General features: G+C 38.6%; 1 long non-coding RNA gene across 4 annotated transcripts; it reads right to left on the bottom strand.

The window, feature by feature from the left end:
- Positions 1-14,857: 14,857 nt before the first annotated feature.
- LOC112428082 (uncharacterized) lies at positions 14,858-26,128 on the bottom strand. Of its 4 annotated transcripts, none has more exons than XR_011611329.1 (4): positions 25,958-26,128; positions 18,002-18,136; positions 17,481-17,627; positions 14,858-15,332 (listed from the first exon to the last, which is right to left on the bottom strand). It is a non-coding gene; the product is annotated as an uncharacterized lncRNA (long non-coding RNA). The 4 variants fall into 4 exon arrangements; XR_011611331.1 differs by having other exon boundaries at positions 18,002-18,121; XR_011611328.1 differs by lacking the exon at positions 25,958-26,128 and adding an exon at positions 18,735-18,942.
- Positions 26,129-72,089: the final 45,961 nt, after the last annotated feature.

Raw genomic sequence — 72,089 nt, 5'->3', positions numbered from 1 at the left:
TGATATTATATCTTTTATATTGTGTATTCCTTATCAAGTTTTTGTATTTCTAATTATTATAATACTTTTTTCTTTTAATTTTTATGCTAGCGATAAAGATGATTTACACACTGCTATTACATTATTATACTGCTCTATATTTTTCTATATATTTACCTTCACTAGTGAGTTTTATGTTTTCATATGCTTTTGTGTTGTTTAGTATCCTTCCGTTTCAACTTAAAGATCTCCCTTTAGCATTTCTTGTAGTCAGGTTTTTAGTTTGTTCAGGCTGATATAACAAAATACCGTAAGTCGGGTGGCTAATAAAGAGGAATTTTTTTCTCATAGTTCTGGAGGCTGGAAGATTCAAGATTAAGTTGCTGGCAGATTCAGTTTCTGGTGTCTTTTTTCCGGTTCATATATGACACTCTCTTGCTGTGTCCTCACATGACAGAAGGGACAAGGCACAAGATTTGTGAGCGCAAATCTCATCATGAGGGCTCTGTCTTCATTACCTACACAATTCCCAAAGTTCCCACCACCTAATACCTTCACATAGGTGATAAGATTCAGACATATGAATGAATTAGGGAGTGGGCACAAACATTTAGACCACAGCAGCAGGTCTAGTGGTGGTGAACTCCCTCAGCTTTTGTTTGCCTGTGTAAGGCTTTCTCTCTCTTTTATTTATGAAAGACCACATTTTCAGGTATAATATTTATGGTTGTTATTTTTTTTCTTTTAGCACTTTGAATGTATCATTTCAATTCCTTCTTTTGTAACTATATATATTGTTGAGTGCTGAGAAACCCACTCATAGTCTTATGGAGACTTCTTTGTACATAGTAAGTCACTTTTGTCTTGTTTTTAAAACTCTTTGGTTTTTGACACTTTGATTTTAATGTGTTATGGTGTAAACTTCCTAGATTTCTTTCTTTTTGAGGTCTTTTAAGCTTTATGGAAATGAATGTCTATTTTTTTCCAGATTTGGGAAGTTTTTAACCATTATTTCTTCATATAAGCTTTCTTCCACTTTTCCTTTTTCCCTCTAAGGCATCTCTAATTTGTATAACTGATGATGTCTCACAATTCTCTTAAACTTTCTTCAGTCTATCTTTCCTTTTCGTTTTCCTCCTCTGATGATATTTTCAGTCTGTCTTCAAGTTCACTGATTCTTTTTTCTGCTTAATCAAGTTTGCCGTTAAATTCCTCAAGTAATGTTTTAGTTTAGTTATATTCTTCAACTCCAAAATTCCTGTTTGGTTCTTCTTTATTGTTTCTATTTCTTTGTTAGTATTCTTTTTTTTTTTTGGTTCATGTATTATTGTCTTGATTTTTATTTACTTGTCTTTCTGTGTTCTGTCATAATTCACTGAGTTTCTTTAAGACTATTTTAAAAAATTATTTGTCAGATAATTCATGTTCTTCATTTCTTTTGGGTCATTTAATGAAAATACATGTTTTTCTTTTGATTGTATTTTGATTTTCTCATTTTTCTTGTTCCTTACAGCCTTGTTTTGGTAACTGAGCCTTTGCAGAAATAGCCTCCTTTCTAGTCTTTAAGAACTAATTTTGACTGGGAAAGACCTTCATCTGTCAACATGGTTACACATGCTGGGCCTTTATTCCTAGCTGCCCCAGGCATTCAGTCCCCTGTTCCTCATCTGCACAAGAGTCTGTAATGTTATGCTTTCTTTAGGGTCTGGCTATGTTTGTTCCATCAGCACTCCATGTCAGGTGAGATAAAAGCAGCCTTTTGGCAATGCACTGAAACTCCTGGGATACTGGGAGCATACTCCACCTATCACCTCCCTGCTGGGAAAGAAGCCTCCGTTATGCACCTTTGTCCTATCTTACAGAGCCATACTGGCTGCAGCTATCCAGGCATCCAGACTCTGCTGGTTTCTTCAGTTCTCTGTATGGGTCAGGGCAGAAGCCAGCCTCTCATGGGGTACAGTGAAAGGCCATGGACATTGGACATTTGTCCTACTTCCTCTTCCCCCGTACCCTAGAGAAGCTGCAATTTCTCTTGGGGATGGGCTGTCAAAACTTGGGGAAAGAATTGACGCAAGCAAAGTGAAACTTCTCTTCTTGCCTTTATCAGTGCAGTTTATCAAAATGTTGTAGTCATCTGGGGTGTTATAACTTTTTAACTGGAGTCTGCACATCTCATAAATATTTTGTTGCTAATATTGTAGCTAAATCTGTCTTTTTGTGGGGAAAAGATTGCTGGGACATTTCATTATACCATATGGCTAATATGGCTCTGAGATTGTTTATTCTAATTTCAGTTTTCTATAGAGTTTTAATCATGCTCAAAATGATTTGGAGATATTCTTTTACCTTCAAAACAATGACTCTTTTCCCCCTAATCATTCTTAGTGTATAAAAAAGGATTTTTTTATAGACTATCCAATATGTACACTGCTTTCTTTCAAATTGAAAAGTAGTATGATATACTAGAAAACTGTCTCTAATGTTATAATATATTTTCTTAAACACTCACTTAAAACCCACTGTGTACTGAGCAGTTTCCTACTTAACATCGCTAGTAGTATCCCATTCCATTGTCGTAAAAATTTGCAATGGGAGTACTGTTATCCCAATCTGGAAATTGAAGTTTCTTGAAGCCAGATACACAGATTTGATATCCTATGTATATATTTTTAGCTTTTTAAATAGATAAGGACATGTTTTATAAAGTGTTATAATCAGGGCAAGTGTCTCAACATCTTATGAATAAAAATCGGTTTCTGTCATGTGTGATATAAGCAGTAATGCCTGGCTATACACATGACAGTGTTTCACCCTGACTTAGAGAGACTTCCCTAGAATCAGAGCTTGAAATTGGGGTTGTTACACAATGATTTACCAAAAGAATGCTTCTTAGGAATAACCTATAAAACAAGTGAAGAAAGCAGGATAAAACAAGGGAGAAACTAAGTGTGGATGTGGGATTAGGTTGTGCTTACCCTCAGCAAGATTCCTGGGCGCTCTGGAGCCTAAGGAACAACATAGTGTTGTCCTGCCTTGTGGCAATGAGGCTAGACATTCATTCTTTTCTTTTGTTCACTCTCAGATATCTTGGGGCAGGGAAATTCATAAGTTAAGGCAGTTACTCGAAGAAGAGTGTAACTCTTTGTCTTTGTTATCCAACACAATAGTTAGGGATGCAATTCCCACAGTGGAACCACTCTACCCATCCCTAACTATTGGGGATGGTCACCAAAAGTGCTCAATATTAACTCGAACAACAAAGCATTAGCAGGTTGCAGAAAGCCCATGGAAGCACTACCGAAGAGTGAAAGATGACAATTTGTCAACAGGACTGCTAGATTATGGATTAAGCAGTAGGTAAACCCGTCTATACAATTCCACATTCAGAACATAGGAAGACCACAATAACATAAACCAATTGCAAATTAAAATAGTGTACTTTTCAATTAACAAAGTTTAGTCACATTTATTTTGAGAAAATACCATAAACCTATCATAGTTGAGGAGAGTCGAAAGAGGGGAAGACTGAACTCTTGTCTATAAAAATGTAGACAAGCCAGATAGAATGGAAAACTTGGTTGACTTGCTTGCTCCTCCTTGTGCTGCTTTCTGCATTTCATTGAAAGACTATCACCTCTTGGAATCAGTTATGTGTTATATTCTCCCATAGCAATTCTTTTGTTCAATTTATCTGTTACCAAATTATTTTATTTCTTACTAAATGATCAGTTGTATGTTAAATTACTCCCATGCTAATTATTTTGTTTACTTATATTTCTACACCTTTCTGCTAATTGCAATGCAGCAGTTCAACTGTTTATGGGCAATGCCTTTCAGTGTTCTTTCAGGAAAACATAAACCACTGTGTTTAGAGAACATTTAAATAAGAAATTGGTTAGGAATCAAGGGTAAGATGGCCGACTGGAGGCAGACAAGTGGAACAGTTCCCACTGAGGGACTGAGATGACTGGTGTGCCTTTATTTATTTATTTATTTATTTATTTATTTATTTTGAGATGGAGTTTCACTTTTGTCGCCCAGACCAGAGTACAGTGGCACGAACTCGGTTCACTGCAACCTCCACCTCCCGGGTTCCAGTGATTCTCCTGCCTCAGTCTCCCCAGTAACTGGGATTACAGGTGCCCGCCACCACACCCGGCTGATTTTTGTATTTTTAGTAGAGATGGGGTTTCACCATGTTGGCCAGACTGGCCTTGAACTCCTGACCTCAGGTGATCCACCTGTCTCAGCCTCCCAGTGTTGGGATTACAGGCATGAGCCACCATGCCCAGCCTGGTGTGCTTTGAAAAGACCTTCAGAGGGAAGGTGCCAAGAGTGGATGGAGAGAAGACACAGAAGCCGGGCTGAAGCGGGAAAAGTCTGGGAATCCAGCACAGGCTACCAGGGCACGAAGACTCATTTCTGAACCACAAGAGTTTTAGGGCAATGGGTGAGTTGAACTGGCAAGAAGCAACCCGCACTTGCCTTGGGCCTCTGGAATCCTGGAAGGAGGAGACCCCTCAACCACCAGGGACACTTGAGTTGGCAGGGATAGCTGCTTAGAAAAGTGGTGGGACAGCAAGCCAGCTGATGTGGAGCCCAGAAGATTTGGTGCAGGAGCGTCTGTAGTGGAGCAGGGTCAGGGATGGGCATCCCTCTAGGTTCCTCTTGCTACCATAAGAGACTTTAGTTCTAAGGGAACTGTTTGACCTGATCCCTGCAAGGTGATCTTGTACATCAGGCAGGCTGGATCCCTCCCGAGCCCTCCTTAGTCTGCTGTCCTCTCCTGGGTCCCAGCCTGGCCAGGCCTGCTGACAGAGCAGTCTCGGGTGCCCTGGGGACCCACACCATAGCTTCTGCACTGGTCTGCTGGAGAGCTCTTGCAAAGCGGTCCCTGTGGCCACACATCAGCCCACACACATCCTCCCCTTGAGCCCACAGAAGGCCCCCACATCACTTGGCTGGCTCATGTCTGCATGGGTGGGTTTTGAGTTACTTGCCCAGCTAGCACGCAGGAGTGCAATATCACTCACATCCCCACCATTGCAGACAGATCCCTGGGGGGCACACAGCCAGCGAGCCCTGCCTCAACCCGTGCCCTGCCCTTGCACTAATGTTAAGCAGAGCACAGGGGATCCTTCCACACTACGAACCATCACTCCTGTTTGTGGAGCATAAAGAAGGCACGTAGACCAGCCCCAGCCAGCACCCCACCCCAAGCCAACATTACCTCCAGTGCAACAGTGCACGCAGTCTCCAGCAGAGGTACCCGACTTCCTCCAAAGCTGCCTTGCCTCCACCACCGCGGTGAATACCCACAGGGAGGCAGGCACCCCTGCATCTGCTATCACTCTAGGGCAGCTGCCACACTTTGCACCCCCCATTCCCCGCCAAACCCCAGCATTGTGGACTCCAAATTTCAAGGAGTCAGAGAACAAAGTCAGAACCCAATACAGGTACCCCAGAGCTTAGAGCACACAGTCCAGGAATTAGAAACTGAGCATTGGCCCCCTAAAATCTCCCAGAAAAGAAGCACGTTGGCTGAATCCACCATATACCACAATCAAACCCTCAAGGTCATAAAAGAGGATAAAAGAAAACAAAAATCCAAAGGTCAGCAACCTCAAAGATTAAAGTTAGATAAACCCACAAAGCAGCCATTAAAAAGAATAAGAGCAAATCCTTTGAAGGAACATGGATGGAGCTGGAGGTCATTATCTTTAGCAAACTAAAGCAGAAACAGAAAACCAAACACCATATGTTCTCACTTGTAAGTGGGAGCTGAATGATGAGAACACATGGACACATACAGGGGAACAACACACACGGGGGCCTATTGGAGGATGGAAGCTGGGAGGAGGGAGAGAATTAGCAAAAACAACTAATGAGTACTAGGCTTAATACCTGGGTGATGAAATAATCTGTACAACAAACTCCCATGACACAAGTTTGCCTAGGTAACAAACCTGCACATGTACTCCTGAATAAAATAAAATTTAACAACAACAACAAAACTGTTTAAAATGGTGATGGGATAGCTGAGAAACTAAAGAGCAGACTGCAAGGAATATTATAAAGTATTAGCAGCAAGAAGCTCCTATCTACCTCTGACTGAAGAGACAAAGAAAAGCGGTGGCTTACGAGATTGCAGATTCCATAATTGTGGCAGGGAATGGATACCACAGAGGGACAAGCTGAAGGGACAGAGCCACCAAAGGGGATTCCACTTGTGGAAACACCATCTGAGACAGCGTAAAAGAGAAAGAATTATGTAAGTGTCTCCAAAAATATAGTTTAACACCCATGAATATGGCAGAATGTTGTTAGTTGCCTAAATTATGTAAGAATTATAATATGAATGCTACCTGTGGCAGAACATAATTTGGTAATATTAACTATCTCCTCGCTTTTTTGCTTTGTTTTGTTTTGCAAGAGTAATCTTCCTTTTGTTTTGGAGTCAACCTTTATTGCCTCAGAGGACATTCATTTGCAAAAAGATGAATACAGTAGAAACTATAGAAAGTAATTACATCAACCAAGTTTCAAAAACCTTTAAAAAATTTGACCAGAATCAAAATATTGAAAACCTATTATTTGAGAAAGAATAGGGATTTTGAGTTTTAAAACTTGTAACTATCAAGACCCCAAATCCCAAAGATTTTTCATATAAACTTATTCATATAGATTTTTTGAAGATAATTCCCAGTTCACATAATTTAACTCAGTCTTCTCAAATACTGCCCTCAACCCACATACACACACACACACACACACACACACACACACACACACACATATATATACACATATCTCAACAAGATAGGTAAAAATCCCTTGTAGAAAATGGAAGGATCTTCCAGTAATGGCACCAGAGTAGACATGTAAAATCTCCTGCAGACAACAATGAGAAAACATTGCTGAAATATGAGCAATTAACTAAAAATGTTAAAAGTAAGAAAAAAACGTGGAGGAACGGTTACTTGAAAAACTGCCACTGTAATGAATAAGAATAAAAAAGTTGTATAATTCTCACTTAAGGGTATTCCACAATCCCTGTGACTATGATTGTGAGAAACCACACCATGATGAGCTTGGCATCGCGGAGGATAGGTTCAAGCCTGGGAAAAAAATTATAAAGTTAATAGAAAGTGTTCGAAATAACATGATCACAGAAGTTGTGAAGTCCAAAATGTGGGTATAAGCTCTACTCAAATCCCTGTCTGGCTGCAAAAATATGCAAGCATAGAAAAACCCCAGGAGACCAAATGGAAAAGCAGGAAGAGACAACAGAGATATCTATATTTAAAATACAGATTTTTGGCTGGGCACGATGGCACACACCTGTAATTACAGCACTTTGGGAGGCCGAGGCGGGCAGATCACGAAGTCAGGAGATCGAGACCATACTAGCTAACATGGGGAAACACCGCCTCTACTACAAATACAAAAAAAATTAGCTGGGCGGGGTGGTGGGTGCCTGTAGTCCCAGCTATTCGGGAGGCTGAGGAATGAGAATGGAGGGAATCTGGGAGGCAGACATTGCAGTGAGCGGAGATAGTGCCACTGCACTCCAGCCTGGGCGACAGAGCGAGACTTCATCTAGAAAAATAAATAATAAATAATAAATAAATACATAAATACGTACATAAATAAATAAAATACAGATTTTGTATTTTACTTGTTTCTTAACTGAGTAACTTCACAAATCCATGCACAATAAGTGTGAAGGAGACTGTGTTTACTATGATAAAATAGGCACCACCTAGAAACTGTAAGAATTAAGTGTAGAAAATAGTGCTGTATTTTGCAGGGAAAACAGACCTTGAAATTTGAGTATAGGCAAGTTAATTGGTTACCAGAACAATGAAGCAACAATCCTCAGATAATCTCAGTACAAAAGAATCCAGTGTCACTAAAATGTACTATCTACAATGTCCAGTTTTCAACTAAATATTACTAGACATGTATACGAACAGGAAAATGTAACTTATACATGGGAAAATAAATGGCAGTCAAGAGAAACTGATGCTGAATAAAAACAAATTTAATAAGAATTTATTACTCAAAGTTTTCAAATCAACCATTATAAATATGTCCAAATAATTAGAAGAAAAGTGATTTTAGGCGGAGCAAGATGGCCGAATAGGAACAGCTCCAGTCTCCAACTCCCAGCGCAAGCGACACAGAAGACCGGTGATTTCTGCATTTTCAACTGAGGTACTGGGTTCATCTCACTGGGGAGTGCCGGACGATTGGTGCTGGTCAGCTGCTGCAGCCCGACCAGCGAGAGCTGAAGCAGGGCGAGGCATCGCCTCACCTGGGAAGCGCAAGGGGAAAGGGAATCCCTTTTCCTAGCCAGGGGAACTGAGACACACAACACCTGGAAAATCGGGTAACTCCCACCCCAATACTGCGCTTTAAGCAAACAGGCACACCTGGAGATAATATCCCACACCTGGCCGGGAGGGTCCCACGCCCACGGAGCCTCCCTCATTGCTAGCACAGCAGTCTGCGATCTCGCGGCAAGGCAGCAGCGAGGCTGGGGGAGGGGTGCCCGCCATTGCTGAGGCTTAAGTAGGTAAACAAAGCCGCTGGGAAGCTCGAACTGGGTGGAGCTCACAGCAGCTCAAGGAAACCTGCCTGTCTCTGTAGACTCCACCTCTGGGGACAGGGCACAGATAACAACAAAGCAGCAGAAACCTCTGCAGACGCAAATGACTCTGTCTGACAGCTTTGAAGAGAGCAGTGGATCTCCCAACACAGAGGTTGAGATCTGAGAAGGGACAAACTGCCTGCTCAAGTGGGTCCCTGACCCCTGAGTAGCCTAACTGGGAGACATCCCACACTAGGGGCAGTCTGACACCCCACACCTCACAGGGTGGAGTACACCCCTGAGAGGAAGCCTCCAAAGCAAGAATCAGACAGGTACACTCGCTGTTCAGCAATATTCTATCTTCTGCAGCCTCTGCTGCTGACACCCAGGCAAACAGGGTCTGGAGTGGACCTCAAGCAATCTCCAACAGACCTGCAGCTGAGTGTCCTGACTGTTAGAAGGAAAACTATCAAACAGGAAGGACACCTACACCAAAACCCCACCAGTACGTCACCATCATCAAAGACCAGAGGCAGATAAAACCACAAAGATGGGGAAAAAGCAGGGCAGAAAAGCTGGAAATTCAAAAAATAAGAGCGCATCTCCCCCGGCAAAGGAGCGCAGCTCATCGCCAGCAACGGATCAAAGCTTGACGGAGAATGACTTTGACGAGATGAGAGAAGAAGGCTTCAGTCCATCAAACTTCTCAGAGCTAAAGGAGGAATTACGTACCCAGCGCAAAGAAACTAAAAATCTTGAAAAAAAAGTGGAAGAATTGATGGCTAGAGTAATTAATGCAGAGAAGGTCATAAATGAAATGAAAGAGATGAAAACCATGACACGAGAAATACGTGACAAATGCACAAGCTTCAGTAACCGACTCGATCAACTGGAAGAAAGAGTATCAGCGATTGAGGATCAAATGAATGAAATGAAGCGAGAAGAGAAACCAAAAGAAAAAAGAAGAAAAAGAAATGAACAAAGCCTGCAAGAAGTATGGGATTATGTAAAAAGACCAAATCTACGTCTGATTGGGGTGCCTGAAAGTGAGGGGGAAAATGGAACCAAGTTGGAAAACACTCTTCAGGATATCATCCAGGAGAACTTCCCCAACCTAGTAGGGCAGGCCAACATTCAAATCCAGGAAATACAGAGAATGCCACAAAGATACTCCTCGAGAAGAGCAACTCCAAGACACATAATTGCCAGATTCACCAAAGTTGAAATGAAGGAAAAAATCTTAAGGGCAGCCAGAGAGAAAGGTCGGGTTACCCACAAAGGGAAGCCCATCAGACTAACAGCAGATCTCTCGGCAGAAACTCTCCAAGCCAGAAGAGAGTGGGGGCCAATATTCAACATTCTGAAAGAAAAGAATTTTAAACCCAGAATTTCATATCCAGCCAAACTAAGTTTCATAAGTGAAGGAGAAATAAAATCCTTTACAGATAAGCAAATGCTTAGAGATTTTGTCACCACTAGGCCTGCCTTACAAGAGACCCTGAAGGAAGCACTCAACATGGAAAGGAACAACCGGTACCAGCCATTGCAAAAACATGCCAAAATGTAAAGACCATTGAGGCTAGGAAGAAACTGCATCAACTAACGAGCAAAATAACCAGTTAATATCATAATGGCAGGATCAAGTTCACACATAACAATCTTAACCTTAAATGCAAACGGACTAAATGCTCCAATTAAAAGACATAGACTGGCAAACTGAATAAAGAGTCAAGACCCATCAGTCTGCTGTATTCAGGAGACCCATCTCACATGCAGAGACATACATAGACTCAAAATAAAGGGATGGAGGAAGATTTACCAAGCAAATGGAGAACAAAAGAAAGCAGGGGTTGCAATACTAGTCTCTGATAAAATAGACTTTAAACCATCAAAGATCAAAAGAGACAAAGAAGGCCATTACATAATGGTAAAGGGATCAATTCAACAGGAAGAACTAACTATCCTAAATATATATGCACCCAATACAGGAGCACCCAGATTCATAAAGCAAGTCCTTAGAGACTTACAAAGAGACTTAGACTCCCATACAATAATAATGGGAGACTTCAACACTCCACTGTCAACATTAGACAGATCAACGAGACAGAAAGTTAACAAGGATATCCAGGAATTGAACTCATCTCTGCAGCAAGCAGACCTAATAGACATCTATAGAACTCTCCACCCCAAATCAACAGAATATACATTCTTCTCAGCACCACATCGCACTTATTCCAAAATTGACCACATAATTGGGAGTAAAGCACTCCTCAGCAAATGTACAAGAACAGAAATTATAACAAACTGTCTCTCAGACCACAGTGCAATCAAACTAGAACTCAGGACTAAGAAACTCAATCAAAACCGCTCAACTACATGGAAACTGAACAACCTGCTCCTGAATGACTACTGGGTACATAATGAAATGAAGGCAGAAATAAAGATGTTCTTTGAAAACAATGAGAACAAAGATACAACATACCAGAATCTCTGGGACACATTTAAAGCAGTGTGTAGAGGGAAATTTATAGCACTAAATGCCCACAAGAGAAAGCAGGAAAGATCTAAAATTGACACTCTAACATCACAATTAAAAGAACTAGAGAAGCAAGAGCAAACACATTCCAAAGCTAGCAGAAGGCAAGAAATAACTAAGATCAGAGCAGAACTGAAGGGGATAGAGAAACAAAAAACCCTCCAAAAAATCAATGAATCCAGGAGTTGGTTTTTTGAAAAGATCAACAAAATTGACAGACCGCTAGCAAGACTAATAAAGAAGAAAAGAGAGAAGAATCAAATAGATGCAATAAAAAATGATAAAGGGGATATCACCACCGACCCCACAGAAATACAAACTACCATCAGAGAATACTATAAACACCTCTACGCAAATAAACTAGAAAATCTAGAAGAAATGGATAATTTCCTGGACACTTACACTCTTCCAAGACTAAACCAGGAAGAAGTTGAATCCCTGAATAGACCAATAGCAGGCTCTGAAATTGAGGCAATAATTAATAGCCTACCAACCAAAAAAAGTCCAGGACCAGATGGATTCACAGCTGAATTCTACCAGAGGTATAAGGAGGAGCTGGTACCATTCCTTCTGAAACTATTCCAAGCAATAGAAAAAGAGGGAATCCTCCCTAACTCATTTTATGAGGCCAACATCATCCTGATACCAAAGCCTGGCAGAGACACAACAAAAAAAGAGAATTACAGACCAATATCCCTGATGAACATCGATGCAAAAATCCTCAATAAAATACTGGCAAACCGGATTCAGCAGCACATCAAAAAGCTTATCCACCATGATCAAGTGGGCTTCATCCCTGGGATGCAAGGCTGGTTCAACATTTGTAAATCAATAAACATAATCCAGCATATAAACAGAACCAAAGACAAGAACCACATGATTATCTCAATAGATGCAGAAAAGGCTTTTGACAAAATTCAACAGCCCTTCATGCTAAAAACGCTCAATAAATTCGGTATTGGTGGAACGTACCTCAAAATAATAAGAGCTATTTATGACAAACCCACAGCCAATATCATACTGAATGGGCAAAAACTGGAAAAATTCCCTTTGAAAACTGGCACAAGACAGGGATGCCCTCTCTCACCACTCCTATTCAACATAGTGTTGGAAGTTCTGGCTAGGGCAATCAGGCAAGAGAAAGAAATCAAGGGTATTCAGTTAGGAAAAGAAGAAGTCAAATTGTCCCTCTTTGCAGATGACACGATTGTATATTTAGAAAACCCCATTGTCTCAGCCCAAAATCTCCTTAAGCTGATCAGCAACTTCAGCAAAGTCTCAGGATACAAAATTAATGTGCAAAAATCACAAGCATTCTTATACACCAGTAACAGACAAACAGAGAGCCAAATCAGGAATGAACTTCCATTCACAATTGCTTCAAAGAGAATAAAATACCTAGGAATCCAACTTACAAGGGATGTAAAGGACCTCTTCAAGGAGAACTACAAACCACTGCTCAGTGAAATCAAAGAGGACACAAACAAATGGAAGAACATACCATGCTCATGGATAGGAAGAATCAATATCGTGAAAATGGCCATACTGCCCAAGGTTATTTATAGATTCAATGCCATCCCCATCAAGCTACCAATGAGTTTCTTCACAGAATTGGAAAGAACTGCTTTAAAGTTCATATGGAACCAAAAAAGAGCCCGCATCTCCAAGACAATCCTAAGTCAAAAGAACAAAGCTGTAGGCATCACGCTACCTGACTTCAAACTATACTACAAGGCTACAGTAACCAAAACAGCATGGTACTGGTACCAAAACAGAGATATAGACCAATGGAACAGAACAGAGTCCTCAGAAATAATACCACACATCTACAGCCATCTGATCTTTGACAAACCTGAGAGAAACAAGAAATGGGGAAAGGATTCCCTATTTAATAAATGGTGCTGGGAAAATTGGCTAGCCATAAGTAGAAAGCTGAAACTGGATCCTTTCCTTACTCCTTATACGAAAATTAATTCAAGATGGATTAGAGACTTAAATGTTAGACCTAATACCATAAAAACCCTAGAGGAAAACCTAGGTAGTACCATTCAGGACATAGGCATGGGCAAAGACTTCATGTCTAAAACACCAAAAGCAACAGCAGCAAAAGCCAAAATTGACAAATGGGATCTAATTAAACTAAAGAGCTTCTGCACAGCAAAAGAAACTACCATCAGAGTGAACAGGCAACCTACAGAATGGGAGAAAATTTTTGCAATCTACTCATCTGACAAAGGGCTAATATCCAGAACCTACAAAGAACTCAAACAAATTTACAAGAAAAAAACAAACAACCCCATCAAAAAGTGGGCAAAGGATATGAACAGACATTTCTCAAAAGAAGACATTCATACAGCCAACAGACACATGAAAAAATGCTCATCATCACTGGCCATCAGAGAAATGCAAATCAAAACCACAATGAGATACCATCTCACACCAGTTAGAATGGCAATCATTAAAAAGTCAGGAAACAACAGGTGCTGGAGAGGATGTGGAGAAATAGGAACACTTTTACACTGTTGGTGGGATTGTAAACTAGTTCAACCATTATGGAAAACAGTATGGTGATTCCTCAAGGATCTAGAACTAGATGTACCATATGACCCAGCCATCCCATTACTGGGGATATACCCAAAGGATTATAAATCATGCTGCTATAAAGACACATGCACACGTATGTGCATTGTGGCACTATTCACAATAGCAAAGACTTGGAATCAACCCAAATGTCCATCAGTGACAGACTGGATTAAGAAAATGTGGCACATATACACCATGGAATACTATGCAGCCATAAAAAAGGATGAGTTTGTGTCCTTTGTAGGGACATGGATGCAGCTGGAAACCATCATTCTTAGCAAACTATCACAAGAACAGAAAACCAAACACCGCATGTTCTCACTCATAAGTGGGAACTGAACAATGAAATCACTTGGAATTGGGAAGGGGGACATCACACACCGGGGCCTATTATGGGGGGGGGGGAGGGATTGCATTGGGAGTTATACCTGATGTAAATGACGAGTAGTTGGGTGCTGACGAGTTGATGGGTGCAGCACAGCAACATGGCACAAGTATACATATGTAACAAACCTGCACGTTATGCACATGTACCCTAGAACTTAAAGTATAATAATAATAAAAAATAAATAAATAAATAAAAGAAAAGTGATTTTAATGAGTTTATATATAAGGAATCTCAACAGAAAATAAATGAAATTAAAATAAATGGAAATTCTAAATGCAAAAAGGATAACTATGTAAAATTAACTAGAAATGCTAACAGATTGGATAAGGCAGAATAGAAAACCAGGAAACTGGGAGATAAATCGATAGAAATAACCTTCCCTAAAAAATAGCAAAAAAGAAAAAAGACTGCCAACAACAACAACAACAAAACCACCAACAACAAGAAGACTCAGGAACACATGAAAAAATATCAAGTAGTCCAATCTAAGTACACCTGGATTCCTAGAACATTGAAGGTGAGAGGGGATACATAAAAATATTTTGAAGAAGTGATGGCCCCAAATCCCCTAATTTGGTTAAAAATGACTTAACAGTTCAATAGCTTAACAGACACCATGTAAGATTAACACACAACACGAAGAAATTTACTTCTAGGCCATGTCAAACTGCTAACATCCAAAAATAAACAACGTTAAAAGAACTAACTAAAAAAAATTACAATGACATATTTGGGAACAATTATGTAATTAGTGGCTGATTGTCTATTTTTATTTTATTTATTTTATTTTATGTATTTAACTTGCATTTTAGGTTCAGGGTACACGTGTAGGCTTGATATATAGGTAAACTCATGTGATGGGGGGTAGTTGTACAAATTATTTTGCCCAGGTACTAAGCCTAGTACCCAATAATTATTTTTCCTGATCCTTTCCTTCCTCCCGGCATCCACTTCAGGTAGGCCCCAGTGTCTGTTGTTCCCCTCTTTGTGTCCATGTGTTCTCATAATTCAGTTCACACTCAAAAGTGAGAAAATGAGGTATTTGGTTTTCTGTTCCTGCATTAGTTTGCTAAGGATAATGGCCTCCAGCTTCATCCATGTTCCTGCAAAGAACAGGATCTTATTCTTTTTTTATAGCTGCATAGTATTCCATGGTGTATCTGTACCACATTTTCTTTATTCAATCTGAGTGGCTGAATTTTCATTGGGAAAAAGTTGAGGCCCAGAGACATACAAATGATATATCGAAGGTGCTGGAAAAAAATAAAAAGAAAACTTTAAAACTAAATTTTTTAAATCTATATTTAGTAAATTGTTATTCAGAAATGAGGGCAACATAAATACATTTTATATAAACAAAAAACTAAGATGAAATATTGTCAGAATATCTGTATTACAAATCATTCTATATAAAAGTTTTTCAGGCTAAAGAGAAATGACACCAGATTGCAAAAATATTTAGAAGATAACATTTTTTAAAAGGCAAAGCTTTAACAGGCATTTTTAAATGTATATATGGATGTCCAATAACCACATTAAAAGATGTTCAACATATTTCACTCATGAAGGAAATGTAACTGAAATCTACACTAAGGTACCTGTACACATTCTGACAATGACTAGATGGGACTGAGAAGAGCTTAGAGTCTTTGTACCCCAGCACTGTTAGAAAAGCGGCTTGGAGTTAATGAGCCCCTCACACACGGATACAAATGGGCTGAAGGAGAGGACAAGAGAGATGCTGAGCAAAGCTGGCAGTTGAGGCCACAGTGGGACTGTGGACACTAACCATGTGTGAGATTGAGGATAGAGGCCCTTACCTCAAAGAAGAAATGAGAGAAGCAGACCTCAGTGTGTTCCAGCCAGGACCTGGGGATCCCTGAGGTCCTGAAAGGCCCTTCACCAACAATGTGGCGGCAACCCTTGAATGTCTTGAGTTCAAATCATGAAGTGATTAGTTTATCTGTGGAGGACTACATGAATTTGTGGGCCATTTTGCAGTGTAGGGGTAAAAGATAGCACTTAATTTTTGGAATTGATACGGTTAGGCTTTGTATCCCCAAATTTGTATCCCCACCCATATTTCAAATTGAATTATAATCACCATAATCCTTACATGTCAAGGGAGAGACCAGGTGGAGGTAACTGGATCATGGGGGTGGTTTTTCCCTTGCTGTTCTCATGAAATGAGTGAGTTCTCACGAGATCTGATGGTTTTATATGTGCTTGGCCAAGTTCCTCATTCATTCATTCTCTCTCCTGCCGCTTTGTGAAGAAGACACCTGCCTTTCCTTTGCCTTCTGCCATAATTATAAGTTACCTGATGTCTCCCCAGCCATAAGAAACTGTGAGTCAATTAAACCTTTTTCCTTTATAAATTTTCCAGTCTTGGGAAGTTCTTTATGGCAGCGTGAGAATGGACTAATATAGAATAGAAAACTAAAGTAACATTTATAAATATATATAAGATCTGTGACTTGAAATTAATAACAGTTTGTACCCCATATTTGTAGAAAGTTAGCCAAGAAATTCAGGAAAGATATTAAAAAATCATGTACCTTCAACAGATGAATGAATTATATGATACCAAGTTAATCCACATAAACTATGTTAGGTTAGTTTTTAAAATGGTAAGTCAAACAGATTTGACTAAATGACAATGCAACCTACGTGTGGCCAGCTAATGACACATGATTAGTGCTATTTTGATTCTATAAATAAAAGCATTGCAGACACAAAACTAGTCAGGAAACATGATAAGCTTAAGGAAGGTGGTAAGTTTTCTTTGTTTGTTTGTTTTTTTGAGACGGAATTTTGCTCTTATTGCCCAGGCTGGAGTGCAATGGCGGGATCTCGGCTCACTGCAACCTCTGCCTCCCAGGTTCAAGTAATTCTCTTGCCTCAGCCTCCCAAGTAGCTGGGATTACAGGTACCAGCCACCATGCCCAGCTATTTTGTGTGTGTGTGTGTGTGTGTACTTTAAGTAGAGACAGGGTTTTGCCATGTTGACCAGGCTGGTCATGAACTCCTGACCTCAGGTGATCCACTCACCTTGGCCTCCCAAAGTGCTGAAATTACAGGAGGAAAGTTGCATTTTACTACATATAAAATAGAAGTAGGTTTTATCATCAAGAAAGGATAAATGTATTATTTTGTTCATATAAAAATGTGAATATATCTTCTGTATACCTAGGATTGAAAGATATAAGTAAAAGAATATAAGTGTGTTCTTACTAAAGTGAAAGTTGTAAGGTGAGCAAAAGAAATAGAATGAGGAGTAGCTCATCCAGAACTAGAGAATTAATGACATTCCAGTTTTCTGAAATAAAGTGTTATGATTTTCTTCCCCAACTAGGCAAGGATAATATTGATGAAGCCTAATCCATTCTTGCTCTTCTTACCTGTCTTCTAATAGTTTTGAAGGCTAATTATGATTTTCCTTTCAGCCACTTCAAAAACAGTATTTTCAGAAAAATCCTCATTCAAGTTATGCTTTCATGTAGCCATCAGGCATTAATTATCACACAGAAGACTGATTTGGAAACTGGCTGCATAGAGGCAAAAGAGAAGAAATTCATTCAGTTGAATAAAGACTTTCAGGGGAAGCTTGAGAGTAATGGCACTGTGAAACACCTTCCTGAGAAAGAGTTCCCTGTCAAATAAAAAGAAAATTAGTTTTCTTTTTCTGTGTTCTCTAGCTATTTTCTTGAAGTGCCCTGACGCAAGTGATACAGGCCTCAAGCTGCTTTTAAAACCTGTGTTAAGTTGGCAGGGAAATATAAAAGAAGGGCACCCTTAATATCGGCTTATAATTCCTGAGAACAACATTTACCTGCTTTCACAGAAAAGAAAGTCTTTTTACAGCATATGTTTATGCAATGACCAGATTATAAACACAATTAATTAAATAATCAGATTTTACCCTTGATCCATTTGAAGTGCAGAATAAAATGGTACAGTCCAGAGCTTCTAAGATGGTCCCAAATTTCCACCTCCTGACATTCCAAGTCTTGTATAATTTTTCCTCTTGTGATCCTTGCTTCTAAATAATAAAATCCTATATCATTGAGGAGACATACCTTCCATTATTAAATTACAAAAGATTCTGACTTCCATCTCACTAGTAGACTCTCTCCCTTGTTGGTTTTGATGAAGCAAGTTGACACTTTTAAGAGGCTCAAGTGGCAAGATACTGAGAGTGGCTTCTGACCAACACCCAACTAGGAGCTGAGACCCTCTGGTCAATACCCTAAAAACAACCACATCTTGCCAGCAATCATGAAAGTGAGTTTGGAAGTGGAGATTTGCCCAATTGAATTTTCAGATGAGACTCTAGCCCTAGCAATCACCTTGATTGCAGTCCTGTGAGAGATCCCAGAGCAGAGAATCCAGCTAAACTCTCCCAAGGTTCCTGATCACAGAAACAGTGAGATAGTTGGGGTGTGTTGTTTTGAAGCCATTAAGTTGCTGATCATGTATTACACAGCAATAACAATAGATGGCTAATACAAATGGCAAGAGTGGAAACCAATTTTTTTTAAAGCAAAATTATTTACTTCTATTTACTTTTACTACAGTGTGTATCAGGGAAATCAATATATTTATACAAAAATCCAAAACCTACAGTATTAACATTCCCTGGTAAATAATCTTACATTACATTTGAGTCAGAATAGTTTACTCCACTTTAATTACTTCTCCTTGGGGACCTCAAAGGGCTTGTCTGGTTGTGTATTTTTCAAATTTGAACTGGCCTGTGTGACACCATCCAGAAAGAAAGAATAAAGGTTTGAATAGCATATTTTTCTTTATAAAGGAACCAAATATGATAGGCTGCCTCACTGAAAAAAAGTTGTAGGTAATTCTCTCATAGCATCATGGTGTGCCTAAAGTTGGAAAACCCATTAAAGATAAGATGATATAGTACCAGATGAGGAACCCAAGTTCCCAAATAACCTATATTGTGTGGCCCGCAAGCTATGAGTGGTTTTTACATTTTAAAAAATATTATAAACAAATACATAAGAAGAATATATAACAGAGTCATACATGACTCATAAAACTTTAAATACATACTATCTGGATTTTTATAAGAAACAGGTGCTGACTCCTGTTCTATGTCATAATATAGATTTTTGGTTACACAGGTGGAAACATTTTCAAAACTCAGAAAATATACACTTAATAGTTTGGCATTCATTTTGTGCATATTTTACATCCAATAAAAAAACTCAAAAATAGAACTTCAGTTAATAATAATAAGGCTGCTGAAATAAATACTTGGTGTAATTACATGGATATCTGCAAGTTATTCCAAAGTGCTTAAAAAAAATAAGATATATTTATAGATTGATCAAGGAATGAATGAATGTATGGAAACGTGATAATGCAATTACACTAAAATGTTAGTAGATCCTAGGTGGTCATCATATTTATTTTCACTGTGAAGTTCTTTCCATTTTTAGTGTGGGTGCCTGAACAATTCCATAATAAAATGTTAGGAACAAATACCATTCTACATGGTGCTTATTGCCAGGAAGTCTATTTAGTGAGTATGAATTGCATAATCACAACAGGCCCCAAAACCCTAGGTGGGTGAAGTTATAACTGTACGTCTTTAACTCAATTTAGGTTTTTGGCTGTAGGCCCCAGCCTAGGCAGACAACTTAATCAAGTCAACTCTATATTTGTCTTCAATCCAATCCAGTGATTCCTCAATCAATTCAAACCTACAATTTAGACATATGACTGAAGAAAGGAAGGAAAGGAAAGAGGAAAGGAGAAGGAAAAAGTAAAGAAAAGAAAGAAAAGAGAAAAGAAAAGAAAACAAAACAAAACAAAAGAAATATCCCATTCATTCTGTCCTCCCTGGGGTGGTTCCTAGACTTCTGGTAATTGATGTGGCCCCTGTCTCATGAAAGTTATGGAGATAGTCTGCTTTTTCATTTGGGTTCTCTGCAGGTCTCCTTGCCTAAGCCCTGCTCCTGTCTTGGTAGTAAGCTCAGACAACAGACCTTCCCTTTCTAGCACAGTTTGACAGGCTCCTGAATCCCCACCAACCCCACTTTGTTTTCCTGGTGTCACTTATATATCAAGTTGCAATGGATTTTTCTCTTGTCCCCCTGACAGGCAGTTCATAGAACATCTTTTTGGTGCATTTTCTCTTGCTCCTTCCTGGTGACCTCCTGAGAAGGTATGTGCCCCCTCTCAGCTGACTTCAGGGCCCTGCTGAGGCCCCATAGTAATTTATAGATCCTCTTTTATTCTAACAAATTGCCGGGTGAAGTTCTGGAGCTCTGGTGGTTACTTATTCTGTACCTTAGTGGCATGGGGTATTGCATTTGTGAGCCTGCTGACTTCAAAGTAGATTTTAAGTCCTGTGCACTTCTACGTTTTCCAAAATACCAAGGAGGGTTCTGCTTTGCTGCTCATCTCTCTCATCTCAAGATGATGGCATTGGGGAAGATACATGACCCACACAGGGCTTCTTTTATAGTTTGAATGTTTTCATACCTGCCAAAATTCATGTTAAAACTGAATCTTCAATGCAATAGTATTGGGAAGTGTTGTCTTTGGGAGATGAGTTAGCAATGAGGGGATAATCCCGCATGAATGGAATCAGTTGTTCCTATAAAAGGACTAAATGAAGGGAATTTGCCACTTTTCTCCTGCTCTGTCCCTTCCACTATATGAGGACACAGCATTCCACCCCTTTGGAGGATTCAGCCACAAGGTGCCATTCTGGAAACAGAGAACAGCCTTTATCAGATCATCAAACCTGCTGGCATCTTGATCTTGAACTCAGCCTCCAGAATAGACAGATAATAAACGTCCATTATTTATAAATTGCCCAGTCTCAGATACTTTGCTATAAATACACTAATAGACTAAGACAGCTCCAACTCTGTTTTTCTCCTCAAAATGTGTTCTTTTCCTACCCAGTTTGGTGGTCATAGTGTTCTTTTGGGGGAGAGTCTAGGAGGTACCTGTTCTACCTGTTTGTGTTGTCTTTCAAGTCTGTTTTGATCTATACTAGGGCCTAATTTGAACTTAGACACTAAGTATAAATGGGGGTACCTTTTCTTGAATCTTTACTCTGCTACTGCCTTTTCATCTGCTTGTCAAATCTGAGATAGTTGGCTACACAAGAGGGTTTACAGTAGATGAAATAATATTTTCGTGTATTATCTTACCATGTATTACTACTTTATACTTACTATCTATCACATTTACAATATGGAAGGAGCAACAAAAAATAAGGCATATAAATCATTGTAAATTATGCATATTATTGATTACATATGTTTATTTTATATACCATATTTTGTTTCAAGAAAGAATGTAAGAAGTAATTAGACAGTGTAAATGTGTTGCATGAGAAGCATGAATAAGAACTGTGAGAAGATAAGAAGGGGGAGAATTCATGCTAAGATGAGGGAAGGCAAGGCTGGGGTTAGGGGAGGTGGTACAGGAGGAGAAGTTTCCATGTAGTTCCTCCACTACATGAGTGATTAAACTGGCAAGAACTCCCTTCATAAATCCCAAAGTCCAGACTCTCCATACCAACTACATTGAGACTCCTGAGCACCAGTGATAAGAATCATAGAATCTTGAATGTATAGTTGCTCCCCTCCTCTTGGGCTTCAATACTCAATAAAACTTCACCAAAATCTTTAAATTTGAAAGTGCTGTCTCTCCCAAACCTGAGCACATGGTGAAGAATTATTTCTGCATTACAGAAGAAGAAGGAAGAAAAGATAGAGGAGGAGAAGGAGGAAGACTAGGGGAAGAAGAAATGGAAAAAGGAGGAAGAAGAGGAGAGGGAGGATAAACTACTTAACAGGTTGATATTACCTAATATTTCTAACACCAAGCAAGCCCCCTACATTTATAACTGTCCTCTCAATCCCAGTAAAATAGGAACTAACCCTTATGTCTAAATCTAGAAATTCTCCTGTAATCTGAATCATAACTCACTGCCACATTTAAACATCTCATTCTGTCTACTCTCCATCCCCTCTCCTTGGTATTTGTCTTGCTTGGTATTAGCTATAATTCCTGGATTTTGCTTTTCATTCTGCCATTGATTTTGAAAAACTCTTGGCCATTACTCTTTAAATATTCTTTTCTATACTTTCTTTTTTGTATTTTTCTGATATCCAACTATATATTTGTTACATCTTTGGAAAATGTCTCACAGTTCTTGAATGCTTTGTGCCATTTTTATTCATTCTGTCTTCCCTTTGAATCTTTGCATGGGATAGTCCTACTGACCTATCTTTAAGCTCCATGATTATTTCCTTAGCTGTGTCTAGTTTACCAATTAGATTATTAAAGGCAATCTTCATTTATGCCACCGAAGTTCTTAATTCTAGCATTTTCTTTAAATTATTTCTCAGAGTTTCCACCTGTCTGCTTTCAATATCCATCTGCTCTTGATGTAGTCTACATTTTCTGTTAGAGCCCATAATATATTATTCATAGTTATTCTAAATACCCTGCATGGCAATTTCACAATTTTTTCATATTTGAGTCTTGTTCTCATGCGTGCTTTGTCTCATTAGACTGTGATTTTCTTGCCTTTTAATATGCCATCTAATTTTCTATTGAACATCATGTATTAGAATTGAGATAAACGGGCCTTTACTGTAAGGATTTGTGTTAATTTGACTAGAAATTTGATTATGTTTAATGTTTCTTGTAGCTGCAGGAGCCAGAGGCTTCATACTACTTTAGTGTCTTTGTTTTCATCTCCCATGTTGTTTTGGGATTCCCTCAGAACTCCTTCTTAGCTAGAGTTTGCATCCTGCAGCTCCTTCATCTGTTACACTGGAGACCTGTTAGGTGATGGCAACAAATGGGGAAAGGTAAGAATTCAGTAATATTGTAATTATCTTTCAGTTTTTGGTGGGCCTTTGACCTTCACAAATCTGTTTTGTTTTGTTTTGAGTTTTCTCCCTTAGGGGAGGTAGGAAGGCAAGAGAGAGAGTCTGAGAACTGTCCTTCCTAGTGGGATTCCGCTATGGCAAGGTCATTTTTCCTGGAGTAGGCATTTGTTATGGAGAAGATCATGGGAACATTTCACGGTGGTTACTCTTCCCATTTCCTGCCAGAGACAGGATGAGATATTCCTTGACTTTTCAACATGAAAATCTGGTAAGTTTCCTGAAGTTAAAATTCACATTACTGTGGGAACTCCCCTAAGACTGTGGTCCCTATAAGTTTCTCACTCTCAAAGTACTCCACATTAAGCCTCCAGAATTTTTCAAAATTATCACTGAACTGTTCTTACTAGTTTATGGCTTCAGCAGCTTCTGCTCCAGGTAAGATGTCTGCTATGACTGTGTATTCACTCATCTCCCCAGATGTTGTTGTGGTGGTCTGCCCTGCAATCTAAATTATCCCTGCATCCAAGAACAGTCATTGTTTTAAAGTTTGTTCAGTTTTTTCTTGTTGTAAGGCTGAAAGTAACAACTTCTAACCACTTTAGATGTTGAAGCTGACAAAAAAGTAGATATTCTCTTAAATTTCAATCAAAATTTCAGCAAGTTGTTTTCCACATATTGACAAACTGATGCTAAATTTTCTATGCTGAGGCAAAAGACTCAGAATAGCCAACACAAAATTAAAGGAGAAGAACAAAGTCAAAAGTCTGACACTACCCAATTTCAAGACTTACTGTAAAGCTATAGTAATTCAGGCAGTGCAGTATTACAGAAGGAATAAACAAATAGTTCAATGGAAGGGAATAGAAAGTCTAGACATAGACACACATAAATAGTATCAATTGATCTTTGACAAAAGATCATAAGCAATACAATGGAGTAAATATAGTCTCTTCAATAAATAGTGTTGGAACAACTGAAGTGTTTCACATGCAAATAAATTTTTCTAGACACAGACCTCACATCTTTTACAAAAATTAGTTTGAATTAGATTATTGACTCAAATGTAAACTGCAAATCTATAAAACTCTTAGAAGATAACATAGGAGAAAATCTGGATAATCTTGGGTATGGTGATGTCTTCTATATACATCACCAAAGGATCCATGTATCAATGAAAAGAGTCAGACTCTAAAATATTTGAAGAGATTTATTCTGAGCCAAACATGCGTGACTATGGCCCATGACATAGCCCTCAATAGGTCCTGAGAACATGTGCCCATGGTGGTCAGGGCACAGCTTGGTTTTATACTTCTAGGGAGACATGAGACATTAATCAGATACATTTAAGAAATACATTAGTTTCGTCCAGAAAGGTGGGACAACTCAAAGCGGGGTGGGAGGGTGGCAATTCTAGGCTAGGCTATAGGTAAATTTAAATATTTTTGGTTGATAATTGGTTGAGTTTGTTTAAAGACCTGGGATTGACAGAAAGGAAATGTTCAGGTTAAGATAAAAGATTGTGGAGACCAAGGTTCTTTTGAAGTCTTATAGTGGCTGCCCTTAGAGAGAATAGATGACAAATGTTTCCTACTCAGACCTTTAAAAGGTGCTAGACACGGCCAGGCATGGTGGCCCATGCCTGTAATCCTAGCACTTTGGGAGGCCAAGGCAGGCAGATCATGAGGTCAGGAAGTTGAGACCATGCTGGCTAACATGGTGAAGCCCCGTCTCTACTAAAAAATACAAAAAATTAGCTGGGAGTGGTGGTGTGCACCTGTATTCCCAGCTACTTGGGAGGCTGAGGCAGGAGAAACGCTTGAACCCAGGAGGTGGAGGTTGCAGTGAGCTGAGATTGCACCACTGCACTCCAGCCTGGTCACACAGCAAGACTCTGTCTCAAAAAAGAAAAAAAAAAAGTGCTAGAGTCTTAATCACTTCAGGATCGGGAGGGCCTGGAAGAAAAATATCTAGCTATGTTAACAGAGATTCTGTACAGATGCAAATTATCCCCTACAAAGGACAGCTTTTGAGGGCCATTTCAAAATATGGCAAAGAAACATGACTTTCTTCTTTGTCACGTGACGTTATGCCAGCGTCAGATTGGAAATTAAGTCATGATATATTGGGTTAAATAAAACCCATCTGATGATAATTTATGGTTTGTAGGATATGACTCCCCAGACCCTTTAGATAGGAATTTGGGGAAAATTAAAACAATCAGAGCTTAGTCCTCATTTGGAAGAATAAACTGATAAGCTAAACTTCATTAACATTAAAAATTTCTGCTCTTGATAAGATACTGCCAAGAAAATGAGAAAACAAGACAGTCTACTGAAAGAAAAAATTGCAAAACACATATCTGATAAAGGACTGTTTTCCAAAATATACAAAGACCTCTTTAACTCAATGATAAGAAAGAGAACAATCTAATTTAAACATTGACAAAGGACCTTAACAGACACCTCACCAAAGATCTACACATGGCAAATAAGCATATGAAAAGATACTTAACATCATAGGTCATTAGGAAATTGCAGATAAAAACAACAGTGAACTACTATTACATACTTATTTGAATGGCCAAAATCCAAAGTACTGACAACACCACATGCTTGCAAAGGATGTGGAGCAAAAAGAACCCTTATTCATTGATTATGGTAATGCAAAATGATATAGCTACTTTGGAATAAAGCTTGGCAGTTTCTTTCTTTCTTTCTTTCTTTTTCAAATAATTATTTTTTTGAGACAGGGTCTCACTTTGTAACCCAGGCTAGACCTCAACCTCCCAGGCTCAAACCACCCTCCAGCCTCAGCCTCCCAAGTTGTTGGGACTACAGGCGCATGCCAGCACATCCAGCTAATTTTATTTTATTTTCTATTTTATTTTATTTTAGTAGACATGGGGTCTCACTTTGTTGCCCAGGCTGATCTTGAACTCCTGAATTCAAGTGATCTCAGCTTCCCAAAGTGATGTTAGAGTAGGTACTTACACAGATATGAGCAGGGCAGGAGAGGGCTCCTGCCAGGAATGTCAGGCAACCATCAGGTGATGGTGAGGCAATTGTTAAACTGTCTCTCTGAAATGATGATTGGTTGCAGCTGGTGTCAGGGCAAAGCCAGGCTCCCAATAGATAGAAAACACCTGGAGCCGGTGATCAGCAGTTTCCTGATAAGATCTCAGGAGTTGGGTAAGTGGGCTCAAGTATGCAAACTAAGAGGCAATAATAGTGGATTATGACCTTCCTCTGGGGGCGTTCAACTGGTAAAGGAAAATCACCCCTAAAAAGCATGAGCACAGCCTCAGTAAATGCACTATGCATTCAGTCACTCTCCGAAGTGCAGACCCACACACTACGCATTCAGCAGTTGAGCAACAGCTCTCCCCATAGAAAAATTGAGGGAAGAGAAACACAAACCCTGAAACTAAGCCAATATATAAAACCCCAAGTCAGGGGCTGAATGGGGTTCTTGGACCTCTCAAGTCACCCTCTTGGGCCTCTTCCAAACGTACTTTGCTTGCTTCTGCTCCAGCTCTAAAACTTTTACAGAAACTCTTACTCCTGATCTAAAACTTGCTTTGGTCCTATGTGTGTCTCTGCACGTGAGATGGGTCTCCTGAATACAGCACACGGATGGGTCTTGACCCTATCCAATTTACCAGTCTGTGTCTTTTAATTGGAGCATTTAGCCCGTTTACATTTAACGTTAATATTGTTATGTATGAATTTGTTCCTGACATTATGTTAGCTGGTTATTTTGCTTGTTGGTTGATGCAGTTTCTTCCTAGCATTGATGATCTTTACAATTTGGCATGTTTTTGCAGTGGCTGGTACTGATTGTTCCTTTCCATGTTTAGTGCTTCCTTCAAGAGCTCTTGTAGGGCAGGCCTGGTGGTGACAAAATCTCTCAGCAAAATACCATTTGACCCAGCCATCCCATTACTGGGTATATACCCAAAGGATTATAAATCATGCTGCTGTAAAGACACATGCACACGTATGTTTATTGTGGCACTATTCACAATAGCAAAGACTTGGAACCAACCCAAATGTCCAACAATGATAGACTGGATTAAGAAAATGTGGCACATATACACCATGGAATACTATGCAGCCATAAAAAAACAATGAGTTCATGTCCTTTGTAGGGACATGGATGAAGCAAACTATTGCAAGGACAAAAAACCAAACACCTCATGTTCTCACTCATAGGTGGGAATTGAACAGTGAGATCACTTGGACACAGAAAGGGGAACATCATACACTGGGGCCTATTATGGGGTGGAGGGAAGGGGGAGGGATAGCATTAGGAGATATACCTAATGTAAATGACAAGTTAATGGGCGCAGCACACCAACATGGCACGTGTATACATATGTAACAAGACTGCATGTTGTGTACATGTACCCTAGAGCTTAAAGTATTAAAAAAAAAAAATTTTGCCTTGGTCTTTCCCTCTGCCTTAAATCTACTTCTTCCCTAGGCCAAATTCTTTCCTCAGAGGTGGCAAGGATCAAATTTGCTGCAGACTGGTATGGATTCATCATTGGTAACATTGGGATTACAAGTGTGAAGCCTCTGTACCTTACTGGCAGTTTCTTACAAAACTAAATATTACTGTTAACATACAATCCAACAATCCGACTCCATGATATTTGCTCAAATGTGTTAAAAAGTGTATCTACACAAAATCCTGCCCATGGATGTTTATAGCAGCTCTATTCATAATTGTCAAAACTCATAAATAATCAAGATGTCCTTAAATAGGTGAATGAGTAAATAATATCCAGAAAATGTAATATTATTCATTGATAAAAAGAAATGAGCTATTAAGCCATAAAAAGATACGGAGAAATCTTAAACATATATTACTAGTTAATTCATGTATTAAATTTATTTCTCCATAAATAGCTAAGTGGTATATATTGTTTATCCAGAGGTCATCAAACATTCCCATTATGTCCCTCCCACATTACCCAGAGCACTTGACTCATAATGGGCTCTCAATATATATTTGTTGACTGAATGGATTAATGTGTATAAAAAATGTCATTACTCTCCTCTGAACCATGCCTTGAGACATTTTTAATATTCCAAAAAGTAACTACAAAAGTACCATAATAAATGTGACAATCATGTTTAATGATAGCCAGAATAATTACTCTCATCACCTAAATAAAACACATGGCAGTAGAAGAATAATAGCCTTACTACGCAGGAGATCATTCGGACATATGTATTCATGGAGTCATGGCGGCACATTGCTTATTTTGCAAACATATCTCAGTAGTTCTGCATGAGCTCATTTCTATGAAAAGTTAAAGCCCCACATTTTCTGCTGCATATTTATTTGGAACATTTTAATAATTCAAATAAAATATTATTTATTTTATTAGATTTTGAAAAAATCAATGTCATCTATAAAATTTTTACTTGTCGATAAATAGTTCCATCGATGACAGGTGGCAAACACACCTTTATCAGAACAGGCATTAAATTCTAGTGTCAGGCAAAGGAGAATGTAAGAATATCTCAGACAATGTGTCTATGGAAGCAAACTGTTTACAGAAATGACCAGACAAGTGGTCTTTCATCCAAGTTTCACTCCAATTCAATCTTATATTAACTTCTCAGGCCAAGCAACAGCTGCTCAATCACATGGCTGTGTGATCACAGGAATTGGCTTTTAATTTCTGTAGGGTAACGGTATTTTGGTAAAAAGAATATTTGAGCAATAGAATAAGCTACTCAGGGAAACTCTGAGAAAACAATAATTAGAAGTGTTGAGCTAAGGCAAGTGTTCTTTGATGGGAAGTTTGAGCAGAGGGAGAGAAAGTAAGCTCCTGTGTCAAGGAGATAATTGAAGAACACTAAATCAGTGTTTCTGAACAATTACCTCTCAGAACAGAATCCATTGCAGTGGACTGGTTAGTAACTATTTTAAAGCCTGAACACAAACTCTTGTGGCACAGAAATTTTCTTAAATGTGACAGTCAGAATATTCTGAATATTTTAAATATCTTTCAGAATTTTCTGAAAGAATATTAAGTGTTTAACATTTGTTCCCAATTCAGCAGTTAAAAAGTGATATTTGTCTCCCTGACAAACTCACTCTTCCTCTACTGCTCCACCTCCTGAGATGGAATTTGGATGCCACACGTCACTTAGATGAGTTAGTGTAAGCTAGGTTGTCCTAATAAATAGACCCAAAATGCAAATGGCTTAATTACAATAGGGATTTATTTATCACTTCTCTAACACTCAAAGGCTGGTGAGCCTAGTGGGCCATTGATTCTCCTCCAGGCATTCAGGCCACTCTCATCCAATGGCTACACCACTCGTCCTCTGCAGATAGCTAGCACGAAGAACATCTAGGAAAGTCTCCAGATTTCTTACTATTCCCATCCCAGAGTGACTATTCCTTGATGCCCTAAGTAGAAAGTTGTCCTAGTTTATGTTTTTCAAGAGTTATGAGATTTTGTAAAGAACTTCATTTTAATCGAAAAGGTTACAACTGTTCAACATCTTTGGAAAACAAAACTCAATAACCACAATTTTAAAATTTCCACATATATGTACTGTTCTTAATAAATAAACAAAATATCTAGGGGTTATGTGATGCTTTCCTAATCATTCAAATTAAGACAAGCAAACAATAGCCTTTCTTTTACTTATGAAAGTTAAACAGTGTTTGCATTTATACGTCTTCTCACCTCCACTCAGTTCACCTATTGTTAGTATCACCCATAAATGTGGTACCTTTGTTACAGCCGATGAACCAATATTGATACATTATTATTAACTAAATTCCATAGCTTACCTTGGCATTTACTCTTTATATTGTACAGCACTATGAGTTTTGACAAGTGGGCAATGTCATGTATCCACTCTTAAAGTAGCATACAGAGTAATTTCACTGCCTTAAAAACCCTCTGTGCTCTGCTTATTCATCCCTCCCTTTCCCCCAATTCCTGGCAACCACTAATCCTTTTACTGTCTCCATAAGTTTTCCCTTTTTCAGTATGTCCTATAGTTGGAATAATACAGTATATATCCTTTTTAGACTGGCTGCTTTTACTATAAAATACGTATTTACATATCTTCCATGTCTTTCCACAGTTTGATAGTTTATTGTTTTGTTGTTGGTGATTTATATTCCATAGAATGGAGGTAGCAGTTTGTTTGTTCATCTCCCTACTGAGGTATATTTGGTAAGTTTCCATTTTTGACAATTATGAATAAAGCTACAATAAATATCCATGTGCAAGTTTTTGTGTGGACATACATTTTTAACTCATTTGAGTTAATACCTAGGAGCTGATTGCTTTCAATAGTGACTGTACCATTTTGCATTCCCACTAGCAATGAATGAGAAGTCCTGATGCTCCACATCTTCACCAGAATTTGATATTGTCCGTTTTCTTGGATTTTAGCTATTGTAAAAAATGGTAGTAATTGAGGCTACAGTTACCAAAACAGTACAGCACTGGTAAAAAAGCAGACACATAAACCAATGGCACAGATTAGAGGACTCAAAAATAAGACCGCACACCTACAACCATCTGACCTTCAAAAACTCGACCAAACAAGCCATGGAGAAAAGATTCCCTATTTAATAAATGGTGCTGAGAGAACTGGCTTGCAATATGCAGAAAAATGAAATTGGACCCCTTCTTCACACCTTATACAAAAATTAACTCAGGATGGATTTAAAGACTTAAATGTAAAACTCCAAACCATAAAACCCCTAGAAGAAATTCCAAGCAATACCATTCAGAACATAGGCACAAGCAAAGACCTCATGATGAAAATGCCAAAAGCAATTGTAAAAAAGCAAAAATTAACAAATGGGATCTAATTAAACTAAAGAGCTTCTGCACAGCAAAAGAAACTATCATCAAAGTGAACAGACAACCTACAGAATGGGAGAAAATTTTTGCAATCTATTCATCTGGCAAAGGTCTAATATCCAGACTCTACAAGGAACTTAAACAAATTTACAAGAAAAAACAAATAGCTCCGTTAAAAAGTGAGCAAAGGACACGAACAGACACTTCTGAAGTCAAGAAACAACAGGTGCCAGCAAGGTTGTGGAGAAAAAGGAATGCTTATACACTGTTGGTGGGAGTGTAAATTTGTTCAACCATTGCAGAACATAATGTGGGGATTCCTCAAAGATCTAAAATCAGAAATACCATTTAACCCAGTAATCTCATTACTGGGTATATACACAAAGGAATATATGTTGTTCTATTATAAAGAAACGTGCATGTGCATGCTCACTGCAGCACTATTCACAATAGCAAAGACATGGAATCAACCCAAATACCATTCAATGATAGACTGGATAAAGAAAATATGGTACACATAAACCATGGAATACTATGCAGCCTTAAAAAGGAATGAGATCATGTCCTTTTCAGGGACATGGATGGAGCTGGATGCCATCATCCTTCGCAAACTAATGCAGGAACAGAAAACCAAACACCGAATGCTCTCATTTATAAGTGGCAGTTGAATGATGAGAACATATGTACACATGGGTAGGAACAGCACACTGTGGCCTGTCATGGGAGGGGATGAGGGTAGGGAGAGCATCAGGAAGAATAGCTAATGAATGCTGGGCTTAATACCTCGGTGATGGGTTGATCTGTGCATCATGGCTTCTGTGCATCATGGCACACGTTTACCTCTGTAACAAACCTGCACATACTGCACATGTACCCTGAAACTTAAAATTTGAAGAAAAAAAGTAAAAAATGGGTAGTAATTATTTTAATTTGCAATTATCTAATAATATATAATATTGAACATATTTTATATGTTTATTTACCATCTATATATCTTCTCTGATGGTGTGTCTATTCAGATATTTGTTGATTTTTTTAAATGGGTTGTTTATTTTCTTACTGTTAAGTTTTAATAGTTCTCTGTGTATTATGGATACAGGTTCTTTATCAGACATCCGTTTTATAAATATTTTCTCCTGAGTCACGGTTTCTGTTTTCATTTGCTTACAGCAGAAGTTTTAACTTTTTTTCCTCCCTCCTCCCAACCATATTTTACTTTTAATTAAATCCTACTTACTAATTTTTTTCTTTCATAGATTATGTGTTTGGTCTCATATCTAAAAAGTTACCACCAAACCAATGGTCATTAGATTTTTTTTCTCTATTATCTTCTAGAAGTCTTATAGTTTTGAGTTTTACATTTAGTTCCATCCATTTCTGGCCCCTGGTGTATTTTGATTATGGAATTTGTTTAGTTCAGGAATGATCAACTGTGTCAGTGCCCCTCAGTGGATATTTTGTGACATTATGGTGTCATAGCTGGGAGTGAAGTGCTACTGACATCCAAAGTAGAGGTTAGGAATGCGGCTAAGCATCCTACAATGCACGGAGCAGTCCCTCACATAAAAGGGTTGTCTGGCCCACATATCGACAGTGCCCAGGAAGAAGAACCCTGGTCTAGTGTATATCGCATAGCATTGCATTGCATTGCAGTGAGATATACATTCTCTGTTTTATGTATTACTCCACTAATTTTTTAAGGAAAACATTTGCTTCGCATTTATCTTTGTATCATGCAGCTCTCCACGCATAGAGCCTTATAATTTGTAAAAATTTAGTAAATGGTTTTTGCAAATTAATGTATATTTTTAGCCTTGAAGCAATTAAGTCACCACAATGGAAGATACAGATTAAATAAACTCATGAAACTGTGAAGATATTTAACATTTAAATAATGCATTTTGCTGTCTTTAATTGATCACTACTAAATATCACAACATAATTTGAAGAAAATGTAAGCTGTGCTGATGGCAGATTGTAAAAACCTTAAGATTGATAATATAAAAATTACACATCTTAGACTTCTGGTTTAAGCTGCTACATATAAAGAGCATGGAAGTTGTCAATCCTGCCCTTAAAAGAAGAATGAAAATTGACAAACTGGAAATTGACAACTTTTTTGAGCCCATCAGAGAACTGAGGTTTCAAGGCAAACTGTCACCCCCAAAATCAGCAGGAACAGATGAATCTAGAGAGTGATAGCTGACATCTGCTTACCTGGAGCAGAAGCAAATGGAGCTATAAACTTCTAGGAATACTAAAATGGTAATTTTGTCTAACTACTGGAGCCTGTGTGTGGACTGGCATGACGGTGAGAAACTGGTAGGGCTACAGTCTTAGGGAGCATTCCATGCTTTTTTGCATTTTACTTCCAGCAAATCCACCAGGATTTCACAATACAGAGTTAAGAAAAATTCCTTCCTGTCTCTCTCTCCCAGGGTAGGGGAAGAGCAAACACTGTGAAAGAAAACCAGAATTCTCCAAAAGGCAGTCCTACTCTCTAAGGGAAAGACACTACCAGATCCAATAACATATGGTGTCCTTCAGATTATATGTTTGATACTGTTATTTAAAGAGTCAAAATTACTGATTTTTTTCAAAGAAACAGCTTTGTCTCATTTGCTCTATTCATTTCTTGTTTTCAACTAAATTAATTTTTCCTCTAATGTTTATATTTATTGTCTTCTGCTTACTTTGTGTTTAATGTACTCTCCTTTTCCTAGGTCCTAAAGTGGAAACTCAGATTATTACTTTTTGAACTTTCTCTTTTTCTAATACACACATTAACACTATAAAGTTTCCTCTAAATACTGTTTACGCTGCTTCCCACAAATGTTGAAAAGTTGTATTTTCGTTTTTGTTTAGTTCAAATTTTTAAAAATTTTTATTGAAAACTCCTTTTTAACACGTGTTATTTAGAAGTGTCTTGTTTAATCTCAACATATATTCGGATTTTCCTGTTATCTTTCTGTTACTAATTTCTAGTTTAATCCCATTATGATCTGAGAGCATACTTAATAAGATTTAGAAATTTTTAATTTGTTAAGGCATGTCTTATGGCACAGAATGAGATCTATCTTGGTGGATAACCCATGTGAGCTAGAGAAGAAAGTGAATTAAGCATGGACAACTTCGTGAGACCGCTTCTCTATAAAAGGTAAAAAAAAAAATTCACCAGGTGTGGTGGCTGACACCTGTAGTCCCAGCAACTCAGGAGGCTGAGGTGGGAGGATTGCTCAAGCCCAGGAGTTTGAGGCTGCAGTGAGCTATGATCATGCCAGTGCACTCCAGCCTGGGTGATAGAGCAAGACCCTGACTCAGAAAAAAAAAAAAAAAAAGGGAATGTGAATTATGCTGTTATTGAATTAAATATTTTATAAATTTCAGTTCACTCAAGATGACTCATGGTGCTGTTCACTTCACATATGTCCTTAGTGGATCTGTCAGTTACTGATGGAGGGAGTTGAAATCTTCAATTATTTGTCTATTTCTCCTTGATGTTCTGTTTTTGCTTCACATATTTTGACAGATTGTTCTTTAGTATATACATATAAGGGTTGTTATGCATGCTTAGAGAACTGACCCCTCACTATTATGTAATGTTCCTCTTTAATCTGAGTTTTTTTCTTAAGTCAGCTTAGTCCAAAATTAATAGTTACTTTAGTCTTTTTTATGATTAGCGTTAGCACAGTTATTTTCCCATATTACTTTATTTACAACTTATCAAAATCTTTCCATTTGAAGTGGATTTCTTGTTAGACAACATACAGTTGCATCTTTGTTTTTCTCCTATTCTGGTAGTCTCTGTCATAATCGACATAGTTAGGCTATTCATGTTTAATGTGATAATTGCTATAGTTGGATGAATGTCTACCATATATTTGTTACTGCTTTTAGGAATTTGCTGTCCTTTTTATTTGTTTGTTTTTATATTCCATTATTTTTCTGCCTTATCTGCTTTTTTTTGTTTTTTTCTGGGGGGCGGTGGGGGACGGAGTCTCACTCTGACACAGGCTAGAGTGCAGTGGCGAGATCTCAGCTCACTGCAACCTCTGCCTCCCAGGTTCAAGCAATTCTCCTGCCTCAGCCTCCCGAGTAGCTGGGACTACAGGCACGTGGCACCATGGCCAGCTATTTTTTTTTTTTTTTGTATTTTTAGTAGAGATGGGGTTTCACCATGTTGGCCAGTATGGTCTCCATCTTTTGACCTCATGATCTGCCCACCTCGGCCTCCTAAAGTGCTGGCATTGCAGGCATGAGCCACTGCACCTGACTTTAATTGAGAATTTTGTGTGATTCCACTTTCTTTCCTCTCTTAGCATATCAATTATACTCACTTACTTTTTTTAGTGGCTATCTTAGAGTTCACAGTATACATTTACAACGAATTTAATTCTGCATTCAAATAACACTATGCTTCTTCATAGGAGAGCACGTACTTAAAAGAGTAGTCTCAATTTCCCTCTCCTGTTCTTTATAAAGTTGCTGTTATTCATCTCACTTATCAATAAGCTAAAATCACAGAATATATCACAGAATATATCACTCCTATTAGTCTGAACAAACTATTATCTGATAGATTAAGAATAAACTATTTTATTTTACTTTTATTAATTATTTTTCTAATACTCTTCTCTTCCTTTAATTATGTACATCTGAGTTTCTAACCGATGTATATTTTCTTCTCTTTGAAGAAATCCTTTTAACATTTCTTGCAAGGTAGCTCTATTGATGTCAAATTCCCTTAATGTCTTATGTATTCTAATTTATTTATTTATTTATTTTGAGACGGAGTCTCGCTCTGTCCCAGGCTGGAGTGCAGTGGCATGATCTCTGCTCACTGCAACCTCCACCTCCTAGGTTCAAGTGATTCTCCTGCCTCAGCCCCACAAGTAGCTGTCATTACAAGTGCCCGCCACCATGCCCGGCTGATTTTTGTATTTTTAGTAGAGACCGTGTTTCACCATGTTGGCCAGGCTGGTCTTGAACTTGTGACCTCGGGTGATCTGATCCACCTGCTTTGGCCTCCCAAAGTGCTGGAATTACAGGTGTGAGCCACCACACCTGGCCAATGTTTCATTTTTCTACATTTTTGAGAAGTCTTTTTATTTCTCCTGTATTCCTTCCACACCCATGCCAGCTTATTTCAAGGTTTTCTCTTTGTCTTTGATTTTTTACAATTTGAATACAATACACTAGGTGCAATTTTATTTTTTGCTTTTTTGATTTGGGGTCATTTCAGATAGTTATCCTGTTTGATATTCTCTGAGATTCCTGTATTTTGTGTCTGCCATTAATTTTGGAAAACATTTCAGTGTGATACTTTCAATTTTTTTTTTGTTTTTTTCTCTCCCTTCTTTTTCTACCATTCCCATTATAGATATGTTATACCTTCTGAGATTATCCCATAATTCTTCAATATCCTGGTTTTTTGTTCTGGGTTTTATTTTTCATTCTTTTTGTCTTTGCATTTAATTTCACAAAGTTTTTATCGATGTATCACAAAGCTCACTGATTATTGCCTTTGCTATTTTCAGTCTCCAAATGAGCCCATCACAGGCATTCGTCATGCCTATAATACAGTGTTTTTTATTAGTAGGATTTCCTTTTGATTCTTTCTTAGAGTTTTCATCTCCCTGTTTATATTAATGATATGCTTTTGCATGTCATCCACTTTTCCCATTCTGGCCCTTAGCATATTAGTCATATTTAAATTGAAATTATTTTAAATTATTGGTCTAATAATTGTAGTATCTCTGCCATATCTAAGCCTGGTTCTTAACCTTTCTGCGTCTCTTCAGATTATGTTTTTCTATTGTATGCCTCGTGATTTTTGTGTTGAAAGACAGACATGTTGTACTGTGCAATGGAAACAGGTTAAAAGGCCTTTAACATGAGATTTTATGTTTCTTGGGCCAGAAGTTAGGCAGTGTTTACTGTTTGCTGTAGCTATCAGAGGCTAAAATTCTTCTGGTGCCCTTGTTTTTTCTTCCCTCTTGTCTTTGAGTTTTCCTAGATATTTCCGAAGTGACATCCGTCTTCTGGAGTAGTACCCAGGGTTCTTGTCTCACATCAAGGAAATCAAGGACATGGACACACAAGGAGTGAGGTTAAGAGTGGAGATTTGATAGATGAAAGAAAGACAAAAGCTCCCTCTCCTGCAGAGAGAGAGGGGCTCCTGAGTGGGTCTTCCACTTCCATGGTGAAATGCATGGGGTTTTATAGATGAGTGTGAGGAGGCAGTGTCTGATTTGCATAGGGCACATAGAATTGCTTAAACCAGGTGTGCCATTTACATAGCACAAAAAGAACCTGGCCATCCCACCCTAGTCTTTTATTATGCAGATGGGGTCCCTATCTGGCCAGCGCCATGTTGCCTGCTTCTTTACTGCACATGTGGCAACAAAGAAAAGGGAAGATCGAGCCTCCATGTTAAACAAGCCTGGCCCCCAAGTAACCTTTTTCTGTTGGCACAGGTGCAGCATTCACCCATGCAAGTTTCCAGCTTGCGTATCTATTTCTGCAGCTCAAATTTACATGCTGCTCTTTGGGGGCTACTTTTTGTTAAAAGGGAAGCCTTACAAAGGAGTCTCTTACCCTCACTAACTGCACAAAAAATTTATTTTTAGCTCCTGTATCACTTCATCTTAAATAAGGTCTGACATGTGCAGTTTTGTGCAATGGAATGCCCAGTCACAGGGGCCCTATTGAGGTAGTAATAAGCTGTGAAAGGAAGGTAAAGCATTCTGTGGGCCTGTAATTTGTTCTTAGGATTTTAGTGAGCCTTTGTCCTTAGGCTGTGACCTTCCCAATTGCTTCTCAGTCTGTTGCCCATCCTGGATGAAATAGAAAGAAAGGCTAGAGTGGTCTGGAATTGGGTAATCCCCTCTCCCAGGTTGGTTAGGCACTGGTAAAATCCAAGTCAGTTAAGCTTTAGATAAAGAACTCTTCTTGAAGGTATGCTTTTGCTAAGGAGAGCAGAATACTTGGGGCATTATCTGTCTGTCTGTCTGTCTGTCTGTCTATCTATCTATCTATCTATATTCTTTTTTTTTTTTTTTTTTTTTTTTTTTTGAGGTGGAGTCTTGCTCTATCGCCCAGGCTGGAGTGCAGTTGCAATCTTGTCTCACTGCAAGCTCTGCCTCCTGGGTTCATGCCTTTCTCCTGCCTCAACCTCCCAAGTAGCCGGGACTACAGGCATCCGCCACCATGCCCAGCTAATTTTTTGTACTTTTAGTAGAGATGAGGTTTCACCATGTTAGCCAGGATGATCTTGATCTCATGACCTCATGATCTGCCCACCTCTGCCTCCCAAAGTGCTGGGATTACAGGTGTAAAAAAAATATATTTTAATTTTACAGGCATTAAAAATATGCCTACTTGGGGCATATTTTTAAATGGTTAGTTTTTCCTTCCCCCTGCCAAAAACATAAAGACATTTTCTCTTAGCTTCATCCTGAGAACCTGGTAGACATTTCTCTTTCCCACACCAAACTCTAGAATGAGCTGGAGTTGGGTGTTTCTTTTTTCCTAAGTTAGTTAGGCTCTGGTAAAACCCCAGTCTACTAGGCTTTGGTGAAATAGTTTCTTTTGATAGCAGGCCGTGGTAAGAACTGAATGCTCTTGGCGTATTTAAAAGTGGCTATCCCCACTATCCCCAATCCCAACTCTCTCCGGAAGCACAAAGGTACTTTTCTCCAGTGTGCGCTGTGAGAATCTGGTAGGGTTCTTGGAGATACAACTCAGGAAAGTGAGTCTAAGGAATCTGCTTAAGACTGGCACCCATGGAGGTTTGCATCCTCAGCCTTGTCCACCTGAATTGCCTTCAGCAGTTCATTAATTATACGTTACATTTTCCTTCCTTGGTACTGTCTCCAGAATCTGCCTTCTGCTCCAGTGAGCTGAGGTTCTCTGTAATCACCCGTCGCTCCAATTTTGGGGACAGTAGTCTCTCTTGTGACCTCAATTCTATGATGGGCCTGAGAAAAGTTGTTAATTTTTAGTTTGCTCAGCTTTTTCTGTTGTGAGGACAGGAATGATGATTTCCAAGCTGCTTCTACGTCAGACTCAAAATGAATTCTTTATTTATTACTTGCTTTTCTACCTGCATACTATCATATAATACCAAATATGAATAACATTCATAATATGAATAACATTCATATTAAATATTAGAAAAGGTGGTTAGAAAGATACCATTCTTCATACAGATTACTAATTCCTCAATGCTGAGAAAGCCTGAGCAGCTTATGTCAAGCAGAAATATGTATCATTAATTTTTCATGGCTAAAATTATTGATTCACCTTTGTGAACATTTCTCTGGCATTAAATATATTAAAAAGTAATGCAGGCCGGGCGCGGTGGCTCAGGCCTGTAATCCCAGCACTTTGGGAGGCCGAGGAGGGTGAGTCACGAGGTCAGGAGATCGAGACCATCCTAGCTAACACGGTGAAATACCATCTCTACCAAAAAGATACAAAAAATTAGCTGGGCATGGTCGTGGGCGCCTATAGTCACAGCTACTCGGGAGGCTGAGGCAGGAGAATGGCGTGAACCCAGGAGGCGGAGCTTGCAGTGAGCCGAGATTGTGCCACTGCACTCCAGCCTGGGCGACAGAGTGAGACTCCGTCAAAAAAAGGAAAAAAAAAAAAGGTAATACATATGCCTTGGATATGTTTTTTACTGGTCAATACACAATTGCGTTGTTGTTATTGTTTTAAAATTCCATTTACGTTTCATATTCTCCCTCTTTTGTTGTGGATCCCTGGACGTCTTGTGTCTTCTCATTCAGAATTTTTACCATGGTCTTACCAATGCTTTGTAAACTCACTAATCCACGAAACAGAGCCTAGGCCTGTGCAAACTGAAACTACATGAGATTTTCATTACCCGAAATGTTATAAGTTTACTCTCCAACTTGTAGGAGATGTCAAGTGTTCTGTTTTTTAAGCAATATAATTGCTTCTTAAGATTATTTCCAGTGAGTGTCTATGTTTGATATTTCAATTCTTAAGATGTTCTAAATATTTATATTTTAAGTTAAACATCATTTCATTTATATATTAAAAAATAGAATATAACCTCACCAAACTGTACTTTGCCACTGAAGTCTCAAATAAAGTGCTAATGCCTCCCAGCTTGGATATCCTCTGAAAATTAATTATTAAGGCTCTTTATTTATTCTCCAAATGTGGTTAAAAGGCAAAGCTAAAGATACTTCGCTGTACAATAACCATAGACCTTGTGCTCCTCCAATATATAAAAGGTATTTTTGAATGACGTAAACCCGGGAGGCGGAGCTTGCAGTGAGCTGAGATCCGGCCACTGTACTCCAGCCCGGGCGACAGAGCGAGACTCTGTCTCAAAAAAAAAATATATATATATATATATATATAAATTGATTAGTAAGAAAGAGGCCTTTTCTTAGGTCACTGAATCATGATTATCTTTCTCCATCCAGCAGCTCTGAGTTTGCACATCAGCTATAGATGATGTGTAAAGGACCAGGGATGAGAAAAAGACAGCTATATGATATTGACCACATCAGCCATGAACAAGGGCTCTTCTAAGGAAATGCTCACTCCAGAGCCTTTACTGAAGGACTGCATCTTTTGGTGTTATCATCTGTGGCTTATCAATAGAGAACATATATTTTACATTTATGGAGCTATGTTTCATTAATTTATGCATTCAGTCACTTCTTCACTCTGCTGGGTCCATGATATGACTCAGGCTATTCTGTTTCCTGGGACTATAATGGTGGATGGCAAGGACTGTCTTCAGTGAAGGAGTAGCTCAGAGACCCTGGAGGGTACGTAAAAGTAAATACTTAGAAGAAGTGATAATCACTATGATGGGGGTAATTCCAAGAGGCTAGGGAACAACACAGTGGAAGAATACAAATAAGACTGGAGAGAAGGGGAAAAATAGTGTTCGCATAGGAGACGCATTTCAAGGTCACATATTGCAGACTGATGAAATAATATTGAGATGAGGAAGAGGACTGTATTCCAAGCAAAAACAGAACCATAAGCAAAGGACTGAAAATTACAAATAACCTGGTATGGCTTGAGTATGATTAGGGAATATAGAAAAGTGTGTTTGTGTTTTTAAAGTAGAAGAATTTGAACATGCTTACATATGAATGTGGGAAATAGCAAAGGACAAGCGTTGTTAATAAATAGGGAAGAATCCAATAGGATGGATGAAGGCTTTCTGCAAATTAGAAACAAATATTTAACATGGAATTAAAGAGAGCAAGCAGTTATAAAATTATCTTGTCAAGTTGCACTAAGAAACACTTTGCTGTATTTTCAACTAGTAATAAGAAAATCATTTTTCTAGATTTCCAGAACATAAATAAGATTAATAGAAAAAGTAACATTTTATCATGTACCACATTAAATATCTGCAAAATAATAAACCACATAATACATTTGTGGCAAACCCAATAGATTGTTTAATGCCTTTGACCACCAGGGCCTTGATTTCTAGCATCAAAGACAATAGACAGTGGATATTACATAGGGTTGATGATTGGCAAGAAATAAATGGTGGGAAGTTATGGAGAGGTGGTAAGACATCAGTGTTGAAGAGAAACGGGGACTACAATGAGCATAAGGCTTACATGTAACCCCATGGAGGAAGAGAGCCAAATAAAATCAAACAGGGGTTAATGGGCTGGTACACTAGGATAAGAACTGAGAAGAGGAAGATTGAGATGCAGATTTACTGACAGTAAAATAACGAAAGGTAAAGTCAGAGAAGATAATGCAGAAATTCAAGAATTTGAAGACAGAGGCATTTCAAAAGCCCCTAAAGATGGTAAAATTTAAGGTAGGTTCCCAAAGGAGCTTCCCCCAGTTACTGAAGGGGATGATTCAATGTCAGCGAAAATGTTATGGTTTTCAGATACACAGCACACACAGACACACAAAGACAACAAAATTCATTTGGCATAGCAGAAAAATCTTTGTGTCAATTTTCCACGTTTCCTGTGCTTATCACGGGCTATTTCATAACCTTTTCTAGCCTTCAGGCTTTGTTATTGAATTTCAGGTTTCTGGTTCTCTCGTTAAAATGGTGCCTTCTCATATGATCTTCTGTGATTTTCACAAACGCTGGATCCTGAATTACGAAAGATAATAATTAAATTTAAAAAATAAAATGAGAGGATTGTACCTATTATGTCTCATTTCACTGCTATGTGCATACTCTCTCCCCTTCATATTCACCCATCTTCACCTGTTCGTGACACCACGCGTGGACACTATCTCCACGTGAAAATCTTTCCTAAGCTCACACTCCTACCCTAGCTGAATTATTTGCCTCTTCTCCTTGCTACTGTAGCAACCTATGCGTACCTCTAGCAACCCAGGCACCATGCACCAGTGTATTATGACTGTCCTCTTATATAAAGATCTTCCCCAAGAACTTCAAAACTTTGAGGTGAGTGATATCTAATTCACCTTGTTTTCCCAGTACACAGCAGTTACTTGATAAATATTTGTAGAACTGAACACTCTTGAGAGACTCCCATGCTCTGCTTATATTTGCGGATTGTAATCTTTTTTCCTACCAAAATTATAATAGCTAATATGTGTTGATTGCTTACATACCAGGCACTCTGTATTCAATGTATCACTTAACATAGCCAACCTGTCTGTTACACATTATTCTTCCCATTTTACTAATGAAGAAAACAATTGTTTTCATACACCACTTAGAGTAGTGTATGAAAGTAGTGCATTCCTTGCATATGATTGCAGGGATTCTCACTATAGAGTCACTTGTTTGTGTTTAGTGACCATGGTATGTCACCTGAGGGGTACCACCACCAGTAACCACGGCTCACAAAAGGGTAGTGATTCTTTCTGGAAGTAGGAAGGCTGAGGTGTACCATCAAGGAAAATTGTAAACATTTCAGTAAAAGGAAGATGTGCTTAAGTGAATATTGATCAGATAGATGGCTTTGAAACCCACTGGATGTGGGATGAAGACTTTTCCTTGTCTCCTCACTGAGAATCGCCATTTGTGCCGAGACTGTGGTGTCACCAGCGATCCAAAGATGAAATGTAGAATAAATGTAGCTCAGAATGTGCATTTCAAAAGGGTAACTTTACTGGGTGAGGCTGGTAGTAGAAAAGCCTAGCAATCTTACCAGAAAATGCATCAACCTGTCTTCTCATTTCCTGAGTTTAGAAAAAATAATAAAATGGCCCTGATAAGCAAATGCTTGGTGGATTTATTCCCTGAAGAAGAGGTTAGACTTGGGATATATAAGTGGCAAGAGGCTAGGCCCATGGATTGAAAGATACTCGCCTGTGTGGCACCCAGAACTCATAACTGGCCACGTCCTATCTTTATAGGCAGGATAAGTAGGGTGAGATTGAGTTAAGTACCACAACTCTCAACCTGTTTAACAGCCACCTGGTCTTCACTCACAACAGAGAAAAGAGCCGTATTTTCCTGATGTAATGCTCCTTTCTTTACCGTGATGACTTTCTAAAGCAATTCTACAACTGCACCAACAATAAGAAAATAATCATTGAAAAAACAGAATACCAATTTGAGAAAAATAATTCCAGATTTATAGGTCAAGGAGAATTAAGGTGCCATATTGAACATTAAGGGTATCTCTTCTTCCCCTAAATCACAAATAAATGGTGACAAATGACACATACACATACACACACACACACACACACACACAGAGAGAGAGAACAAAGGATGGAGGGTCATTAAGAGATAAGAAATGTTTAAAAAATACTCTGGGAGATGAAGAACTGATGGAGAGGTGGTAGAGAAGCTACCTGGGTAAAGGGAAACATCACTGGGAAAACTGCACACATGTGACTTGGGCCTCCTTCCAGAACCTCGTAGATGCTCTAAATTTAGAAATGCCAAAGAAAGCAGGACATGTTGTAAAATGTTCAAAACAAGGATAATATCTGAAAGCCTATCCCTCTACCATTTCTCATTACCTTAGCTCAAGGAAGCTGAATACTTTTCTCTAGCCAAAAAGTGGGAGTCTCAAGGCATTCAAAAGACTTTAAATGAGTGGTACTGCTCACTCTCCCTGAAGATCCCTTTGCTCACCCTTCCTGAAGTAAAGATTCCCGCATGTACTCTCTTCATATATACAGAACCCCTATGCTACATTCTACTATCTCTCACACAAAAAATAAGCGGCTTATTTCAGAGTGAAGGTGTTAGAATAAAAAATTGCAAAGGAAGTCCTGATTGCCTGATTATTAACATCTTATATTGGTATGGTGCATTTGTTATAACTAATAAATTGATTTTGACACATGGTTATTAACTAAAGTTTTCCTGTTTCAGGATCCTATGCGGGATCCACCACATTTCATTTATTCACCATGTTTCTCTACGCTTCTCTTGCCTGTGATTGTTTCTTAGATTTTCCTTATTTTTGATGAGCTTGACATTCTCTAACATCAGGCATTTTGTAGAATATCCCTCAACCAGGATTTGTCAGATGCTATTCTTACGACTAGACTAGGACTATGGTCTTTTTGGAGGAAAAACACATAAATGAAGTGCTATTTTTAACATATCATATCAAGAATACGTGGTGTCAACATGTTACCCTTGATCACCTGGCTGAAATACGGTGTTTTAGGTTTCTTGGCTGTAAAATTACTCCTCTTTTGCCTTTTTTGTGCTGTACTTATTGGAAAAAGTTACTGTGCACTGGTCACACTTCAGGAGTGGAAAGCTGAAGTCAGAGTAGTTACATAAATTATTGGAAATTCTCCTACATGCAAGAGGTGTCTCTTTCCCCAGTTATTTATTTAATTATTTCTATTTATATTGGTATGAACTTGTGGATATTTATTTGACACTTTGGTTGATAATCCAACCCAGTTATTTATTTTGTTGCTCAGAATGTTTCAGTTTTGACCATTAGAAGCTTGTTCAGCTGTCTCTTACTTTCCTTTGATACACCCCCATTGGTGTAATTTTTTTTTTTTTTTTTTTTTTTTTTTTTTTTTTTTTTTTTTTTTTTTTAGCTTTCTTACTTTCTGGCACTATAAGCTACTCGTTTTGTATATTCCCTGTTCCAACCCTAGGATAGACTATTTTTGTAAGGAACCCTGGATCCCCTCATTGAAGAATGGTATTAGAAACGAAGATCTTGGCACTGGGCATTATTACTTCCTTTAACATATAAATAGGGACCAAGGATCACCAGACATTTACATAAATCTTGGAACAAGAAAGAGAAAAATAAAATTAAATACTCAGCAAGTGATCCTAAGAACAGCAGTCCCCAACCTTTTTGGTACCAGGGACCGGTTTCTTGGAAGACAATTTTTCACAGACCAGGGTGGGGGGATGGTTTCAGGATGATTCAAGCCTGTTACATTTCTTGAGCATTTTATTTCTATTATTATTACATTGTAATATGTAATGAAATAATTATACAATTCACCATAATGTGGAATCAGTGGGAGCCCTGAGCTTGTTTTCCTGCAACCAGACAGTCCCATCTGGGGGTGATGAGAGACAGTGACAGATCATTAGGCATTAGATTCTCATGAAAAGCTTGCAACTTGGATCCCTCACAGGTGCAGCCACAGTAGGGTTCTTGCTCCTAGGAGAATCTACTGCCCACTGATCTGACAGGAGGTGGAGTTCAGGTGGTAATGTGAGCAATGGGGAACAGCTGTAAATACAGATGAGGCTTCACTCACTCACGTGCCACTCACCACCTGCTGTTGCGGCCTGGCTCGTAATAGGCCATGGTTGGATACTGGTCTGTGACCCAGGGTCTGGGGACCCTTGCCCAAGAAAGTAGTGCTAATTCAGGGTATACAAAGAAAAATATGCAGCATCCTCAGTTACAAGATATTGTATCCAAAATTTAAGAACAGCATGCTAGGAAAAAAGTTAAATTATTTGCATAAGAAACAACTCAAGGAAAATAGAAAAATGACAAATGCAATTAAAAAATTATTTTGAAAGTCAATAGAAGCATCGGAAAAATAAAGTCAAAACTCAGAGAAAATGATACCAAAAGTCATAAGATTGTAGTATATATAAGAAAAGATAACACTCAGCCATTTATTAAAGGAGCTCAACCAAGGGTTCTAGAGTAAAAGAACAGTCAGACTGGTGAAGGAGAAGCTATTAAAGAAATAATACAAGAGAACTTCTCAGAGTCAAAAGTTATACATCTGGATGGTTTTGATGGTTGAAAAAGACCATGTCTAGACACATGATTATGAAATTTAAGAACACCAAGAATAAATAGAATATACTAAAAGCTTTTAGAGGAGGAAATTACTGGGTCCTTAACAACGAAAAATAGCATTAGATTGGCATTAGATGTCTCAAACTCAATACTGGATGTTAGAAAAAAATATGGAACATTTTCAAAGCTCCAAGTGTAAATACTTTTTCATTTTGGAATTCTATACCCCAAGAAACTTTCAATTAATTATTGGATTAGAATAGAAACATTTTCAAACATATGGAGAAGTGGAAAATGCACATTCCATTAGTCTTCCTGAGGAGGTTACCAGATGTCCTGGTTCCAACAAAATGAAGGGGCACACTATAAATGAAAGGCAGGAGGATGAGAGAGAAAAGAAGTTGTGGGCTTTCCTTGAAGAAACAAACATAAATGCCAGAATGACAGCTCTGCAGCAGGACTCACGGAGCAGCCTGTCCAGGATAATGTTGCAGGATAAGTGTTCTAGGAGGGTGATATCCAGGAAAAATGTGACATGAAATTTTGCACTATCCCTGAAAATCTGAATAACTCATACAGGCTCCAAGGGCAGACAATAATGCAATTAGAAATGCCAGGAAATAACCAAAATTGCTATAATCAGAGCAAAACCAAAACTGTGAAGGAATGCTCTTATATAATACCCCTTGATGTATATGATATCTATACAGTTGAAATAATGTCAACCCACTTAATTAATGACAGTTGCGTAACTTAGGAGCAGGTGAGATGAAGGTGAATGCCCTATATAGTAAAGCCTTCATTTATCAGAACAGGAAGTCAATGTACAATGCCTAAGTTTGAGGAATTCATGAATGGAAAAGCCTAAATTGTAACAGTGGCAGTCTCTGGGAGAAGGGTTAGAGTACTTCTGGGGAAAGAAAGGGATTTCTGCTTTTTTATATATATAATATTTTTCTTTTATAATAATATAAACATCCCTTTTTTCTTTTTGAAGTATGTACATGTGCTATTTGTATATAAAATAAAAATGCATTACCATTTAACATATACATACAAACTTAGGCAACTAGTTAAATGTTCTATGGGAAAGGAAACAGGAGTTTTCAAGTTCTCTACCTCTCCACTGAGGGAGAGAGAGCCTCTGTGCTATTGATTTGGGCATTTTTAGCATATAGATGGAATTGAAGCCATAAAGTTTTGAGTTCGTCCAAAGAGAATGTGGAAGCACAAGGCAAGAAAGCCTCCAACAGATTCCAGTCATACACGAGGTAGGTGTCATACAAATTGAGGGAAGAAAATTGAGATTGATCAATGATCATAATATAGCTGACATTTTGAGTTCTTAGTTTGTTTCAGGGAATGTCCTCTTTACATATATTAAACCATCTAATTCTCTCCATGAGGTTGATACTATTATCTATATTTTCCAAATGAAGTAAATGGATATTTAATTGATTATACACATTTCCCAAGTTCATAGAGTTTATGCTTGCAGAACCTGGGGTATTAAACAGGCATTCTCTTTCTGGAGCTCATATTCTTAACGATCCAGTTATCCTATCCTGTGGAACCCTGCCAAGAAATCAAGGATCGGGAACTGAGGGTTCCTTGACTTTAATGCCCACAGCAGCCACTGGCTTGCCTTGAAGAAGTTCAGCTCCACTTGTACAAGGGATGGGGATTTTTTCAACAAACAGTAATCAAACGTCTGAAATGTGCAAATCTCTGTCTTGGAACACATGTGAAAAGAGAGAGAACTAAGTATGTGGCTCTTATATGCAAGAAGCCCATACTTGAATTGAACTTCCCACTCATGACATTCAAGATCTGGAGAAACTATTACAGTTAACACTTCTTTTCTTCTGCCCCACACATCCCATTACAGAAAAGATGTCACTTTTGCCCCCCCAAGAACTATATTCTCCAATTAAGAAATTGATGCTGATTTTGTTATCGTTTTTAGGCTCTGTGTGCATAGGGACATCTTGATTATGCTGATTAACATTACTGAGTTTCTAGATTATGCAAGTGCCTTCATTTCAAATCTAGGGATGTTGCAGAACAGCAAATTGGGTTAATTTGACTTTTATTTCAATTCGTAAATGTACGTGTTGTGTGTATGTTGCGTGCATGTGTGTATCGTGTGGACACACATCCAGGGAGCCAAGAGCTCTCACTTTATGATAATGCAAAACTTCTGCTACTGTAAAATGACACTTCCCATCCTTACAAGAGTCCTTTTGTTCCTGGGTTTTCTCTCGCTATATTTCCTGAGATTTTTTTCCATTCTTTCCATTCCTTTGTTTTTATTTTTCTCAAATCCCTTCTTTGCTGGTTGTTCTTTCAGGAGACTCTGAAGTGCACAAAGGGCTGAAGTTACCACAGCATAAAAATGCCAGGAGTTTAGGAGCTACTGAGCAAATAAAAGACTGATGCAGAAGCAAACACCTTCACAGAGCATTTCTATTCTGTTCTAGCCTCTAGGCAGATCCATCTTGCTTGCTCTTTTTATTTCATGCATATTGATTCTTGGACTGTTTTGGATAGATATCCGCTGTATCTCCTCACAGAAAAAAGTGAAGGCATATAGATGTGCAATTACACTAGTTTAGCGACACAGCATGATGCATACAGTGAATAAAACACATTCTTCACCGGAGGTTTGAGCTTTCAGCAAACAGCCTGCCCTAATTTGCCCTAATGTTCTGTCCTCTGAGCGATGGCAGTGATGAGCAGATAATGGTACAGGGGGCTCCAGCCGAGCTGAATGGAAGCATACTGAGTTCAAAGCACTTTTGCTTTAAAGCAAACCCCTCATTAAGAAACATGCAGTGCAATATCGACTATGGTAAGGATGGAGGCAATGGCGAATGAAGACAACATTGGTAAAAATAGCACACATTTACTCCCAGCACCAGTATTTAATCCATTATGAAGTCATTTCTTTCCCTTTTTCTAATTCAACATTCCTTTTAAAAGCCTCCTCCAATGTCATTCAATGAAAGCATCTGTGATTATCTGAGTAGCAGGCTGCAAAGCCTCAGATGAAAAAAGTGGTTATTCCAGCGGCAGTCCTAGGAAGCCCAGCGTCCACTGCCCTTCCAGCCAAGAGGCCACCTTTGGATGCCGTCTGAGACCTGGTTCCTCCTGCTATCACACTTAACCTTTATATGAAGTGTTCTCCTTCATTTAAATGTGCTATAAAATAAGAGACTTCAATAAATACAGCACCTGAAACAAGTGGGATATGAGTGTATAAATGTCTCCGAATAGTTCTTATTAATGGTAGCCTGGAGCCACTGCTGTAGCAACAAAGTCCTCAAGTCTAATGAACCATTACAATGAAGAGAAACAGTGACTTGATCTTAATTCCACCCTCTAGAAACGTTCTCGTTGAAGTTGTCTTACTGAGGAATTATTCTAAATATACATAAGGATATTTTCTCAATTCCAAATGTGTGCTGTAGCCTAGAATTTTAGGTTTAATAGGCTTTCCCTTGATTTAGTAGAATTGACAACTTTGGTGATCTATATTTGGAAATTTCCAAAGCAGATATCCTACTCCATGTAAAATACTGGCTCCAAGGTCTCAGCTTTTTTTTTTTTTTTTTTTAAAGTGATTGTTATTTTTCCATGACCTCATAATAGTTAATTTTAGGACCTGGAATTGTCAACACTTTGCTTCAGCAGAGGTAAAACTGCTACTTGTGCAGACGTCACGGAGGAGGAAACATAGAAGCCGTCCAGGTGGCATTCATTCATGTGATAGAAGCAGCCCTCCCCACCATTTTGCACCTGCTCTTGCCTACTGCCTGGATCTGGCTCTATTACAACATTCTGTACCTTGGTCTTATATTCTCCTCTTGGTCTTACATTCTCTTGTTGGTTCTTCCATCAAATTGTTTTTCTCCTGAGAATGTTCTTGCCTTATGTTTTTCTATAGTTCCAGCATATGGACAATACCGGTCACACAGTAGGCATTTAATTATTGCTTTTTACATGAATACTTAATGAAAATCATATCTAAACTTACAGAACTACTGATCCATCTGTGAGGAATCTTAATCAGTGGCACATTTGATGAATAAGGAAACGTATCGACTGCCTAAAAAAATCCATGTCTGGAGTAGCAGACTCGGGAGCAAAACTCAGCAAAACCTGCCCCCTCGCTTTGGCTGCTTCACTTGTTTGCAAAGCTCCTTCAGAGTCAACGTGCATCTGAGCCTGAGGTTTGCCCTGAAGTGGAAAGATGGGCGAGAGCAGTGCTTGCCTGAACTGCCAGGGATTCTAAAGTTGCGCCAGGGTTCCGAAAGAGACAGAGAGAGTGCCAATGTTGGTTGGCGATGATTACTGCCTGAGGGTGTGAGAGTGTTGGTGGTTGTGGTGGGAGGGTCTGAGGATCGAGGGCCACGCATTTAAATAAGCTCCACATTTCTGAGCACCTGCTTTGTGCAGGTCATTGTAGCACAGGCTTGGGCTAGGAGTGGCATTTGAAAATGAATGAGGAACCTACCTAAGATCAAATATTAAGCAAGCTGGAAAGCTGTTGTGAGTTTATAAAATGGTCACCGGACTCTGAAAAGAAACGTGGCATCCAAAAATCTGGGATGGAGTTCAGAAACATCTCATTTAGCAGCCGTGTAATGCTGGGAAGGTTACTTGAAGTCTCTGAGCTGCAGTATCCTCGAAGGTATTAGGGAGAATGCCTTCAATAGTCAATAATAGACTAAAGACAGCTTACGTTGTAGAATAATTTACTGTCTCACTTACCCCGAAGTAAAGAAGTAGGTACTCCTGGAATGGGTGAGCTGCAGCAACTGTTGATGATGCCTCTGCACAAGTAGCAGTTTTACCTCTGCTGAAGCAACACAGGGACCTCCCCGCTTCGGCTCTGTCAAGTTAAGGGTCACAGGGTGGCTGCACCAGCTCCAAAAGTTCAATGCACACACAATGATAATCCAAAGCAAAAAATGGGGAGGGAAGGAGAAGCCTCTCCTTGTTGGTCTCTCATTATTAGGGGAAAAAATAGATCCTGGAAGTCTCTCTACAATTCACTGGCTGGAATGGACGCCTTCGCCCACACCCCCAACTCAATCCACGGTGAGGGCAAGCCACTCGCACGGCTGCTTAAAAGGAGCAGGATTCATACCCTGGGACCTGGCCCCCTGCAGCTGCAGACCTGAATGGAGTGGGAACGCCGAGAGTCAGGAGGAAAAGGAATTGGTGTTTGTTAGGAAACCTATCCATCAACCCTTCCTGAGGCTTGAGGTGATGGGAACCAAAGTGCACTTGGTCAGCTATAAATCAGTATGCGAGGTAAAGTTATTTCCATCATAATTATTTTTGCCGACAGTGAGTGTTTGTACCTGGAGCATTTCACCTCATTTCTTCACCAAGAGAAACTCCATAATAATAGGTTATCCAAGAAAGGGAAAAATATCAATTTCTTTCTTGATTTCTAACCTTAGGTAACAGATCCGGTAGCTAAGACAGTGAGAGCCTCTGTGCATGTTCTCCAAGGGCACTGCGTCCTGTGCCCAATGGAAGGCAAGGGGGTGATGGAGAAGAAGCATGCGGGGCAACAAGCAGAGCTGAGGCATGAGTGGATGTTACCTGGGGGCTGCCCCACTCCTGCAAGTCACCCTTTCCTGGGAACATTCCCTACACGTGTGTCTAGACTGTGTGGCCCAGTCCGCTGGTCAGAATGAACTGGTCCCAGGGAGGACACTGGACTGTAGCTGGTTCATTTGTTTCCTTATGCCTTGAAAATTGGGAATGGAGAGAAACAAAACTAGAATTTGCTGCAGCAGAACACCCTACAAGACAGAGCTGTGGTGGGAAGACCCATGTCCTTCAGCTCCTGAAGTTCCTAGCATGGGCCTGGCCCTTTAGATTGCATGGGAGACTAGGAGTGTGCTTACGAGGAGAGTAATTGTGAACTAAACAAGCTGTTTTCTCATCCCCTGCTCCCCTTTTTCCTTTAATATTGTTCACCTTTGACCCCTGACCCACCACTACTGACACTGAGTCAGTGGGTCTCTTCCTACCTTCAGGGTTTCAAAATTTTAGGTTCTGAGGTGAGAACAGAAATAATTCCATACACATAAAATAAATTTGGCCGTCCAATCATTCCTCAGTTTGATAAAGTTTATCTGTCTGTGGGTAGAGAAGAATCCCAGGGAAATCAATGAGGGCTCAGATGTTAATGGTTTTTACCACCACGTACGCACATTCTCACACACACACATACATGCATGCAAACGCACACACAAATCCATGCACATGCTCACACAGATATACATGCACTTGTGTACACACACACACACACACACACACACTCTTTACCACCACTCCCGCACCACCCAAAATTGATCCTAGACTGCGGTGATGAAACTCCCAATTTAGTTTGTAGGATCTGAAAGCAGAGAAATGGTTTCCTCTTTCCTTGGAAGAGCCATAGGACTCCAGAAGAACAACTGTGCAGGTGACTAGACAGAAAAACATTAGAGTTTCACTGAGATCCTGGTACCTCGGTACACCATAGGAGGAGAAACAATGCACCGTTGTGCAGCCGAGCAAGGAATGATACCGAAGAGGCGACAGCTCCTGGGTCTGAAGGGTCTACAGACACAACAGAACAACCACTGACCTGGACCTCTCCACAGATGTCAGTGTGGGCAGAGGTCCCTGAGGACAGAGCCACGCTGCAGGCCACTGAGGTCCTCTTCCCTTAGATCCATATGTAAGTATGAGTGAAAGGCGGCACAGCTAAGGGATAACTGCAGTGGGATGGGGATTGAGATAGAAAAGAAATGAGTTTCAGAAAGGGAAATAATATTTCTGGCATTATATATATATATAAATAAGTTTGTGAACTGAGATTTATACTCATGATACATTCAATAAATTTCTTTTTATGCTTAAGCCACATAGAATGTAATTTTTCTGGAGGTTTTTTTAAAAAAATTTATTTGTTTTGCTTCAATCAAAATACATAAACCAATACCACCAGACATCTCATCCAGGTCTTTGTGTTGCTGCCACCAGACAAGCAGTCTGTAGGAGTTTTTGAGTTTTTCTTTCTTTCTTTTTTTGTTTTTGTTTTTGTTTTTTGAGACAGAGTCTCACTCTGTCGCCCAGGCTGGAGTGCAGTGGCACAATCTCACTGCAACCTCCGCCTCCTGGGTTCAAGTGATTCTCCGGCCTCAGCCTCCAGAATAGCTGGGATTAAAAGCATGCACCACCACACCTGGCTAGCTTTTTGTACTTTTAGTAGAGATGGGGTTTCACCATGTTGGCCAGGCTGGTCTTTCACTCCTGACCTCAGGTGATCTACTCCCCTTGGCCTCCCAAAGTGCTAGGACTGCAGGTGTGAGCCACCATGCCCGGACCCTCATTTTGTTTTAAATAAACTTTTTATTGAAAAAGTACATGCATACACAAAAGTATGCAAATCATAATCATCCAGCTTGATGAATTATCACAAATCAATTACCCGTGTGACCAACAGTCATAGCAATAAATTGAATATTACATCTCTCAAACCCCTCCCAGTCATTGCCACATCCATTGTTTCCAAGGATTAACGCTAGTCAGACTTCTCACGTCACTATTAGCTTTGCCTATTATGGACTTTTATAGCCACAGAATCAGGTAAGTATCTATTCATGTCTGATTTCTTTCATTCTCTTTCTGTTTCTTTCCCTGTGCCTCCTCCACCCCACATACAACACTTGTACACTAAATACCCCAGTCATTTCCTACACACTTCTGAAACAGTATACATTTATTCACTTATTATTTATTTTTGATCTATCCACAGTGTAATAATTTTGGACAGTAGTCTCGTTTGCCTTACCACTGTAATTTCAATACATAACAGTGCTTGACATCAGTAGGTGTTCAATAAATATTTGTGAGTGCATAAATTAATGATTTGAGCATTGTCTCCGAAATGTTTCTTTCTACAAATATGTGTTCTCAGCCTGAAAAAGTATTTGGCTGTATTTATCTGGCTTCTCTTGTTTACAAACACTGCCGTGTCTTAAAACACTTAGAAATGATCCTTTTTGAGTTTGAAGTTTGCTGTTGACATTAGCATATTTTCAGAAATGGGAGAAGTGGCTGTGAGCTCAGAAGCAGACTGTTTCTTTGTACTTTTGTGCAGTCATCAGCAAATACCATGACTGAAGGAGGCAGAGCATCATGAAGTAAAATGAAGTGCATTTTGGAATGAGCTATGTATTTGATTTGGATAATTTGGAAACGGGGCCTTCGGTGATAACTTTAGTCACTGAATAAAACAAGGCTTGTGAGACAGGCTTGGCATACTGAGTTGAGTTTTTTACGCTAGCAATAAAGAGGCAATATCTTATTGTGCAGCCTGTATTGTGGATCTCTTGGGTTCTCATATTCCATCAACGTTTCTATTTAAGGAGCAGGCGACTCGCACACTGTAGGAGGACTTTCTACTTCTCAATGCATTTTCTACCCTGTGAAAGAGCTGAGTCTTTCGGTAATAGACAAAGTAGCAAGACAACAACTGGCCTCCCCCTACCGCCACTTCCACAACCCACACTGAGGGACAAGGTCCACCCCAGGTGCTCACTGGGTAGAAGCCATGCAAACCTGGGTGCCTACTGGATAGAATCAAAGAAGGAGGCCACTCTGCTGTGGGAGTGACCTTTGACATATCAGCCCACCCAGTAGCAGAGCTCAAACCATTGGTATTCTCTGAATTTGATAAACCCTTCCTCCAAAGGGAGGAGCAAGAGAAATGTGGAGTCATAGAGCCCCACATAGCGTAACATCAGGTGGAAACTTTCACATTGGTTCTATAGATGGGATCCCTTGGAAAACAGGATTCTTTGCCAATACTGTCCCAAGAGCACAGAGAGGTTTGTGGAAGTTCCTACCGTGTAAGCCATGCCAACCTGGGCAAAAATAATATTTTTTTCCCACTCTTAGGTTTTTCCCTATCATGTCTGGGGTCACAAAGCAAGTAGATACTGCCCCTCAGCTAACCTGCTGTTTCCTTCCTGGGTAAAGTCACCATCTGCTGAAACAGCATTTCTCACCGTTCCTGTACCTGCCATGGCCTGGCTGTCTGTGGCCAAAGCTTTAGGTAACATCAATATTTCCATACTTTCTTGTCTTATGCCCCTAATTTAAAAGAAGCTAAAGCAAGAAACAAAACCCAGGAAACAAGAAACATACGAACATCAAAATTGTGCTTTAGACTGTTTTTCCACCACCCAACCCTAGGAAAGATTTAAGCTTTTCATTAGTTTTTCACAACCAAATTTCAACTTTGAGACAGAGACATACTGGCTATTCACCAGAACAATATTTTCAAAGTGTATTTCATGATGGAATAACTGTTCAGGATATTAATAGTTGTTCAATAAAGACAGGATCAAACATCATTAGAGGTTATACAAAGAGAGGCTCAATATATCAAAGACATGGGGATGAAGCAGATTTCTTGTAGGATGGGACTTTATAGAATCTTAGACATGCCCAGTGTGTTGTGATTCTCTAAAAAGGACTGTATTTGGAAGTAGTTCCAAAACCAACTTGACCACCAAATACAGTGATTCTAAGAGCATCTAGTGGTTTCTATAACACTCTTTGATCAGTGCTGTTGTAGAGAATAATAATTGAGCAAACTCCACATCAGTTAGCACAGCATCAAATTTAATAAAACCTTGACCCTTCTATCTCTTTTGCTTATATAAATTAATATTAAAGACCTGTTGTAGTTAGGAAGCATAAATTTAAACAGATAAGAAAACAAAGACAAGGAGCCAGAAATGGTTTGAAAAGTGATTCAAATTGTTCTTTTTCAAAGAATTATCTGTCTTTGCAAGATTCAGAATCTCAAGGGAAGATTAGTTGATAAGACTGTCCCATTTCATGATCTTTGTTTTTCCTTTGTCCATATTTAGAGAATTGAAGAAACATCAGCAAACTCTAACTCAGAATCCCATGTACTAAACTGATTAAAAAGAGAGTAAATCTATTATGGCAAAGATAACACAGAGACAGTGAAGTGAACTGGAAAGAACTTTTACCTCCTCCACGCATGATATGACAGGGGTGTCTGCTGCCTCATGATAGCCCTGTTTGTCTTAACAAAGCATGATGAGTGCAATGGACAATCCTGCTAGGAGCAGTAACTGAAACGTCAAAACAGAAAGAAAGTAACTAGTATGGTTAAGGTGACTGAATGTAGGAAAACATTTGTCTTCATACTCTGCTCAAAATGTGTGGATGAGCATATGAAAAAATCCAACCAATAGAGCTATCTAAATGATGAAAGCCTTCCATCTGTTAAATTTTATTTCTTATTATGCTTACCAATGCATGCTTGTTAAATAGCCTCTAGGCCCATGTTAATATCAAGATTAAAAACATAACTTATTTTAATAATATTACCCAAGTGAGACAGGTGGCAAATCTACCACTCAGGAAGAAATCAAGCCTGGAAACAAACATAATAATCCACAGCACAACTAAGAGAAAAATACTCAAAAGTTTCCAACAATTCATGAACTTATTATTAAGATAGACAAAATAACTATTCATGCTGTTTATAGTAAATTTCTTAATTGAAGACCATCTTGCAGTATTTTTCATGCTGTGAACCCACTTAAATTTGGCAAAAAAAAAAAAAGGTAATGAACTTCTTCCTTTTTGTTCCATTCGTTAAGTATAACTGAAAGCTAGATAGCCTCAGAAAGCGAGAACAATATTTTCATCTGCATAGCATTCCTTTAAGTGTGATATTACTCTTGATCCTTCAGTCGATTATTGTTTATTTCTGCAAGTCAACAGATTCCACTCAGTATATTTTCAAAATTTGAACATATGTCTATTTCTCTTTTCTACTGTAGGAGGTTCTAAGCATTATTTGTGTAACCAATCAAAGTTTTCCAATGGCCACAGAATACTGGAGATGTCTTATCTTAGAATCATGAGACCAAAAGTTTAGAACATGAGGATTCTTAGAGATAATCACATTCCCACATTTTACCATCGGAAAAAAAATGAGGTGAAGAGGTTTGCAGAGTATTGGAATTTATCTGGCCACGTCTCGAAAGGCTAATCTAGTCCCCCATCTTTCCACATCTGCTCCCACAGCTGATTCCACTCTTCTTTTTACTTTTTATTTTTTTGAGATGGAGTCTCAGTCTGTCACCAGGCTGGGATGCAGTGGCGCGATCTCGGCTCACTGCAAACTCCGCCTCCCAGGTTCACTCGATTCTGCTGTCTCAGCCTCCTGAGAAGCTGGAACTACAGGCGTACACCACCATGCCCAGCTAGTTTTTGTATTTTCAGTAGAGACAGGGTTTCACCATGTTGGCCAGAATGGTCTCAATCTCTTGACCTCATGATCTGCCCACCGCGGCCTCCCAAAGTGCTGGGATTACAGACATGATCCACCATGCCCGATGGACTCCACTCTTCTTACAGCATCAGCTCCTTCCCAGTCCTCACACCACCTGAGCTTCAGGCAAGAAGAATTTTAGTAATCTCCTGTCTCTTGTTAGGTAAGGTTTGAATCAAACAATTCTTGTATTATCTATTGGGCTGCTGGTCTAAGTTCTCAGTGGTTTTGGTTTTTGTTTTCAGTTGGTTCGTTTTTTTGATGATTTTATTTAGAATATAGTCATGTATACACATACATACATGCAACCACACCCACATATGCACAGTACACACACCCACATGCACACAACACACACATCCACATGCACAGCACACAAACATACACCACATACATATCACACACACACACCATGTGCATGGCACACCCACTCACATGTACACCCCACACCCACCCACATGTGAAGCGCACACACCACATTCATAGGATACACACACAACACATGCACAGCACAAACACCACTTGTGCAGTCCACTGACACCACAGGCACAGCACACATACCACACACAGCATGCATACCACACTCCCACCTGTACATATACGCACCCATAGATGCACACTACATGTGCAGCACACACACCACATGCACAGCACGCATACCACCACATACCCACGTGTACACCACATACATACCCACGTGTACACCACATACATAGCCACATGCACATCACACACACATCATGTGCATGGCACACACGTACACCACATGCACTACATACACACCCCACATGCGCAGCATGTACACATGCACATGCGCAGCACACACACCCACATGCACACCACACACACTCACATGCATAGCACACACACACGCCACATATGTATCACAAACACCACAAGCTTTCTCATCTCCAGGGATAGGCCCTAAACACAGGCAATTTTTCTCTTGTCAGCCAGATGCTTTGCTGATTGATCTCACCTTTGATTATATTTACTCTGATACCTTATCCCTGGGTTCTGCCTGTCTGTCAGGATATCCTAGTATTGGATTTTGGACAATCTCAAGGGTGATTGAATTCTATAATCCAAGACCCAAGGCCATTGCTGCCCGACTGAGCCTCTGCTTTCAGCCAGGCATATCACTCTGCATCTGGCCCCATGGTGTGCGTGGTCCTCGGCTGGGTCTCAATATGATCCAAACCCCCTCCACCTGCTCAGTCAAGTTATGGATACCTTGCCATGATGAAAAAGTTGAAATATTTAAACACCAATCTTTTTTGAAGTTGGCTATTCTTTCTTCCAAATTCTGTTAAATCTAATAACCCACAGAGACACACCTAAATTGACAAAGACGAATGCCTTTCAAAGAAATGTTAAAACTTATTTTGTAGTCTAAAATATATTTTCTCTATGCAGATAAAGCTCCAATAACCGAGGATTTATGTCACATCTTCTTTAAAAAGTGTGTTCTCATAAGATAGAGGCATAAGCTGCACAGCGAAATGCCAGAATTGAGATTGATTAGCCCAGAAATGCACAGAAGTGCACCTAAGATTCATACGTCCTCGTGCCTTGAGCTAATGTAAAGTAGCATTATTCCATGGGAAAAATAATTCACAAAAGAACTGAATATATGAAACTGTTATCCCATGACAGAAAGTTAATACGCAGCCAGAAGGTGTTATTTGGTGGCTGTGACAAAGCAGTATAAGAGATTCTAAATTTTTAAGAGTGTTCTTTTTCTGTAAATTAACTTTACCCATCAGAAATTTTTCCTGTAGAGGAGAGCTGAAGATTGGATGTCTCTCAAAATCAGAGAAAAAATGAACCCAAAGGCAGCAGGCCTAGTTATGTCTGGCAATCACAGGAACCTGAACAAGTTCAGTTTATTATTCACTAGGAAGTTAGGGAAGCACAGGATGAACAGTTGTATACATTCCTAATACAAGATATTCAGCTTCTTAAATGAAGGCAGGCTGAAGATTTTAGGGGGTTTTTCTCAGAGGCCCCATAGTGCCAAAATGTAAACTCAGAGAAAACTCTAAATAAATTGCTTTGGGATTATTTTAGCTTTCCTATTATAATTTAAGCCAATATTTGCATGTCAAAATCTGGACACTCCCAACATTAATTGCAACTCAACCAAGCCACCTATCCAACATAGATAACCTGAATTGAAGAGGGTATCAGGAAACAGTGCGTGTAGCTACGTTCACAAACACCATGAATCCTACATCAGCTCACTCCAGCCTGTGCAGGATGCTCATGTGGGTGCTCATTTACGATGCTCGCCGCAGGGAGGAAGTGAGGTGCAGTAGAAAGACACGAGCTAAGTGGAGAGACCTGCGTATCCTTGAGCAAGTCACTTGAACTCTCTAAACGTTAATTGCTTCAATTGTAAATTAGAAACAAGATCTACTTTGAAGACCGAGTGCATTTAGAAACACAGCGACTGATAAAAAGCGAGCACTCCAAAATGCTTGTTTCCTCTGTCTTCTTCAAAATTTATATGCAAAAGAATACTCTGACAGTGTCAGTGAAAATTTCAAAATAGACCTTGCATCCTTTCAATAACCTTCCTATACTCTTATTGACCAAGATCTGTTGTGTGTCATGGAGGAAAAATTTTTTCTCTACCCTGTTAGGTTAGTGTCTAGGGGCCTGTGAATTAAATTAGCAAATGACAGATTCACAGGAGAAAAATCATACATTTAAAATTAATATTTATGGGGCATGAGCATTCACAAAAAAGAAATGATACTCAAAAAGGCAGTTGAACGTGGGGGCCTGTATACTATTTTAATAAAGGAGGTTTGGGCTTAAAGGGAAAATAAATTGTGGGGAAGTGACTAGGAAACACATAGGAGGACTAATGGAAGATAAGATTTATTTTAGCAAGGGGTGTTTATGCAAACTCACCTTCACAACAACTCTCCATCTCTAATGACCAGAATTGCTCTTCTCTTCCTGATGGGAACGGAAGGGAGTGGGCATTTTCAGACAGGGAAATGTATGCCCTGTTTTCAGACACTTAAGGGAAGGCTTTCACACCTCTTCTAGCGTGTGCTGATTCTCAATTACCTGCAGATCAAAATAATCCTTACGCCAAAGTTCAAGAGTTAAGTTGTGTATGTAACCTACTCAGAGTAATAGAGAAAGATCCAGAAGAAACATTGTTTGCAGTTGTATCCTAAAGACATGGTGAGGTTTCTGATTTCTGGAAGGCATCTCGCAACTAGGTTTGAGTACAATTCAAAGAATGCTTTTACAAAATCAGTTGTTCAAAATAATTGCTTAACCTAACAGAGGTTAAATAAACTTTCAGGTCAGCTTTTCTTAAAACAAAACTGATGTATACGTCTCTGAGATCTTGCCATGAATATTCATCATATTCACCATTATGTTATTCTAGGGTGGTCCTGCCAGGCTAGACCTCCCAGTAGTGATGAATATTAATGTTATTGTGGAATGAGGTCTAATCCTGCATGCATATGAAAAAATGCTTGCTATTTTTAAATTTGATTAAAATTTAATCAAATAGTTTCCATTTATTTCACTGAGAGGTAGTTTGCTGTAAAGTCTTAAGTTTTTGAAAAATTATAAACAGGAGAAATTGCAACTCAGAAATTGTAGGATCCTCTGTTCACCTGGGTCACAGGAAGAATCTAACCCACTAAACAACACTAAATAGGGCGAGACTTCCAGGAGACTGAGTTCCTTCGTAACATCCCCATTCCAGAAAAATCTTGCAATCAATTGATGCATACAGTATTTTTTCTACTATCAAGTGGGTTCCATGCCTTCTGCTATTTCCAGTTCATCAATGCAAGGTCATTAGTCTTTCCAAGCTATGACACTGGAGAATATGTGTTTCCAGGTGGATCTTGGCATAAATAATCTTTAAGGATTTGTCTCTGCAATCATTGTGATTCATTCTCTTTTTATCATTTCCCTATTTTTTTTTTTTTTTTTACTATTTTCCCTGATGGCCAGAAAAGAACATTTCTGGGTTTAGAAAGGAATTAGTTCCTAGTGTTTTGTTGTTTTAAAAGCCAGATATTGCCTGAAGTCAGGCAGGGAAGATAAGGTGTAAATTCAAAGTCTGATATACCTCCAAGTCTTTTGAGTGGACTTTAAATCAATATTATAGATAATCAAAATGCTACTACATCCTGTAACTCTTGCTATTCCTGTTTCTGGCTTCTTCAGATTGAAGACCACCAGCTGCAATGAATTATGCTGAACTGCATGGTGGTTTTGTGACAGTAACACATGAAGACCAGAATGAGACCACAAAGTCCACTTGAAACTTGAAGTTAGATCTCAGGGCTTCATTTTTAGCAACATGTATGCCTAGTTGGATGCAGCCATCTCCAGAGGTATTTGACAGATATTGTATCTCTGCTTTTGCAATCCTTCACCTTTGGTGGTTTTTGTTTTTTTCCCTAGAGCATCTCAAAATTGTAATTAGATTCCTTGTTGTTGATGGCATAAGTGGGTTTCAAAAAGTGCTTGTAGCCTTGTTTAATTTCTTAATGAATAAAATCAATAGCACACACTTAAGACAAAAGATCTTAATCATTTATTAAACATTTACCTGATATCCAAGTTTCTATTAAAATTGTGTTACTATTATTCATAGCTTTTGACAAAACAATAAATAAGTGACCCTTACCCCTGTTTCAGAAGTTCTTTGATTTGCAAACACAAGTTATGGATTATAATCAGTAAAAGATGATTCATTCTCTTCACTTTCACACACACTCAACACAGTATCTCTTACTTCTTGTCAATCTCAAATGCAGGCTTAGTATGCCTACAGGTCATTCCTTGTCTTCTTGCAAACTTATTTTCTTTGACTCGGTGTTCCCACTGAGTGAGGAATGACCTTAATCTGTGATGGAAAACATGACACAGCAGGTATCACTCAGATGACTGAATATCTCTGAATATATAATATGCATGCAATGTCTACTACACAGGGATATAAAAGAGATTGCTAGACAGAAAGAAAGCTTCAGGCAGCAAAGCTTCAAACTTTTGATAGCAATTTTATAATGTCTTCACATCTCCTTAAAATTTAGACCAAACAATTAAAAGAGTTTTTTGGATTATTTACAGTCTATTATGAGCTGAATCCCTTCCTCTCCCAATTCATATGCAGAAACACTAAACCCCAGTGTGACTGTATTTTGAAATAGAGCCTATGTGGAGATAATTAAGGCTAAATAAGGTCATAAGGGTGGGGTCCTAATTCCATAGGAGTGGTGTCCTTATCAAAGAGGAAGAGACACCAAGGATGTGCAGGCACAGAAGAAAGGCCACGTGAGGACACAGAGAGAAGGCAGCTGTCTACAGGCCGAAGAGTGGGACCTCAGGAAAAGTCAAACCTGCTGGAACCTTGATCGTGGACTTCCAGCCTCCAGAACTGTGAGAAAATAAACTTCTGTTGTTTAAGATATTCCATCTGTGGTTTTTTGTTATGGCAGCCTTACAGAGTCCATGTAGGGGTTTCACAGATTTTTAAAAAATTATTGAGTTTGATTTATATATTAAAAAAGCTAACTTATAAAGAAATAAAAAGAATAACAAAACCTTTAGCTTGTGAATAATATTTTTTACTGTTAATGACCAACAATAATTCTGGATTGATGACAATACTATAATGAGAAAATAAATTTTCGAATTCCTTTATGACATTGTTTTTAATACTAAGAGGCAGTGCTTTGAACATGTAAATTTTAAATTCTTTAAATCATAAACAAATCTCATTTATCAGCATGTATAGGATACAGCAAATGCAACCCTACATGAAGGTACCATTATCTCTCATAATATCATCCTGTCCCCAGCTGTCATCTCCAGATGGCTTTTCATGGAGCTGACACCATTCTCTACAGCTTTAAGATTAAGCTAAATAAAGTTATCAATAAACATAAAAAAAGAATTAATAATAGTCATCCTTTGAAAACAATGCCTGAAAAATGTGAAAAGCACTAAATCCCCTTAAGAGATGAACATACAATCATAAAGAATTGAAGTCCAAAACCAGTTCATGGATGGTCAATGGAGCTTCAGCCACATTGTGCAACTCCATTCAAATGTAAATATTATACTGAATGGACTTTCAATTTATCTTCCCACTTCCCTTACTTCAGAACAGAGAAATGAAGTCTCTGGTAGCCTAGAGGTTAGGTTCTAGGGAGAGGGGCAGATGACAAAGCTGGTTTATCACAAGGTAAGAGTACATAGTAGAGACCTTGACTTATGAGGGAGACTCCTGAAAGGCAATCTGTTCAGGGAGCAAATTAGGAAAAAATGCCCTGCTCTGAGAACCAGACTGTATGAAGACATTCCTATTTTGATCCTGACTCTGTATAGAGGAGAGAAAAAGAGAAAAAGAAAAAAGCCTTCTCTGACAACTTCAACCTCACATAGATACAAAAGCAAGATAAATATTACATATGTGGCCCTGAGTAACTCCAGCCAAAACTTAAGTTAAATAAATTTCAAGTTTGCAGTGCCTCTAGGTGGCTTTCAAAAGCAAACCATCTCTGACCATCTCTGATGATCTCTTTATCTGGGTCTAAAACAATTCCCATGAATGATGTATCAGAGGAAATAAGCTTATAAGAAAACCACAAAGCATTTGAGGAAATAAAGCATGATGGGCAAAAGTGAGGAAAAAAAATCATTGGAGAATTACAATCACAAATTTTGCAGACAGTAGAATTAACTTTTTTTTTTTTTTTTTTTTGAGATGGAGTTTCACTCTTGCTGCCCAGACTGGAGGGCAGCGGCTTGATCTCAGCTCACTGCAACCTCCGCCTCCTGGGTTCAAGTGATTCTCCTGCCGCTGCCTCCTGTGTAGCTGGGATTACAGGCGCCCACCACCACGCCAAGCTAATTTTTGTGTTTTTAGTAGAGACGATGTTTCACCATGTTGGTCAGGCTGGCCTCGAACTCCTGACCTCAGGCAATCCACCCGCCTCCGCCTCCCAAAGTGCTGGGATTAGAGGCATGAGGCACCGCGCCCAGCCAGAATTAACATTTTTAAAATATAAATATCTAATATGTTTATTAGCATAGGAAGATTATGAAAAGTACAATAGAGGAAAGCCAGAAATATTTGAAGAACAAAATAGAGCTTCTAGAAGATAAAAAGTTTTATAAATGAAATTAAAAACACAATGAAAGAAAACTATAACAGATTTCAAATTGCATGAAAAAACTAGTAAGCTTTAGAATATAAAGGAATATTACAGAATGCAGTGTAGAGAGACTAACTGGAAGCATGGAGATATGAAAAAGAGGTTAGGAGAGATAGGGGCTTGGTGGAAGGAGCTAAGATGCATCTAGTAGGATTCCATAAAGTAAACAGGGTGAGAATAGGAAAAAAAAGTAATTAATGGGTGAGAATTTGCAGAATGGATGGGAGATTCCAATTCTCAGATTTAGAAAGTTCCCCACTTCAAACAAAACAACAAAAAGCTATCCCTAAACACATCATGCCAAAAGAACAATTAGTATGGCGACTGACTTTTCAAAGCAGGAATGAATGCCATCAGTCAATGAAATAATATATATGAAGCAATGAGAAAAATTAACTGTCCATCTTGTATGTATGGAAAATCTATGTCTTATGAATTAACATGAATCAAAATCATTCACAAATCAACAAAAACCTGAGGGATTTTATTTATGAAAGATGCTCATTAAATGAAATTCTAAAGTATATACGTCAGGAAGAATGAAAATGATACTAGATGGGAGGTCTGAGATACAGAGAAAAGAAAGCAAAGAAATGCTAAACTGTTAAAAGTGGGTAAATCTGATATGCATTGACTATAAAACAATAACTGTGTTAAAATAATGGGGATAAAACCAAAGCTGAAATAGAGTACCAGACATCAATAGTATACAGTTTGGGCAGGGAGCAAGAATGAGTGATTCTGAAGTCTATTTGTTTCTCAGAAGAAGGGCAGGGATATTGCTACAATTATTAAAATTTATAAAGCAACTCCCAAAAGAACAGAAGCAGAGAGTGCAACTTTCAAAGCAGCAACGAGAAAAGAAATGTGAACAAAATGAAGCAGTCCTAAAAGTATGCTGGACATGAAAAATCATACAGAAGATATAAAATTACAGAAAAACAAGCTACAAAATAATGTGATAGAAATTTCATCTAAAAATCTTACATTATTAGATGAAATTACATTATTCTTTGACAAAATGTCTTTGTTAAAATATACAGATTGTCAAATGTGCATTTTAAAATTTCACAGTAATAAAAGGATGAAAATAGTCAAATCAAGTCTAAAATTAAGCAAAGAAAGATGGTGTAGCTACATTAATAGCAGATAAAATAGATTTTAATAAAATAAATCTGAGAAAAGATATTCTGATAGAATTCCCCACAAATAGAAATATATATAATGTTGAGAAAGCTATAAGGCAAATTTATTATTCCACCATTTGACTGGAAGACATTCACACTTTTATGTCAGTATCTACAGGTTTTGTCAGACAAAAACTTGGTGGGGCATAGGAGATTGGAAGGACACTATTAACAAATATGATTGAGCATCTGGTAGAAACACAAGGACTTCATGTCTAAAACACCAAAAGCAACGGCAACAAAAGCCAAAATTGACAAATGGGATCTAATTAAACTAAAGAGCTTCTGCAAAGCAAAAGAAACTACCATCAGAGTGAACAGGCAACCTACAGAATGGGAGAAAATTTTTGCAATCTACTCATCTGACAAAGGGCTAATATCCAGAACCTATAAAGAACTCAATCAAATTTACAAGAAAAAAAACAAACAACCCCATCAAAAAGTGGGCAAAGGATATGAACAGACAGTTCTCAAAAGAAGACATGCATACAGCCAACAGACGCATGAAAAAATGTTCATCACCACTCGCCATCAGAGAATTGCAAATCAAAACCACAATGAGATACCATCTCACACCAGTTAGAATGGCAATTATTAAAAAATCAGGAAACAACAGGTGCTGCAGAGGATGTGGAGAAATAAGAACACTTTTACACTGTTGGTGGGACTGTAAACTAGTTCAACCATTGTGGAAAACAGTATGGCAATTCCTCAAGGATCTAGAACTAGAAATACCATATGACCCAGCCATCCCATTACTGGGGATATACCCAAAGGATTATAAGTCATGCTGCTCTAAAGACACATGCACATGTATGTTTATTGCGGCACTATTCACAATAGCAAAGACTTGGAATCAACCCAAATGTCCATCAGTGACAGACTGGATTAAGAAAATGTGGCACATACACACCATGGAATACTATGCAGCCATAAAAAAGAATGAGTTCGTGTCCTTTGTAGGGACATGGATGCAGCTGGAAACCATCATTCTCCGCAAACTGTCGCAAGAACAGAAAACCAAATACCGCATGTTCTCACTCATAGGTGGGAACTGAACAATGAGATCACTTGGACACAGGAAGGAGAGCATCACACACTGGGTCCTATTGTGGGGAGGGGGGAGGGGGAAGGGATGGCATTAGGAGATATACCTAATGTAAATGACGAGTTAATGGGTGCAGCACACCAACATGGCACATGTATACATATGTAACAAACCTGCACGTTGTGCACACGTACCCTAGAACTTAAAGTATTAAAAAAAAAAAAAAGGATTCCTTTTAAGACAAAAAAAAAAAAAAGAAATACATAAGTTTCTTCATCCAATAATGGCAAATGTTATATCAACTTCAATTTAAAAATGGAATATAAATATGGATTCTACTACATTATGAAGCAAATCTAAACACATTTTAAAGTTTTATTGTTATGCAAGGAGTGGCCTCTAAAATGAAAATAAATTAGAAATCTATTATAAAATATTTAAAATAAAGTAATCTTTAACATTTGAAACTGTACTACTTAATAATGTCATGGGTAAGAAAATAAATCATAATGGAAATATAAAATACTCAGAAATATATATCAAGATTTTAATAATCAGGCCTAAACAGAACATATCCCAAAAAAAAGCAAATTAGAAAACTGTTCTGAATGTAACAAATTAGACATGAACTAATTGAAAGAACTTCCAAATTCTTAGATTGGAAGACTCAATATCAAAAAGCGGTCAATTTTCCCTAAGGACATTTATAAATTTATTACCATCCTCCCAAAATGGCATTTTTTTTTTTCTGGTGCTAAAAATTTAACTGCAAATTTCATCTGGACATGGGTGAACTCCTCTAGAATCCATGAGTGAGAAGAACTTGCTTAATGATGACCCAAAATGCAGGGAAAAGAGATTGTCAAATTTAATTTTATAGAAATAATTTTTAAAGTAAAGCCTTATTTTGTGTCAGGTATGCTGTTTGGCACTTCAGAATCATTTTTTTCCTCTAATTATTGCCGAAACCATAGAAGATAGGTTTAACATCCAAATTTTACAGAAGAGAAAGCTGAATCAACATGAGTTTACAACTTTGTGCCCAAAATTCCATCCCAATAAACTGATAAAGTTAATTCAACCCTCATGAAATTTTACAACAAAATCCATGTACCTTAGCCAGTATACTCGTATGACTACCAATAGTTTCAGAAATAGGTTAAACAGCGTAAAGAAGAGGACTGGAGAATTATATTACTCCAGAAGTAAAATTGCCTCAGAGCCTTCAGTAAAATATAGCACAGCAAAAATAATTTTTTGCTGCTTTATTTGTTTAAATAAACTGAAAATTATGGAAAGAAAAACCAAACAAAAAGATACATAAAAAACAGAGTTTTAGGCCTGGCGCGGTGGCTCACGCCTGTAATCCCAGCACTTTGGGAGGCTGAGGTGGGCGGATCACAAGGTCAGGAGATCGAGACCATCCTGGCTAACATGGTGAAACCCCATCTCTATTAAAAATGCAAAAATTAGCCGGGCGCGGTGGCGGGCGCCTGTGGTCCCAGCTACACGGGAGACTGAGGCAGGAGAATGGCGGGAACCCGGGAGGCGGAGCTTGCAGTGAGTGGAGACGGGGCCACTGCACTCCAGCCTGGGCGACAGAGTGAGACTCCGTCTCAAAAAAAAAAAAAAAAACACAGAGTTTTAACCCCAATGTAATTAAAAGATAATACCCAAACTTAAGCACCACCTATAAGCAAGGCTTGATTGCAACGAGGATGGGTACAACGTTGAGGGAAGGAGGGTCTCCACACTGACTCAGGCTCATTCAGAACTCTGATGGGGCAAACATTCTGTAAAGGTAGTTGTCATGCCCATAAGCAGCAATGCCTTGCAATTTTCTGGGGGCTCAAAGCTTTTGTAACTTTTCTCATCATCTCTGAGTGGTGGGATGAGTCAGATAGAGGTAGTAAATTAAAAAATAGAGAGCAAAAATGATTTAACAAGAAGCTGCCTACTGACTTGGGGTCTGGGGAAGAGAAAGAGGGGTAACCAACTTTGCAACTGCTAATCTTAGTTGTCTGCCAAGATCTAAGGCTAAATCATCCAAAGAAAAATATCCCAAGAATCCTTCCGTGTAAGCAAGGTCAGAAAAAAAATACAGCAAATGCTAAAGACCAGCAATGATGTGCAGGCTGAAGATTTCGGGGACAAGTGTACAAACGCCTGCAAGGCACTTTGAAATGCATCTAAAAATAATATGGATTGATGATTGGAGAGAAGTATGAATAAATTGATAGATACATAATAAAGCTAATACAATGGTAACTGTAGACTCTAGCCAATGGGTACACAGGTGTTCATTGTACAATTTTTTCAACTTTGATGTATGTTTCTATATTTATATAATAAAATATACAATAAGAGACTGTGTCAAATATGTCATTTCTTAAAAAAAAAGAAAGGCAATGACTTAGCAGAAAATTATTTAGGCACAATAAAAACTCAAACAACAGTCTGCTTCAGATCATCGTGATGATCTCCCAAATTTCAGCAGGGATGGTTTTCCTGCAACCCTCGAAACAATCCAATTTAATGACAAATAATAGTTAGAGTGTAGCCATTGCACAACCTTTGCAAAGTTGTTAAAAATATAAAGAAAAGAAAATAAACATAAGAAATAAAGAAGTGAAGAAAATCTACCAGTAAAACAGTACTCTGAAGGAAATAAAATTTATATAAACAATAAAAGCAAGCAATGAGAGCATCATTTTCCATGAAAGCAAATATATTTAAATTACAGTTTGTTTCAAACAGAAACTAAATATAAGATATGAGGAATCAATTAAGGATTTTTTTTTTTTCTTTTCTTTCCCTTTTTTTTTTTTTTTTTTTCTGAGACACAGTACAGATAGCTCTGTAGCCAGGCTGGAGTCCAGTGGCACCATCTCGGCTCACTGCAACCTCCACCTCCCGGGTTCAAGTGATTCTCTTGCCTCAGCCTCCCGAGTAGCTGGGACTACTGGCACCTGTCACCACTTCCAGCTAATTTTCATTTTTTAGTAAAGACGGAGTTTCACCATGTTGGCCAGGATGGTCTCCATCTCCTGATCTCGTGATCCGCCCACCTCGGCCTCCCAAAGTTCCGCGCCAGGCCTTTTGTTTTTTTGTTTGTTTCTGTTTTTGTTTTTTTGAGGTGGAGTTTTGCTCTTGTCGCCCAGACTGGAATGCAATGGCCAGATCTTGGCTCATTGCAACCTCCACCTCCCGGGTTCAAGCGATTCTCCCGCCTCAGCCTCCCTAGTAGCTGGGATTACAGGTGCGCGCCACCACGCCCCGCTAATTTTTACATTTTTTAGTACAGACGGGGTTTCACCATGTTGGCCAGGCTGGTCACAAACTTTCCTGACCTCAAGTGATCCACCCGCCTCGTCCTCCCAAAGTGCTGGGATTACAGGCATGAGCCACCACACCCAGCCAGGTAAGGATTTTTTTTAAGAAGTATGAAGAGTAAACTATCACAGGTTAGGAAAGAAACAGAAGATAAATATAAAATCATTCCATAATAAAAGTAATATTATAAGAGTCAGTTAGGAGAATAAACCCTTGAAAACAGGTAAGATATTTAACAAAGACAAAAAAGGCTTGCGAAAATTGTGCCTCATAAGCTGGAAGAGGATCATGAACTATTACAGGATTAAAGATGGAGTGATTGTTCTAGAAGAGAGAGAAATGATATTTTTAAAACTCCAATCATATCTGTGGAGGAACTAAAAAGATAAATGGAAGAACAAACTTATTCCCGCGTATAATTTTTTAAAATTCTAAAAAAAAAAAGGATCCCCATGTAGAAAATGCAGAATCATTCAGGAAGAAAACAATACAGAATTATCAACACTTACACGTAACTTGGTGAAATACTGTTTGAAAATATAAAGATGAAGCCATGTCATCCTGAGATAATGTAATTAATTTTAGTCATTTGGTTTCTATTAAAAAATTTATAAAGGGGCTGGGTGCCTTGACTCATTCCTGTAATCCCAGCACTTTGGGAGCCCAAAGCAGGAGGATCACTTGAGCCCAAGAGTTTGAGACCAGCATAGGCAACATGGTGAAACCTCATCTCTCCAAAAAAAAAAAAAAAAAAAAAAAATATATATATATATATATATATATATATATATAGAGAGAGAGAGAGAGAGAGAGTATATGTATATACTATATATACACACAAAATTAGCCGTGTTTGGTAGTGTGCATCTGTAGTCCCAGCTGCTCAAAAGGCTGAGGTGGGAGGATCATGATCACTTGAGCCCAGGAGGTCAAGGCTGCAGTGGGCCATGATCAAGCCACTTGCACTACAGCCTGGGAGACAGAGCAATACCCTGTCTCAAAAAAGAAAATAAAAATTCAGAAAGGAAAGTTTGATAATCATTTTATATGTAAATCATTTTTCAATATGTAAAATGGTACACAAGTAAAGAAAAAATATTATATTTATCATTAAATATATTTGTATTACATTATCTACAATACATTTGATAATTATATTTAATTGTATTATATATTATTTTATTAAACTATTTTTCCTTTTTAGAATGACTTTTGTGTAGAGACACAATATGAAACAATGATCAAAAGACCCTGTGGAAGAGCCAGTGTTTCCTGCAACAGCAGAATAACTGGGGTTTGCAGCCTCTGTTTTCCCTGGAGTCTCCCAGATGGATGCCTGGGCCTCCTCACCTCACTGCAGGAGCCGCTGGCTCTTATTCCCTTCCCTGGAAGGTTGGCTGTCTCCTTTACCTGAGTGCTTCTCCCTTCAGTTCTCAAAAGTTTCTTTGCATCGCAGATGTCTTCCTCCTTATTCAGAAGCTACTGTGAGTCTTTTGCTAAATTATGTATTTTATATATTTATCATTTATATATTTTACGTATATATTATACTTACAAAAGTTATCAAGCATGGCCAAAACATCTCTCCTTCAGAAAGCATTTTCAGCCTGGTTATCGTTCATAAGTTTGAAAAGAATTCCCTGAATCTCAGAGAGAGAGAGAGATCCAAACACTCCAGGGGAAAAGAAACATGGCTTTTGATTTCCAAAAAACAATTATATGTACAAATACGTCTTCTTAAAAAAAGTATTCTTGTATGTGTATATCACTTTTATTATGAAAAAAGTAAAATTTTGTTTTGTTTTTTTGTTTGTTTGTTTGTTTTTTGAGACAGAGTCTCATTCTGTCATCCAGGCTGGAGTACAATGGCGCAATCTCGGCTCA

The sequence above is a fragment of the Macaca nemestrina genome, chromosome 13 (assembly GCF_043159975.1).
Source record: "Macaca nemestrina isolate mMacNem1 chromosome 13, mMacNem.hap1, whole genome shotgun sequence".
Lineage (NCBI taxonomy): Eukaryota > Metazoa > Chordata > Mammalia > Primates > Cercopithecidae > Macaca > Macaca nemestrina.
Note: the sequence above shows the minus strand (reverse complement) of the source record. Positions and strands in the feature narration are given on the sequence as shown.